The 72,089-nt window shown below is 41.3% G+C and overlaps 3 protein-coding genes across 3 annotated transcripts; all 3 read left to right on the top strand.

Annotated features, from left to right (window-relative positions):
- The first annotated feature begins 22,070 nt into the window (after nucleotides 1-22,070).
- LOC137282395 (myosin-11-like) lies at nucleotides 22,071-24,453 on the top strand. Its single transcript, XM_067814142.1, has 2 exons — nucleotides 22,071-23,212; nucleotides 24,013-24,453. Exons 1-2 carry the CDS (start codon nucleotides 22,137-22,139, stop codon nucleotides 24,392-24,394), a joined length of 1,458 nt encoding a protein of 485 aa, XP_067670243.1. The 5' UTR covers nucleotides 22,071-22,136; the 3' UTR covers nucleotides 24,395-24,453.
- An 8,735-nt stretch (nucleotides 24,454-33,188) lies between these two features.
- LOC137282394 (uncharacterized) lies at nucleotides 33,189-40,791 on the top strand. Its single transcript, XM_067814141.1, has 2 exons — nucleotides 33,189-37,042; nucleotides 38,022-40,791. Exons 1-2 carry the CDS (start codon nucleotides 33,189-33,191, stop codon nucleotides 38,413-38,415), a joined length of 4,248 nt encoding a protein of 1,415 aa, XP_067670242.1. The 3' UTR covers nucleotides 38,416-40,791.
- Nucleotides 40,792-46,425: 5,634 nt separating this feature from the next.
- LOC137282393 (uncharacterized oxidoreductase MexAM1_META1p0182-like) lies at nucleotides 46,426-60,452 on the top strand. The gene is made up of 9 exons (XM_067814140.1): nucleotides 46,426-46,777; nucleotides 47,712-47,842; nucleotides 48,154-48,249; nucleotides 49,587-49,725; nucleotides 50,056-50,096; nucleotides 50,697-50,766; nucleotides 52,936-52,972; nucleotides 58,991-59,051; nucleotides 59,540-60,452. Exons 1-9 carry the CDS (start codon nucleotides 46,744-46,746, stop codon nucleotides 59,702-59,704), a joined length of 774 nt encoding a protein of 257 aa, XP_067670241.1. The 5' UTR covers nucleotides 46,426-46,743; the 3' UTR covers nucleotides 59,705-60,452.
- Nucleotides 60,453-72,089: the final 11,637 nt, after the last annotated feature.

Genomic DNA, 72,089 nt, shown 5'->3' with positions numbered 1-72,089 from the left:
AAAACAGCTTTAAGAAACCTAGATACCATTGGGTGACTACCACATGGTGGACCATTAAGCAGTACAATAGTAGATAAGGCACATCTTGCAGTATGCACAGAACTATAACTCAGTCGAGTCTGGACGAGCGAGAATAGGAAATCTAACACATCTGCTAAAGATGGCAAACTGAAATCAACTTTCCTTTGAGAACAAAACTTTCTCCATCTAGTGAGGTAACTGGCATACTGCTTGCGTGTTCCTTTTCTCCAAGATTTGACAAGGAACTTGGCTGCTTCATCAGAAATTCCTCTCTGTGTGAAGCAATACCGGACAGTTGGCAGGCTGTCAGTCTCAGCCTCCTGGCTATGGGGTGTGGCAGACCTTCCACACTGGTTACAAGGTCCTTCCGCACGGGCAACATCAGGGGTCTACAACACAGTAATTGCAATAAATGAGCAAACCAAGTTTGTGTAGGCCACCATGGGACAATAATCACTGCTCTGGCTCTATCAGCTTCAATCTTCTGCAAACATTTTGATAATAAACACAACGGGGGAAACATATAACAATATTCCTCTGTCCATGACACATGAAACGCATCAACTGCAACTGCCTCTGGTTCAGGTCTCCAGCTAACAAACCTTGATAATTTCCTATTTAGCCGTGATGCAAACATATCTATTGTAGGGTTTACATTCAAATGCTGAATAATTTTCTTGAATACTGATGCATTCAGAGACCATTCTGTTCTATCATTAAATTGTCTGGATGCCTTATCTGCCTTTATGTTTTTAGAACCAGCTATGTGAGAGATAGTGAGCCAAATATTTCTCTCCATACACCAAAACCAGATATTTTTTGCAATATTGTTGCAATCGACAGATTTGGTACCTCCCATTGCTTGAAGATATGAAACAGCAGTAGTATTATCTGAAAGCACATGGACATGTTTTCCATTGAAATTGTTTGTTAGTGAAAGGGTTTGGAGTGACATCATGATCGCCTTAAGTTCCAACACATTAATGTGATAACCTCTCTCTTCCTCGGACCATCTTCTTCCAACACTGTATCCTAAATTTGCCCCCCAGCCTTGTTGGCTAGCATCAGTAGTCAATGTAAAATCAGGGTTTTGGAAGGGACCAATTCTATTTGTCGATCCTAAAACATTATCCTTCCACCAAATTACCTCTTGTTTAGATTCAGCTGATAGACACATATTTGCATCAAAATCACCTTTACTGTGTTTTAGAGCTGCTGTCTTCTCCATTTCAAGAGATCTATAGTATAGCGGACCAAATGTTACAGCAGGAAAACACGAGACAGTCAATCCTAGTAGTCTAGCTATATCTCTTATTGCGTGATGAGTATTCTTGAGAATCGATGAACATGTCTCGGCAATGTGTATTGCCTTATCATCTGGTAATTCTATTATCATTTTTTCTGAATCCAGAATAAAGCCTAAGAATTTCATTCTCCTTGAAGGTCCAAAATTGGACTTTTCGTAATTTATTGTAAAGCCTAAATCTTTTAGCAACCCTGCCACGTCTTCTACAGATGCCTTGCATTCAGTTCTCGTCTCTGCCTGAGTATATGTGTCATCAATATACCCCATACATTGATTACCTTGCAGTCTCAAGTGTGAAAATACCGGCTTTAGCAACTTTGTGAATATACGAAGGGCACAAGCTAACCCGTTTGGCATACATGTGAATTGGTACAAGTACCCATTCCATCTGAACCTTAAATATTTCCTATGATCTTCATGTACACTCACTGAATAATAAGCATGTGTCAGATCAACTGATGCCATGTACATATTCTTTTTCACCAAATGCAATACTGTTTTTAGGCTTTCCATTTTGAAGTGATGGTACTCTATAAACTGGTTCAGTTGTTTTAAATTCAAAATCAAACGATATTTGTTATTTTTCTTCCTTCTAATGAAAATATTTGAAATAAATTGGTCATCAGTTTCTTCTGCCAGCTCAATGACACCAAGTGTTTTTAGGACTTTAATCTCTGTGTGAACAATTTCCTTTTCTTGCTTATTGAAATTGATTTGTTTTGGCTCTTTAAACTGCGTTGGGTTTTGTATCATATCTATTTTCAGTCCTGAAACAATGTCTAGAATATACCTGTCATGGGTCAGCTTCTCCCACTCCGATAAACACAGAGCTATTGAGCCTGCTTTAAAGTGAGCTTCTGAATTTGAGGAATGACACTGACCTACCTGAGCTGAGTCCTCACTCTCACTCGCTGGGGTCAATACTGCTAGTTCTTCCCCTCTCCTCTTTTCTTCTCGAAACTTCTGTTGTATTGGGGGTCCCCTGCCAAAAAATATCCAGGTGGGAAACCACGACCACGGCCACGACCACGGCCTCTGACTCTGCGGCCAAACTGGTTGTTATAAGGCACATAGCGGGCAGTCTCGGGATATCCACGACCTCTGCTGATTGATTTCCCAAGATGACTGGCCATATTCATGTCTTTCAGACTTTTAGCAATATCATTACCAAACAGGTAGTCACATGAAGTGGGTGCACTTGGAGAACATAAAGGTCGATACTGAGAATTCAGATGCGGTCGTATGAGTTCTTTCCGCCTTTGAACGGTTTCCCTGTTAGAATAGGAGGCCATAGTCAATGCATCTGATAACTTGTTCACCATGTCAGAGTAGACAGGAGGAGGGATATCCTTCTTGTTTTTCATCAGCACTTCTAGTGTAGCAACCACACATGTGGCAGCTTTTACCACGCCATTTTGAACTTTTTGCATTCTACAGTCCATAGATCTCGCTCCGGGATTTATAGAATCCCACAGAAGTTTGTTTACCTCGGGAGTGTTCAACCCATCACAATTTCCAGGCCTTTTGATCGACTTAATTTTTGTCAATAAGGACGATTCGTCCGGTTTTGTCTCAAAGAGTTCAGTTACCAGGTCCGCCAATTTTGCGTCGATAGGATCACCGTCCGACTGCTCAAGCAGCAAGTTAGAACGGACAGCACTCAAAAATCGTATCTCGTCAACATTTTCCTCACCGGAAGGCGGCATAGCTACTTCCTGCTCATGCGCCGGGTGTGTGTTAAGCAACTGGTTTGCAATTCCAACAGAACCGGTTTCGGTTCGTACACTTATTGAACTTTCATGGGGTTTGTTCTGACTCGGTTCAATATAATCATTTTCTTCCTCCTCATCAAGTTGACCATATGGTTGGTCTTCTGCACCGTCATAATAGAACGAATCTATTTGTTCCTGAAAATCACCTAATCTAGTGTCCATAGTTTGGCGCATGTTTTTCACTTCGGCCACCAGTTCGGACATCAGATTGCGAGAGGGTTCACTTTCAACTGCTTGGCCACTGGGGCCCGGAATAGCATTATTGCTAACTGGCGGTACTTTCCCGCGACTGGATTTTTTACCATTACAGTCAGTTTTGTTTTTGGACTTTGACTTGCTGTGTTGACCTGAGTGATCACTGTCTGCGGACGGACTTGTTATTAAACAAGCCTCCGCCATTATCGCGCCTCCGTCACAGGAGGTTTTAATATTGCACAAACTCAAGTTCTGCCGTTACAGATAATAATGATTGTTTTAACACTAATTATAGTGATGTTTTGGGAAGCTGGGTTGTAATTATACAACCATAAGCTGCTAATCAGTTAACATAATCTCGCGGGAAAAACTTATTTTTCCCAGCTGAGATTTGCACGTCCGACCTCTACGAGAGCACAGCTTTGCACTGATTCGAGTATGCGCAGTTGCAATCTCATGTAAGCGTGACTGTCACGTGATTAGCTGATAGAACTCAAAATTACTGGAATGTATACCTTACCAAGAGTGTGTGAGTGAGTGAGTTGGATTTTACTTTTCAGTCTGCAATATTCCTGCAATCTCAACCACCTGGACAGCAGGAAATGGCTTCACACATTCTAATAGTGTGGGGTATAGAACCCGGGTCTTCGCTTTACCCATTATGCCCTTAATTGACTAAGCAAGTGGCACATAATATTTACATCTGATCACTTTCTGAAACCTATTGAATATTCACTGTGCATTATAGATATATACTATAGGTGTATAATCGGACATCGTACATCGTACTATGTCTCAACTAAATCAGGAATTTCTGCGGAACGAGCAAAAACTTTAGCCACCTCTTGCACACCCAACAATCCCAGCCGAGGATATTCATACTTGCAGTAGAATGCTTCAATAAATGTTACGCTTTGAATTTGACAGGCCATTATCAATTACAAGTGGCAACGTGTATCGAAACTGTGTCACTAGAATCAGCAGCGTGTACAGTTCTTTCACAAAGAATTCTCGTGGTATTGAAAACCGGATCTAGTGTATACTGCATTGTGAGCTGCACAACAACTATCAATAAGGATGTGCCCCGTGCTTTGAAGTGTTACTGGCTGTCAAACACAGACACCTCCGATCTAAACGTTTGTGTTAAAGCTCGTTAAAACCAGTTCATTGAGGAAAGTTGGGTGATTTGCACGTTAAGATGATGGCCTCGTTTTGCATACATGTATCAGTGACACAAACAACTGATTTAATGTAAGATATCTTAGCACATCACAACTGAAATTCTTCAAACCCATTTGTCCAACTCTCCCAGCTGAGGACAGGTTCCGTCTTACAAAATGCAACACGATACTCACTATCGAGCTCACTGTCACTAACGATTGTAACGTGCTATCGAAAACTTTTGCACGCTCAAAAACTATGCTTCTAGCTAGATTTTAGAATGAAATGTCGAGGAGTATCATGACACATAATCAATGTACTTTGATGTAAGTTTGTTTATTTATTATTGGACGGTTGTATGATATTCAGACTGAAATATGCTAACAATGATCAGTTCAAAAACACTTAGAGAAAACTCTTTGCACGCTCCAAAACTGTCTGTACCTAAGAATTAAATGAAATTATGTCTACAGATATCATGGTGTATAATACATTTCGTGTGATTTAATTGTCCTCATTAATTTCTCTGTGAAGACATCTCAACCATGGGTGAAAACTGAGGCGACGGGCGATAGAAAAGTCTTTGGGGTACGGTTAGTGGGTGGTAGTGGAGGGTTGCAAATGCATGAAATTCAAGTTTTGGTATTCAAATTTCTTTGTCAGGAAATGTTTGCATCGTTTAAACAAATGGGTTCATAGAGACAGATTGTGCCGTATTACACAGACAGCAGCAATGGTGTAACGCTCACTGATTATGAGATATCCATAAGTATTCTCTTCAGTGAGGGTACAGGTGAACCATTTGGATCACTGTGTGTCTTGTGAAGTTAGTCAGCGAAAACAACTCACAAGATCACTGTTTACGTCTCACTGGAAGTTTTGTGCATCTCATCATAGCGTTAATGACGATGCTTATGATGACATGGCTCATGCTCATTTAGGAGATACAGACATTTTGTTTTCATTTTGCCGAACGCTTTAAATGACATTTACCGGTCTTAAATCAACAGATAAAGGACCGCAAAATGAAAACAGAATGCCTTTATCTCCATTCTAGCACGACTGACACGCGTTTGAAATCCGTACACTTTCGCGCGCAAGAGCACAGAGTTGTGATGGGGCGTTTTTCCAGGAATCAATATGGAATCGTCCAACTCAAGAACAGGATGTGCAATGATTTAGACAAAACATTTGCAAAGTACAAGAATTTTATTTTGGATGCTCAAACAACTTGTTTGTGTCTCTTACATATGGATACAATGCTGTCAGTTACATAGTGTAGAACCCCTAAACAATTTTATACAATCATATGCAACTGAAAAATCACCTCATCCCTAGAGTACATTACTATAGACTCGCCCATGACCTACAAGTAGGACGGCTGTAACGTGTGGTCGCTTCAAACTTTCAAACTTACTAACGGAAGTAATTATTAATCACCACGCTGCTGTTGCCAATTTGGAATAGACCAGACATGCCAGTTTTTATATTGGACACGTTTATAGTAGATGTGGATGGTGTAACAACTGACGATGCACCGGGGACCAAAGGCATCAGGTTAGGGATAGGTCGAGTGTTTTCATTGCCGGTGTTTTCTGTGCTGCCGATGAATCGGTGTTGTAGGATGATAAACTTTGATGGTTTTTGTGACCTCTTATTTTGACAATTTCTGTAGCCTCAACACCTGCATGTGATAAGAGTGTTAAGATAAGTTTGAAGCGTTTCCAAGCTTTCCTTCATCTGGGGAAATAATGTTAATGTATTTTAAGTTTATTGCTGTTTATAATAATATATTTAATTTTCATTTTATTTCATACTGTTTTGTGCCTTGTTTTGGAGTGGCAACCGTATTCAGTGCAGTCTTATACGGTGCGTAGGGCAGTTCCGGATTACTAACGAAAAACCACCTGCTTGTGCCTCCGCAAAAATATATCTGAACACCTAAGGGCAATTTCTGACTGAACAATGTTTCATGTTACTTACACCAAAATATAAAATTAATTCGATCCTGATTGACTTTAGAAATATCGCAAAAGAAACGCTCCGCCGTTACGGCAGTTCCGAATCATTTCAGGGTATTCCGGATCACGTGACATAACGAGGCAGTGTTCGGTTATTGGTGCTCGTTTGGGGCAACAGGGGTCTGTGTCAAACAGTAACACGTGTTTAATTAAATAGATGCGTTAACAATATCCATAATGTTGGATAACGATTAATTAACAAACATTGCAGTTGATAACAACACCCACTTGCTACATAGTTTTAACACTTGCTGCTCATAACAACATACTCCAGAATCATGATACCAGGTACCAGTGTGGGCTGAAAATATTTTACTGCATAAGTGGTTTATCTCTTCAGTATTGATATATATTATTTTGTCGTGAATTCTACATGCGACTTTAACTTGTACAGTTCAACTATCGAGGCAAAATAACCAATCTTTTCAGAACCTTTCACGCTCTATTCAGTCAGGAGCTTTTTAACATCACATCATCAGTTACTGATTGTAAAGCTAACGAACATAATCTATTACTACCAGCCTTTTGAACTCTTTATGGGTGTGTATCTTCTTGTGTTTAAAAATGAAACAAACTATAGCTCGAGTCTACTCCAACCTCATTGCTTCCGCCTCTGGCATAAGTAACAGGGTATTTTTGGTTGTCATAAAAGGTCACTTTCTGTTGCTGTGGTTAATAACGTAATGACCATGCCTCCCCTTTTCTCGGCTTTAAAATGAGAGATTGAGTGAAGAATTCTATCGAGATTTACAGTTTCTAGGGGTTAAATGTACGTGGCAGTGATCCGGAATACCCTTACCCACTGTACGACTGTTTTGTAAAGCGGTGTCGTGTATTACCGAACAAGCGGCCGTCACTGAACAAAATTCTTGTAGGATTATCGCCCTACAAACGTTAGCAACCTTCCGAGATGTGGGGCCCTGTCGCTAACCCGTGTTTTTCACAAACAAAAACGAAGCGCTGGTCCAATTGCCATCTCTTTATTTTTCCGTTCCCACCTTCCACGTCATACACACAAAATCTTTTTTGACGTCACCCACACAACTAATGTAAACATTGGAGTCATTTCGAATATATATAACATTCCATCCCCGCATATAAAGATATTGTGAGGTTCGTTTTGTGTATTTATTTGTGTTACGAGTGATGAAACATCGGGGGAATTACTTACTAACTTAGGCGTGATGTGATGTTAGCAGTTCTGTAATACCCGGCACCACTCTATGTGGAATCTATCCTTAACTCAGTGACACTCAGTGTGTGCTGAAAGATGTACCTGTATTCTCTTGTTGAAGAATTTCATTTGTACCTCTTGATTCCAGTAGGTCGTCATCGAACCATTCCGGTTTTAGACGAAATTCCTCTTAGAATATCTCGTAGAAGGTACCAAGGTGAAAATCGCCTATGTCTAATTCAAACGACATGTTTGTTTATAAACAAAAAGGTCAGCGAGTGCTATGTATTCATACGTAGGTGAAGCGGTCAACGTGTAATTAGCGGTCCTTTGATTTAGGTTTAAGGACGGTCACGTGCAGCAGTCAACCAATCAGAATCGAGTATCCCACAATGTCGTACTAGAATATATAATACACTGCATCATGGTAAATTACAGAACAGTATAGTTCACATCATAATTCATAATGATAACACGACTCGTACACATTAAAAGACTAAACCACATATGTATATTACAGGATGACATTGTTCCCATTCGTATGATAACATGTCTCATATATATTAAGGGATACCACGCAGGGGTATATAACAGAATGTCATTGTTCCCAACATAACAGTATCCATGAAATAACATGACTCGTGTTCGTGAGAGAACATGACGAAATCAGAAACGAGGCTGCGAATAAGGGTTTATTTTGGCGGTTGATACACAAGAAATACTCTACTGACATGCTGACACAACGATGTTCTTACTCTGCGTAAAATTCACTCATATTCACAGTCGAAAAGTCACGATGTGTTCCTTCCTTGTCAGCTGTTATAAAAGGCACATGGCGGTCAAAGGGAGATAACCCCTTTTATTTGATCATTTCGTACCACCATACAAAACAAAACAAAACAAAAAATAAGATGTCTCTTCACAACCTAGCAAAATCTTTCACAAAATATCAAACAGCTTGGATACACCAGTGTGTGATATGGCACACACGTACTCATCGAGAAGCCTCCCAAAAGCAGGTCTGTCTTCTACAACTTCAAGAACTTTTTCCCCATCTTCCTGGCACTTTTTGGGGCTGACTACAAGTTCCTGTGGGTCAACAAAGGATCAGAGGAATCAGCATTAGACGCCCATATATTCAACCATTGATCTGATCTTTGCGCGATGACCTTCTATTCCCCCGTCAAGTGTCATACTTCATCATCGGCGACAATGCCTTCCCGTTCTACACCTGGATGTGAACATCTTCAGAGGGACCACGACTGGGCCTCGACGAGTTCTAAGAAAATACCTTGGGGATTCTGGCAATGAGGTTCCAGATCCTCCTCATCACTCTGAATAATATCACAGACTTAGATGAACAGATACCACTGTGTTGCGTCACGTCTTTGAATCTCGTCAACATATGAGAACAGGGACTCAGAACCCAGAAAAGACAAACTTCAATACAGTTGTACAAGATGCATGTACATTTACAATTGGCAATCGATGTGAAGAAAATAAGAAACAAACATAAGATGAACAAACTGCAGCAGCACTTAAGGCAAAGATAGGGAAGATGCCAGCCTGTTCCGATTGCATTTGTGGTGTGCTCAGGGTGTACCTCAGGGTGGGTGGCAGCAGGTATTGAGTGTTGGTGTTGAGAGTGACCACTGACAGCTGCTTGGCTCTGATGAAGCAACTGGCATTAAATTACAGTTGTGAAGTCATTCCATTGTCTGCTCGCTCCATTACTTTTCGTGAATAGAGCGACATGTACCATGTGTACCAGTTTTAACCCTAAGAGCTCGACCGTCAACGCGACCAACTCGACCTAATGCCGATCTAAACTCGACCTTTTCTGGACCTGGTTTTGACACCTTCACCGACCGCAGGTCGAGAAGGAAATCGGGGAAGATTTTTTGAAATGTGAAAACTGTGTGATTCGAAGCACACACGCTTCAAGAGGCCTGGCATATAGTCTTCTATACACTTCTCTAACACCTGACTCTAAGACAAGATTGACTTGCACCGTATAGGTGACACTGTATAGTTAATAGTTATTACGAAAGATTTTCCTCATCATTCTGATCATGTGTATAGTTACAGTTTACGTCTTTAACAGAGTCAACTGATTCTTCCGCACTGACATTATCTGACACAAGACGGTTCAGTTCCACTCTGGTAACACCTTGTAGTGCGTGATACTGCTTAGGGATGGATCTGATAGTATGAGAGATGTCATTCTTAATCTTGTTGCCAGTCTTGTTTGGCCGCCGTGGAGAGGGGTGATTGACTTTCTGTCGGGACTTGGTGTCGTCTGCTTGCTGAGGTCACAGGAAAAAAAATCGTTGTCGACGTCGTTGCAGTTGGGGTCGATCTTGGCGTTGTTGTCTGTCACGTTGTGCGTTTTCTTTATTTGCTAATTTGCTTTATCTGTTCATATTCCAGAGTGCCGTTAGATTAGTTTCAATTGAATATAGTTTGGTATCAGCTGAGAAGTTTGTTTTCAGAAGTTCATTTTCCAAGTGTAGGATACGATCCCGATAAGACTTGTTTTGCTGACTTGCCCTTAAATCTGACCTTTCTTCTGGTTCGGTAAGTTTCTTGTCCATTTCTTGAATTTATATTTTCTTTACGTTACTCGTCAAGTTTCTCAAATCTTTGCACTAAGAGTTCTTTCCCATCATGCACAACTTGTTTTAGCATTGCTGGCTACGCACCAATGATGTAGGATCATTTTGGTCACCCTGCGTAGTTGCCGTAGTGAGGATAGTAGAGGTGGTGCATGAAGGTGTGATGTCGGAGGTCTCTGACGTGGTGGCATGCTTGTCGACGTTGGCAGCCATGGGTGTTGATGGGGGTGGTGGGTGGTGTTGGGCATGTGTATAGAGTAAGCAAGAGAAAGAGAGGAGTTTTAGTTTCTTGGAAATGCCTCAAAGGGACTGTAATTCGAGTGTATCAAGAATCAATGACATTCTTTCGAAATTTCATTCTTTCGCCATCAGCGCACAACCATGAGCGAAATGAAATGAAAATTCACGTGAGAAATAATAAAATGATTTAATTTTATTTTATATCACGAAGAAATGATATATCATCTTCTTTTAAACACATATATTGTAAATTTAGCATATTACAATGATACATTAAGGTGTAATTCCAGCGCTAACGCTGACCCGGATCCATCTTGTCCACCGAGCGTAAATCCACTGTGCCACTTTGCCAAGGTTGATAAGAATGGATTGCCAGAAGTGATGGATCATTATCGAGAGCAAATTAGAGAGGTATAAGATGGGGTGCAAAACTCTTCAGAGGTGTGCAACCTTTAAAATTTTGTACAGAAGCCAAAAGGAAGTTACGTATTAGTTACCTCCCTTTCGGTAGACTGTCACTCAACTTCCAAACACAATTATCAAAGGTATAAAAGCAAATGTAGCTGTTATTTTGCATAAACAGTTTTCCGCGTGATTTATATTTCATCTAACACTGAATTATAATACCGTGATCATGGTGATATATTAATCGATACTAATGGCACTAAAAGGCACTAATTAATGCAGTCTAGGAACTCCCACTGACACATATCAAACCATTTAATAATGTTAAAATCCGGTTTCATGCTTCAAAGCGTACAAATCCCGCATGAATCCCTCTAATGAATCGTTCTTTCAACATCCAAGATCTGTTGTCGAAATCCACGATTCTGGTTGGTACAACTCACGGTGCGTTGGCAAAAACTCACTGTCACAAATTGATGAAAAATATCTCCAAGACTGCCAACTTGCCATACAGGTACACAAATCATTGCCTTCACACAACAGCTGTTACTCTGTTATCCCCTGCCGGAATCGGGTTTAAAGTTTAAAATCATACTGCCCCGAATCCAACTGTGTACTGAAGAGGTCGTACGTACCCGGCCATTTTGCAGGGGTCTGACCGCCAATGCGTCGATTCTTGTAGCGTTGCCATTGTTTCTTCATCTAAGTCCTCTGCGCACTTGGAAAGTTTTACAATTGCGTCCGTGATCGAAATGTTTCGGGGCAGTCGCAATTACACCTTAAATATCAACTTCCTTAATCAACAGTAAGTCAAACTTTTTGACTATTATACCATTTGATACATTTATGCATAGATAAGGCAGACATTAAATATGGACAATATGCATTTCAGTGACAAGGTATTCAAGTCACGGTCAAGCATAATGGATACGCGCAGGTTGTAACAGAATACGCCTTTTCTAGTGTATATAATTCATAATGACACTATATAAAATGAAACTGATAGCAGCCCTCACTGACTGTTTTATGGCGTTTCAAAGAATAGTTCAGTCAGTTCTTTGCAATTTTAATTAAAGTCACTATATCTGTGTAATAGCACGAGTCTGGCCATCAATGGACGTTGTGTATTTTTAAGAAGGTGTTATATGGAAACACTAATGGCCAAGCTCGTACTATTGTCCCAGGTTATTAACACTCTTTGCTGCGGGATGAAGCACAACTGAACACAATATGGCTTTAACAAAGAATATTTATTATAATAACATAGTATAGATAATTGCACTTATTGGAATGTTAATGTTTTACATTACGAGAAACACGAAACGAACACAGAGCAGCAAGTCAGTACTCACTTCCCACATCTAATGTCAACCTGACTAGGTTCTGCTGTAAAGAGTGTTCGCTGACAATACACCTGACTGCCACAATGTCTCACGGATAATATTCCAGAGTCACATCTGATGCCAACCTGAATGCTACAAAACAGCAACATGCATCAACATCTCGCAACTTCTACATGTCACATATGGTGCCAACCAGACTCAATTCTGCAGTAAATAACTAACTGCCACAAATGAAAGTGAGACAACCCACGACTGCTACAAACTGTCTCAGAAGTGATGTTAACTCATCAAGGTTCTGCAGTAAACATCTAACTGCTACAAGCCAGTGTGGGAAAGCAACTAACGACTGCTACAAACAGTGTCACAACTGATGCTAACACGACTAGGTTCTGCAGTAAACATCTAACTGCTACAATATAACAGAGGGGTGAACCTCAAATGAAGCCCAAGAACTGTGTCTTACTCCCATACCAACTCAACTAAATCATGTAATACTTGCAATGCACCATGTCACCGCGCCGGCAGAAATTAATCCATTCACTCTGTTTGGACTGAACTACTTCACACAATTACAACTTTACTTTTGAACAAACATTACAAGAAGGGGTGGAAAAGGGGTTTTGTTCTGATACAGAACGTACGAATCGGGGTGCTCTCACCTCCAGCCAGCCACTGGTCGTCAAGGACACACTGAGTGACTACCCGGATGCCGAAAGTTAGGCTATCAGTGATTGGCCCGCAATACTGACACCTCTCCAATCAGAGCCCTCCTAGTTTACGCTAAATTGGATAGCTAAAACACAGACGAACTGATGGACTGACTGACGGATTGACGGACTGACTGACTAGGAAATATCCGAAGCACTCACTACCGCAACCGGAATACATACGAGTTGAAACTCTCGTTAGTACACGTAAGTATTGGCGAGTTACAGAGGCCGAAAAACCCCGTTTTACCACATCCGTTATTTTTTTCATGCTATGAATTGTTCAGTTTCACAAGTGTCCTTTATTAGTGAGATTAATCTGTAAAAAGATAGGGTAAGTTGTCGAAGACTCGAGATGTAGATAACTCTTTTGGCAATGGGTAAGATATGATAAACTATGTAAGTGTTTAACCCGAACATTATACAGTATATTGCTTTTTTCAGATTACGTTTGAAATAGTATTCATGAAATTCTCTGCATTCTGCCAGAAGCTGAAAACTATCTGACATTCACAGAAGACATGTAAAATATTTCCAGAGTCTGTTTTACAAAACGAGCAGAGATCATCATCAACATACCTCATTTTCAGTCATTTCTTGTGTATATTGATCTGTTAATAAAAGTTATTCGAAAGTATAATAACTTGGAATCATTTGTATATTTTCTATAACAAACGAAGGTACCCGTGAGGGTCCTGGGGTAGAATAGGCCTTCAGCAACCCATGCTTGCCATAAAAGGCGACTATGCTTGTCGTAAGAGGCGACTAACGGGATCGGGTGGTCAGGCTTGCTGACTTGGTTAACATATGTCATCGGTTCCCAATTGCGCAGATCGATGCTCATGTTGTTGCTCACTGGATTGACTGGTCCAGACTCGATTATTTACAGACCGCCGCCATATAGGTGTAATATTGCTGAGTGCAGCGTAAAACTATACTCACTCACTCACTCACAAGCGAAGGCTTCTCTCCACTTGATAGCATGATCGAAGTTCCATTGTTCTAATACTTTTGAAATATTATCATTCTTAATTAATTCATTGTAAACTATCCTTGAGCTTTTATCATTTGAAATCATATCGAGACTGATATGGATGAAATTAAGCTGGTATAAATTGTGGTTTGTTTCTAATGAGATGCTTCCACGTATCTGGGATATTGTATAATAAACCGTTGAAAAATTACGAAAGTTCCTTTATTCTGTACACCTGTTGGATTTTTTCAAAGCTGAGGAAGCTATTTTCACCATAAACACCTCTGATATTGTGTAGACTATGATCAAACCAGTTCTGTATTATATAAGGATTTATCATGATAATATAACCACAGAATATTGTACCATGATTTGGTTGATATCTTCAGAGTGTGGTTTCTATACAATATTCCCCAGGCCAAAAGAACATCTCTCCAAAAAAGGGTTGTCTGACTCGGATAAACCATTCAAGCGATTTTGAGTCCAGAGCTAACACACATCGTCAAGGGAAAATGTTACTGAAGCTTTCATTCGTCTTTATGAAGCGTTTTAATGATGACGATTTCATTGTATTGATAAAAGAATCTAGGTCTATCACTCTCAGGTCACCTTCATGATGAGATCTAGTCATGGCTGTTCTTTGTATTTTGTCGCTTATATCACTGCACATAAATTTGAAGATTATGCTGTTCAAATCATTAATAAAGGCTCGAAGCGGATTAGGAAGCTGTGTGGAAGATAGCTAGGGTTTTAATGACAGTGATTTTCCCAATTAATTCCCTTTTTCGCTAGCCAACAAGCAGTATATTCATATGTTCTGGGCATTCGCAGGTCATTTAGTGAAGCATTCAATGTAATTTAAAAAAAATCAAAGTTTCCACTACCAGTCAAGATTCAAATCACTGTCTGATGTGAGTTTCCTGCCTGACACTGAGCGTATCCATATTGCATTAGTTTTGTCAGTGTTCATTTTGAGTTAGTGTTTGAATTGATGGGTTAAGACTTTTATCAGAAAGAGCTGTGTATTATCAGCATATTGTCCCCGTTTCTGTTCACTATTATGCAGTATTATACCCTTGATACCGAAGTTATTTCGAATCATAATACCCTAATAATATCCACAGTAAGAATGAAGAGATAGGGTGATACAGGACGGCCCTGCCCACATCCCCTTTCAAGCATGAACACATGACATATGTCCATTTGTGTATGATAGATGGTGATGTGTCATGGGTCAGTATGTGTATCTATTTTTATCATACTTGAACTAAATCCACACTTCTCCATTACTTTCATTAAAAACCTTTCAGAAACAAAATCAAAATCGTTTTCGAAATCTATGAAAAGGACTAGTCCTAACCTGACGTCTACGTAAGGTTACCTGATGTGGAATGGAATTCTTTCACTGCCATTGTAATTCTGGCAGAGTGGTATTTGAGAGTGGTAATTAAGATTAGCATGAAGAGACGCAATATGCTACTCGTCAAGTGTAATTTAGGAAAATGACTGAATACACTTTGTTTTTTTTTGTATTATATTGACAGTTGTTCATTTCGAACATGACGTAACTTATATCTCCCATGAAAGATGGGACGCCGAATGTTGCAGTGAATTCCGGAAATTGAACAGACCAAACTGTTTATCTCCTAATTAACATCTGTAAAGTACCAAAGATCAGTTGCTTAAAGGCACTTTGATTTTCTCTCGATCATGGGATGTTAAACTCAAACACAATCTCAACTCCCCGAGGAGTGAGTGAGTGAGTGAGTTAGTATTTAACGTCACATCGGCAATGTCTCAGCCATATCGTGACGAGAACATTCAACACTGAAATGAAATACATGCATTGTATAAAAACCTGTCAGCGAAGGACAGTAAAACAACTAGAATATCACAAATGAGATTAAAACTAGTGTGGAAAGTTTAAAACTAATATCACTATTCGGACAATACAGTATAAAATCAGGCTATAGGTTGCCAGCAACTGAAGGTAGATCATCATACTAGGGACCATGGGGACTTACAGTACTTTTGCTACCTGCATGGAGCCTAGTCGGATTTACATCATCCCCTCAGCTGTTAGCAACTTAGACATATCTAGCCAAAAATTAAATATACAGATATACTACGACTAAGAACAGTGGAAAGTTTAAATTTACTGTGAATGTTTTTGGACTTACGTACCCTCTCAGGAGGACAATAATTTTACAATACTTCAACCCCCTTTGAGGGTACAGCCACCAACAATTCAAGTTACAAATCCAAACTTCCAATAATTAAAATACATCTATTTACACAACATAATTTCAAAATTCAACCAAAAAATCAATTTCTTTTAAAAAATCAATAATTAAATGAGACCTAACGCTGGTAAAAAGATCCTTAATTGTTTTAACTGTAAAATACGTATCCCTTGTGATGGAGAATTCAACACAGTCAAGCAGGATATGCTTGACTGTAACTCTCTCATCACAAGGGATACAAAATGGAGGATCCTCACCTTTTAAAAGGTATGAATGAGTATATCTAGTATGGCCAATACGACATCGTCTTAAAATAACCTCTTCAAATCTGGACTGACAACCCAAGTAGGTGTAACCAATATACGGTTTTATTTCATGTAATTTATTGATACCTACTTGGGTGTCCCACTTCTTCTGCATCAGACCACGGATATAAGATCTAATGGTGGCTTTGTAATCACTGTAAGGAATAAGAAGTGGTGTCCCAGATTTGTTGAGTGCTGCCTTGGCAGCAAGATCAGCCATTGCGTTACCAGAAATGCCTACGTGGCTTGGTAACCAACAGAAGACGATGTCGTACTGGCCAGTAGCAAGATTATTATACAATTCAATTATTTCAATTAAAAGTGGATGTTTACATGATACATTTTTAATAGCTTGAAGGCAAGAAAGAGAATCAGAATAGATTATATATTGTTTACGTTTAGGGTGTCTTTGAATATATTTTAGAGCTGTTAATATGGCGTTAGCTTCAGCTGTAAAAATAGAACTATTATCTGGTAACCTAGAAGATATTGTTCTGGATCCAGTGACAGTGGCACAAGCGACTGCGCCACCGTCCTTGGACCCATCTGTAAATAAGGATTTTTAATTGCTATATTTATGTTTCAATTGATTATATTCTTGTTTATACTGTAATTCATTCGTTTCTGATTGTTTAAGTGATGTTAATGTTAGGTCAACATGTGGCCTAACCAACTGCCAAGGAGGAGAAGAAAGAAGACGGGAAGGAGCTATATGGTTCAGCTCAATGCTGGAAGCAGCAAGAAATGGCTTAATTCTGAGCCCAAGAGGCGGAACAAGGGAAGACTTTTTGTTGTACAAATCCCCATAGAGAGGATTAAAAACACAATTAAATGCGGGGTTAGACTCATTAGAAGCTAATTTTGTAATGTATTGTAAAGATAGTTTGATACGACGTAAGTTGAGAGAAGGCTCATCAGCTTCGACGTATAGACTGTCGATAGGAGAGGTTCTAAAAGAACCAAGACAAAGTCTTAGGCCTTGGTGGTGAACAGGATCAAGTAGTTTTAGGTTGCTTTGACAAGCGCCACCATATACGATGGAGCCGTAATCAAGTTTAGATCGGATCAGTGATCTATATAAGTGAAGAAGGGTAGATTGATCCCCTCCCCATTTTGAATTTGAAACAACCTTTAATAAATCGAGTGCCTTCAGGCATTTGGCTTTAAGGGATTTAATATGTGGCAAAAAGGTCAAATGTGAGTCGAAAATAAGTCCCAAGAACTTGGCCTCCTTGACGACTTTGATGGGAGTACCACTGAGAAATAACTCTGGTTCTTTATGGGGTTTGTATTTACGACAGAAGTGTATACAATTGGTTTTTGATTTAGAAAATTTAAAACCGTTTTCAAGACACCATTTATCAATTTTGCTTAAACACAGCTGCAGTTGCCGTTCAATAGTATGCATATTCTTACCGCGGCAAGAAATATTAAAATCATCCACAAATAAATATCCATCGATTAAATCGTTTAAAACTTTAGATAAACTGTTGATCTTGACGCTAAAAAGAGTGACTGACAAAATACTGCCTTGTGGAACACCCTGATCCTGATTATAATGATCAGACAGGGTAGAACCCACGCGGACTTGAAATTGCCTGTTATTTAAAAATTTAGCAATGAATTCAGGCAAACGACCTCTCAAACCGAAATCATGTAAATCTCTCAGTATGCCATATTTCCAGGTTGTGTCATATGCCTTCTCAAGATCAAAAAAGATAGACACAGCATGTTGTTTATTAATGAGTGCGTTTTTCACAAATGATTCCAGTCGCACTAAGTGATCGACAGCACTTCTGTTTTTACGGAAACCACATTGTATATCTGTGATAAGATTATTTGTTTCCAAGTACCAAACAAGTCGATTATTTATCATGCGTTCCATGGTCTTGCAAACACAGCTAGTTAGTGAAATAGGTCGATAATTGGACGAATCCGTATGATCACGTCCAGGTTTAGGTATTGGTACTACTATGGCGTCACGCCATGAAGGAGGAAAGTTACCCGATGTCCAAATATCATCAAAAATATTGAGAAGAGTTTCAAGGCAGGATTCCGGTAAGTGCTTCAGGAGTTGATAATGTATGTTATCAGCTCCAGTAGCAGTCATGAGCTTGATCAAGAGCAGTATGGAGTTCATGAATAGAAAACGTTTCATTATAATCTTCCCCTTTATCAGAATTGAAATTAATAGTTTTCTTTTCTTCTTGTTTTTGATATTGCTGGAATTTTGGTACATAATTTGAAGAGGAAGAGTGTTTAGAAAGGATTTCACCCAGTTTATTAGCAATATCTGATTTATCAGTAAGCAATTGATCTCCATGTTTAAGATGATGGACAGTAGATTTAGTACCTTTACCTTTGATTTTCTGGACCATGTTCCATACCTTGGACATGGGTGTCCGAGAATTTATTTTGGATACATAATTTTGCCAAGATTGGCGTTTGTTTTGTTTGAAAGTACGCCGTGCTTTAGCATTTAAAATTTTAAATTTGTTTAAATTATGCACCATAGGATGGCGACGGAAATAATGTTCTGCCTTTTTCCTTGCCTTCCTAGCTTGTTTGCACTCATCGTTGAACCATGGTTTTCTTATGTGTGGAACTACAGAGGACTTTGGTATACACTCATCAGCTATGGAATTCAGTTCATCAGAAAAAGATTTAATAGCATCAGGAACGTCAATAAAACGTTCTGGTTTTAGTTTTTCAGCACACAGTGTTTCATATAAAGCCCAGTTAGCCTTTTTAAAATTCCGTCTTGATGATGGAGGAACATCAGATGGAGTTACAGCTTTTAATATAGTAGGAAAATGGTCACTTCCACAGAGGTCATCGTGGACTGACCATTCGAATTCATTTAATCGTTCTGAATTTGTCAATGACAAGTCGAGAGCAGAATAAGTCTCTGTACCAGGGTGTAAATATGTGTTGGAACCATCATTATAAATACATAAGTCATTGTCAGAACAAAAGTCCTCCAACAATTTACCTCTAGTGTCTGTATTTACACTACCCCAGAGTGGGTTGTGCCCATTTAAATCTCCCATTATAATACAGGGCCTCGGGAGCTGATCATATAGAGCTTGAAGATTGGTTTTGGCAAAAGCCGAAGATGGTGAAATATAAAGAGAGGATAAACGCTACATGTAAAGTAATTCTCACTGCAACAGCCTGCATATTAGTATTAAGTGAAACAGGGCTTTGAATAACGTTTTGTTTGACTAGAATGGATGATCCGCCAGTGGCCCTATCACCCGGAGGTGAAAAACAATGATATGCATTAAAATGACGAAGGTCAAATGTATCTGTTTGTTTTAAATATGTCTCCTGGAGACAAATCGCTGAAGGTATAAAATCTTGGACTAATAGCTGTAATTCATGTAAATTTGTCCTTAATCCTCTGCAGTTCCACTGTACAATATTATTGGAATAAACTATCTTTTGGGTGGATTTATTGGGGATCTACCCCGCACTCTTTTGGAGGGCGACAAGCTATGTGCCCTAGAATGGACGTTTTCAGAAACGTCCATATCTTCAAGAGACCCATATTTATTGTACAATTGAATTTTATTTTGTGACCCCTTAGGAGCTCTGCTACTATGTTGTTTTAAAGCATCAGGCCTTGGCTTCGGTTTACTTTTCATCGTTTGATCAGATGTTGATTGAGACCTTGAATGTGACTGAGATGATGATGATTTGTGATCAGAAGACGACTTTGAGGTACTAGGGAGTGGTTCCTCAGTCTGTGATGATATAGCAGGGTACAAAAGCTGTGGAGAATCGCTGTTGACCCAAGTCAAGGTAGTTTGGCAGCCTGTGGATGATTTTGTTATTTTGGAGCGTGACTCCAATGTTGTTTTTGCCACCGCAGCATAACTTTCTGGAAGATCAGATCTTTTTACTATATTTTTGGCCTCAGAAAAAGAGATATTTTGAGTGAATTTGATTTTATTTATTTCCATTTGTTCTTTCCAAACAGGACATTGTTTAGAAAATGAGGAATGGTCGCCTGAGCAGTTGGTGCATTTTTTGAAGTCACTAGTACAATCTTCTGTTGTGTGTGTCTTCTCACCACAGTGGGCACACACAACGGACAATGTACAAGTATTTACACCATGGCCGTACTTCTGACATTTAAAACATCTCAGCGGGTTCGGAATGTACACCTCAACCTTGATGTTGCAGTGACCAGCCTTCAATGATTTTGGAGCTGTCGGAGATGAAAAGGAGAACAGATAAGTATTGGTTGGAACACTTTCATTGTTCTTACAGACTGAAAAGCGTTTGACGTCGAGCACACCTTGATCTTTCATTTCAGTCATGATGTCAAGTTCTGTCATGTCAGAAAACAACCAATCACGGTCTCTGATGATCCATTTGCTCGTGTTTAACGTCTTATGAGCAGATACAGTAACCGGAATTCCAACAAACGATTCTATGCTCATCAAATTGACTGACTGCTGCCGTTTCCCACACTCAACCTGCAGTGCACCTGAACGTAACCGTTTAATGCTCTTAACTTCCCCGGCAATACCTTGAATACCTTTGGCAACTGCGAACGGGTTCAATTTTAGAGGCGTTTTATCAGCAGATTCAATAACAAGAAAGCGTGGCCAAAACTCAATTGATCTGGACGGTCGAAGGTCATTATCATCAACATCATTTTCAAGAGGACGTTTGGGTTTTTTTGTGGGGATTTCATAAGCCATATTTAGTGTTGAGATTTCATCATCCGAGCTCCCCACCCACCACGGAGTATCACAAGGACAATGCTAAAAAACAAGCGGATGTCCAGCTTGCAGCACCAAGGATACCCGGATGATATACTCCAGCAGAAAAATTAAAAGATTAATAGTTCCACCAGATTGGCCCATGAGCCACCGCCTTCTGGCATAGGACTCTAGGCAAATTTCAGAACAACATATGTCAAAATCAAAAATGTTTTAGATAATATAGCCAAGTCCAAAGTTATAACAATTCTAAATGATATGTGTGCATTGAAAAATATAACAATACTCCATGCACAGGGCTTGGATGCCCAGCCGATTGGTCGAACCGGGCCCATTCGACCACCCGTCTAGGCGAAGTCAGGGCCAAAGTGGTGTATTGAGCAACAGGAGCACGATTGCAGGCCCCTATTGACCTCAACCACCAGGATCCCCTCCTCCGCCGACACAGGGCCGCAACCCACGGCAAACGGGTTGGTGGACCAAATATCCCCCCGGGTCCACTACGGGGGTGTTGGCGAGCTCTTGGCGTTACCCAGCACCCACCACGAGGAGGTGGCTACTCCCCGAGGAGGCACTAGGCGATACAAACGAATGAAACATAATAGAAAAAATGTGGAGTTCAGTCTCACTTTCATCGGTTTTCATTCATTTGTGACGCATAAAACCACTTGCCACTGTTACGAGATAAGAGACAATTTGATAAAAGCATATATATCAGGGAATGGTTATGAAAGCCGAATTATTTATCTGTGTAATATGTAGCTCACAATAGCGTTTTTCAACACATGTGAATTTCTCACAGTACACAAAAATAGAAGTGTCGTGCGTTTTACCTTGAAATCGTTGACGAAACAACAGTCATGTGATACATCTGTGAGAAAGCAGTTTATGTCACATAGCATACCAGCTGACTACTTTGTCTATGGCTGTTGTGTTTTTGTGTATTTTTCTGACAGGGTCGCTGTCAGGACTCGTTTTAACGATAACCAAACCTGATGGCGCCGCTGATATTTCCAGCATTATAAACCACGTTGCCTTGCTTGAACAGACTGTGACTGGGCTACAGAAAACAACTGGACAGCTGGAATCAGAGCTGCAGACGAGCAGGTCTCTACAACAGTTAGCAAGTAAAGAAATTGCCTCTCTCAAAGATGAAGTTGCATCTTTGAAGGCAGATCTCCGCCTGTCGACAGATGAACTGAACCTTGTGAAGGCGAAACTCATGAAGCAGGGTAAGGGTACTCTGAATCAAAGAAATCTGAATCCTACCAGTCTTGATGTGGCATCTGACAGTGCACAAGTAAATAGTGTGCAAGCAGATGTCAAGATGTTACGGGATCAACTAGATCTTATGAACTTCACCTTGTATGATGTAAAGAGAGAAGCAGATGGATTCATTCAAAGGGCATCTCCAATTTTCCAGTTAATCGCACAAAGTCAGTTAATCGAAAACATGAAATCTGCAAATCTTCTAGCTCAGAATACATCCAGGCAGCTGGAACAGTTTGGGAATTCTATCAAGGTAACTGCAGGAGACGTGCTGAATGTAACACACGATCTACAGTTGGTCAGTGCAGATCTAAAACGTACGGAGCATGATCTGAGTCTAACAAGATCAGACGTCTTAGCTTTGAAAACTGACATGAAAAAGGAAAAGAATCAATCTCTGAACTGTTTGCAATCTCTGACACAGATTTCACAGACGATGCAGTCACTGAATGTCACCCAAGATCTTCAGTCGGTCAGTGTAGATCTACAAACTATGAAAAGCATTCTCCATCTCACAAGGACAGATGTCACAGCACTCACAACTGACATGGCTGTTGAAAAGAATCAGTCTGTTGACAACAAGAACACCTTGGCTCAGGTGTCACAGACGATGGTGTCTTTAACGGGGGATCTGCTCACAACGCAAAGGAATCTCAGTTCGATAAACTCAGAAGTCAGAAATTTGGAAAGAAACATTTCTGCTTTTGAAGGTCAAACCTCTAGCACTCGGTAAGATGCCTATTGTTGTTATGTTTGTTTTACACAGTGTTGGACACTGTTCTATGATGACAATATTGACAATATTTGCACGCTAGTGTAATTTTACCATCGTTGATGCGAAAATGTTCTGTAGATAAACAATCACTGTACACAAAGAATGACACATGAAAGTAATAACAAGAACTACTTTCAACAAGTACTTTTACTTTGTCTTGTGCTCCGTTGCTCCGTTGCTCCGTTAAATCAAGATCACCTGGGATACAAATCAGGCGAAGATTTAAGATAACGTTGGGTGTGGAGGCTGGTTGGATGGGTGACCTCTAGTCATGTAAATCATGCTGTGAAATAAGGCAGAAAGACAGAGATGGTAGTGTAAAGCTGTAGCTTGGGTTTGCTTACTTTCCAAAAAGGTATGATTTCAGATTGAAAACCAAAAGTAAATGTATTCTTTAATCTGATTGGTTAATTATATCAGTTCCCTGAAATTGCAGGCTGATGACGCTTCATTGATGCGTTCGATTTCAATGAGTACAGACAAAAAAACGGATGTGGGCCTTTTGGTTTACTTTTGGGTTTGCAATGTCGATAAACATCACGTGTTGGCCATTTTTCGTCGGTTCCAAATGAATTGCCGTGCTTAAATGCGCAATAATAAGTGGCCATCAATTGACGTTTTTCTCCTAATTGAGAACACACTGATCAAGTGATGAGACCAACATGCATCAAAATGCAATCACATCAACTGATTCCTATATAAGCCTTCAGTATGCTTCCTAGTATGTCCTCAGTGAACGTTTCCTTCGTTTCAGACCACCAACTATTGCATTCAACGTCCATAGCCCTTCGAGTAGGATGCCTGGAGGAGACTTGATATTTGGGCACAGTCTCTACAATGCTGGCTCCTTCTATGACACTAGTACGGGGAGATTCACTGCACCCGTTTCTGGAACATACATGTTCTGGACAGAGATCGTACTGACTGAATCCAACTCTCAAACGTACATCTATATCATGAGGTCTGACGGCTGGATGGCGATGGACGCAGATGTTCAAGACAACCATGCTTCTATGGTGGTTGTCGATCATGTTTCCAAGGGCAGTGAAGTATGGGTGAAGACGTCAAGCTCTCACAGCATCACAAAGGCCTTTCCGTCTTCACGTTTTGGCGGAGTGCTGTTGTCTGTTGACTGAAGATTTATTGTGGAAGACCTGCAATACAATGTACTTAGTAAAAAGCCTAATTACCTTATGTTTTGTCCTTATTTCCGTATCAGATGCACTTCCTTTATGAAGTGGGATATGGGGTAGCCACCTTATGTTTTGTCCTTATTTCCGTATCAGATCCACTTCCTTTATGAAGTGGGATATGGGGTAGCCTAATGGGTAAAACGTTCGCTCGTCACGCCGAAGCCAGGGGTTCGATTCCCACGCGAGTACAATGACTGAAACCCATTTCTGGTGTACCTCGCCGTGATATTGTTGAAATACTGCTAAAACCGGCGTAAAATAAACTCCAGTACATTAGCAATGTAGTGACAAGGGAGTACAGTAACAATGTGGTGACAAGGGAGTACAGCAACAATGTGGTGACAAGGGAGTACAGTAACAATGTAGTGACAAGGGAGTACAGGAACAATGTGGTGACAAGGGAGTGCAGTAACAATGTGGTGACAAGGGAGTGCAGGAACAATGTGGTGACAAGGGAGTACAGAAACAATGTAGTGACAAGGGAGTACAGCAACAATGTGGTGACAAGGGAGTACAGTAACAATGTGGTGACAAGGGAGTACAGTGACAATGTGGTGACAAGGGAGTACAGTTACAATGTGGTGACAAGGGAGTAAAGCAACAATGTGGTGAAAAGGGAGTAAAGTAACAATGTGGTGACAAGGGAGTGCAGTTACAATGTGGTGACAAGGGAGTACAGAAACAATTTGGTGACAAGGGAGTACAGTAACAATGTGGTGACAAGGGAGTACAGTAACAATGTAGTGACAAGGGAGTACAGTAACAACATGGTGACAAGGGAGTACAGTAACAATGTGGTGACAAGGGAGTACAGTATCAATGTGGTGAAAAGGGAGTGTAGTAACAATGTGGTGACAAGGGAGTACAGTAACAATGTGGTGACAAGGGAGTACAGAAACAATGTGGTGACAAGGGAGTACAGAAACTATGTGGTGACAAGGGAGTACAGTAACAATGTGGTGACAAGGGAGTACAGTAACAACGTGGTGACAAGGGAGTACAGTAACAACGTAGTGACAAGGGAGTACAGCAACAATGTGGTGACAAGGGAGTGCAGCAACAATGTGGTGACAAGGGAGTACAGTAACAATGTGGTGACAAGGGAGTACAGTAACAATGTGGTAACAAGGGAGTACAGTAACAATGTAGTGACAAGGGAGTACAGTAACAATGTGGTGACAAGGGAGTACAGTAACAATGTGGTGACATGGGAGTACAGCAACAATGTGGTGACAAGGGAGTACAGAAACAATGTGGTGACAAGGGAGTACAGCAACAATGTGGTGACAAGGTAGTGCAGCAACAATGTGGTGACATGGGAGTACAGTAACAATGTGGTGACAAGGGAGTACAGTAACAATGTAGTGACAAGGGAGTACAGTAACAATGTGGTGACAAGGGAGTACAGTAACAATGTGGTGACAAGGGAGTACAGAAACAACGTGGTGACAAGGGAGTACAGTGACAATGTGGTGACAAGGGAGTACAGTAACAATGTGGTGACAAGGGAGTACAGTAACAATGTGGTGACAAGGGAGTACAGTAACAATGTGGTGACAAGGGAGTACAGTAACAATGTGGTGACAAGGGAGTACAGCAAGAACGTAGTGACAAGGGAGTCCAGAAACAGTGTGGTGACAAGGGAGTGCAGCAACAATGTGGTGACAAGGGAGTGCAGTAACAATGTGGTGACAAGGGAGTACAGTAACAATGTGGTGACAAGGGAGTGCAGTAACAATGTGGTGACAAGGGAGTACAGTAACAATGTGCTGACGAGGGAGTACAGTAACAACGTAGTGACAAGGGAGTACAGTAACAATGTGGTGACAAGGGAGTACAGTAACAATGTGGTGACAAAGGAGTAAAGTAACAGTGTGGTGACAAGGGAGTACAGTAACAACGTGGTGACAAGGGAGTACAGTAACAATGTGGTGACAAGGGACTGCAGTAACAATGTGGTGACAAAGGAGTAAAGTAACAGTGTGGTGACAAGGGAGTACAGTAAAAACGTGGTGACAAGGGAGTGCAACAACAATGTGGCGACAAGGGAGTACAGCAACAATGTAGTGACAAGGGAGTGCAGTAACAATGTGGTGACAAGGGATTGCAGTAACAATGTGGTGACAAGGGAGTGCAGTAAGAATGTGGTGACAAGGGAGTACAGTAGGACTGTGGTGACAAGGGAGTACAGTAAGAATGTGGTGACAAGGAAGTACAGCTACAATGTGGTGACAAGGGAGTACAGCAACAATGTGGTGACAAGGGAGTACAGTAACAACGTGGTGACAAGGGAGTACAGTAACAATGTGGTGACAAGGGAGTACAGTGACAATGTAGTGACAAGGGAGTGAAGTAGCAATGTGGTGACAATGAAGTGCAGTAACAATGTGGTGACAAGGGAGTACAGTAACAATGTAGTGACAAGGGAGTACAGTAACAATGTGGTGACAAGGGAGTGCAGCAACAATGTGGTGACAAAGGAGTAAAGTAACAATGTGGTGACAAGGGAGTACAGTAACAATGTGACAAGGGACTACAGAGACAATGTGGTGAGAAGGGAGTACAGTAACAATGTGGTGACAAGGGAGTGCAGTAGCAATGTCGTGACAATTGAGTACAGTAACAATGTAGTGACAAGGGAGTACAGTAACAATGTGGTGACAAGGGAGTACAGTAACAATGTGGTGACAAGGGAGTACAGTAACAATGTGGTGAAAAGGGAGTAAAGCAACAATGTGGTGAAAAGGGAGTAAAGTAACAATGTGGTGACAAGGGAGTGCAGTTACAATGTGGTGACAAGGGAGTACAGTAACAATGTAGTGACAAGTGAGTACAGAAACAATGTGGTGACAAGGGAGTGCAGTAACAATGTGGTGACAAGGGAGTGCAGTAAGAATGTGGTGACAAGGGAGTACAGTAACAATGTGGTGACAAGGGAGTACAGAAACAATGTGGTGACAAGGTAGTACAGTGGCAAGGGAGTACAGTAACAATGTGGTGACAAGGGTGTACAGTAACAATGTGGTGACAAGGGAGTACAGTAACAATGTGGTGACAAGGGAGTACAGTATCAATGTGGTGACAAGGGAGTACAGAAACAATGTGGTGACAAGGGAGTACAGTAACAATGTGGTGACAAGGAAGTACAGTTAGAATGTGGTGACAAGGGAGTACAGTAACAATGTGGTGACAAGGGAGTACAGTAGCAATGTGGTGACAAGGGAGTACAGTAACAATGTGGTGACAAGGGAGTACAGTGGCAATGTAGTGACAAGGGAGTGAAGTAGCAATGTGGTGACAATGGAGTGCAGTAACAATGTGATGACAAGGGAGTACAGTAACAATGTGGTGACAAGGGAGTATAGTAACAATGTGGTAACAAGGGAGTACAGTGACAATGTGGTGACAAGGGAGTGCAGTACAATGTAGTGACATGGGAGTACAGTAACAATGTGGTGACAAGGTAGTGCAGCAACAATGTGGTGACAAGGGAGTACAGTAACAATGTGGTGACAAGGGAGTACAGTAGCAATGTAGTGACAAGGGAGTACAGTAACAATGTAGTGAGAAGGGAGTACAGTAACAATGTGGTGACAAGGGAGTGCAGTAGGAATTTGGTGACAAGGGAGTGAAGTAACAATGTGGTGAAAAGGGAGTACAGTTACAATGTGATGACAAGGGAGTACAGTAACAATGTGGTGACAAGGGAGTACAGAAACAATGTGGTGAGAAGGGAGTACAGTAACAATGTGGTGACAAGGGAGTGCAGTAGCAATGTCGTGACAAGGGAGTACAGTAACAATGTAGTGACAAGGGAGTACAGTAACAATGTGGTGACAAGGGAGTACAGTGACAATGTGGTGACAAGGGAGTACAGTAACAATGTGGTGAAAAGGGAGTACAGTAACAATGTGGTGAAAAGGGAGTAAAGTAACAATGTGGTGACAAGGGAGTGCAGTTACAATGTGGTGACAAGGGAGTGCAGTAACAATGTGGTGACAAGGGTGTGCAGAAACAATGTGGTGACAAGGGAGTACAGCAACAATGTGTTGACAAGGGAGTGCAGTAACAATGTGGTGACAAGGGAGTACAGTAACAATGTAGTGACAAGGGAGTACAGTAACAATGTGGTGACAAGGGAGTACAGTAACAATGTGGTGACAAGGGAGTACAGTAACAATGTGGTGACAAGGGAGTATGGTAACAATGTGGTGACAAGGGAGTACAGTGGCAATGTAGTGACAAGGGAGTGAAGTAGCAATGTGGTGACAATGGAGTGCAGTAACAATGCGATGACAAGGGAGTACAGTAACAATGTGGTGACAAGGGAGTATAGTAACAATGTGGTGACAAGGGAGTACAGTAACAATGTGGTGAGAAGGGAGTGCAGTACAATGTAGTGACATGGGAGTACAGTAACAATGTGGTGACAAGGTAGTGCAGCAACAATGTGGTGACAAGGGAGTACAGTAACAATGTGGTGACAAGGGAGTACAGTGACAATGTAGTGACAAGGGAGTACAGTAACAATGTAGTGAGAAGGGAGTACAGTAACAATGTGGTGACAAGGGAGTGCAGTAGCAATGTGGTGACAAGGGAGTGCAGTAACAATGTGGTGACAAGGGAGTACAGTAACAATGTGGTGACAAGGGAGTACAGCAACAATGTGGTGACAAGGGAGTACAGTAACAATGTGGTGACAAGGGAGTACAGTAACAATGTGGTGACAAGGGAGTGCAGTAGCAATGTCGTGACAAGGGAGTACAGTAACAATGTAGTGACAAGGGAGTACAGTAACAATGTGGTGACAAGGGAGTACAGTGACAATGTGGTGACAAGGGAGTACAGTAACAATGTGGTGAAAAGGGAGTACAGTAACAATGTGGTGAAAAGGGAGTAAAGTAACAATGTGGTGACAAGGGAGTGCAGTTACAATGTGGTGACAAGGGAGTGCAGTAACAATGTGGTGACAAGGGTGTGCAGAAACAATGTGGTGACAAGGGAGTACAGCAACAATGTGTTGACAAGGGAGTGCAGTAACAATGTGGTGACAAGGGAGTACAGTAACAATGTAGTGACAAGGGAGTACAGTAACAATGTGGTGACAAGGGAGTACAGTAACAATGTGGTGACAAGGGAGTACAGTAACAATGTGGTGACAAGGGAGTATGGTAACAATGTGGTGACAAGGGAGTACAGTGGCAATGTAGTGACAAGGGAGTGAAGTAGCAATGTGGTGACAATGGAGTGCAGTAGCAATGTGGTGACAAGGGAGTGCAGTAACAATGTGGTGACAAGGGAGTATGGTAACAATGTGGTGACAAGGGAGTATAGTAACAATGTGGTGACAAGGGAGTACAGTAACAATGTGGTGACAAGGGAGTGCAGTAGCAATGTGGTGACAAGGGAGTGCAGTAACAATGTGGTGACAAGGGAGTACAGTAACAATGTGGTGACAAGGGAGTGCAGTAGCAATGTGGTGACAAGGGAGTGCAGTAACAATGTGGTGACAAGGGAGTACAGTAACAATGTGGTGACAAGGGAGTACAGCAACAATGTGGTGACAAGGGAGTACAGTAACAATGTGGTGACAAGGGAGTGCAGTAGCAATGTCGTGACAAGGGAGTACAGTAACAATGTAGTGACAAGGGAGTACAGTAACAATGTGGTGACAAGGGAGTACAGTGACAATGTGGTGACAAGGGAGTACAGTAACAATGTGGTGAAAAGGGAGTACAGTAACAATGTGGTGAAAAGGGAGTAAAGTAACAATGTGGTGACAAGGGAGTGCAGTTACAATGTGGTGACAAGGGAGTGCAGTAACAATGTGGTGACAAGGGTGTGCAGAAACAATGTGGTGACAAGGGAGTACAGCAACAATGTGTTGACAAGGGAGTGCAGTAACAATGTGGTGACAAGGGAGTACAGTAACAATGTAGTGACAAGGGAGTACAGTAACAATGTGGTGACAAGGGAGTACAGTAACAATGTGGTGACAAGGGAGTACAGTAACAATGTGGTGACAAGGGAGTATGGTAACAATGTGGTGACAAGGGAGTACAGTGGCAATGTAGTGACAAGGGAGTGAAGTAGCAATGTGGTGACAATGGAGTGCAGTAACAATGCGATGACAAGGGAGTACAGTAACAATGTGGTGACAAGGGAGTATAGTAACAATGTGGTGACAAGGGAGTACAGTAACAATGTGGTGAGAAGGGAGTGCAGTACAATGTAGTGACATGGGAGTACAGTAACAATGTGGTGACAAGGTAGTGCAGCAACAATGTGGTGACAAGGGAGTACAGTGACAATGTAGTGACAAGGGAGTACAGTAACAATGTAGTGAGAAGGGAGTACAGTAACAATGTGGTGACAAGGGAGTGCAGTAGCAATGTGGTGACAAGGGAGTGCAGTAACAATGTGGTGACAAGGGAGTACAGTAACAATGTGGTGACAAGGGAGTACAGCAACAATGTGGTGACAAGGGAGTACAGTAACAATGTGGTGACAAGGGAGTACAGTAACAATGTGGTGACAAGGGAGTACAGTAACAATGTGGTGACAAGGGGGTACAGAAACAATGTGGTGAGAAGGGAGTACAGTAACAATGTGGTGACAAGGGAGTGCAGTAGCAATGTCGTGACAAGGGAGTACAGTAACAATGTAGTGACAAGGGAGCACAGTAACAATGTGGTGACAAGGGAGTACAGAAACAATGTGGTGACAAGGGAGTACAGTAACAATGTGGTGACAAGGGAGTACAGTAACAATGTGGTGAAAAGGGAGTAAAGTAACAATGTGGTGACAAGGGAGTGCAGTTACAATGTGGTGACAAGGGAGTACAGTAACAATGTGGTGACAAGGGAGTGCAGTAACAATGTGGTGACAAGGGAGTACAGCAACAATGTGTTGACAAGGGAGTGCAGTAAGAATGTGTTGACAAGGGAGTGCAGTAACAATGTGGTGACAAGGGAGTACAGTAACAATGTAGTGACAAGGGAGTACAGCAAGAATGTGGTGACAATCGAGTACAGTAACAATGTGGTGACAAGGGAGTATAGTAACAATGTGGTGACAAGGGAGTACAGTAACAATGTGGTGACAAGGAAGTGCATACAGAGCAACATTTTTAGCTTATGATGACGCTGTTGTAAATTGTGGTAAATTGTGGTAAATTGTGGTACTAGGGGGAAGTTTTCTGTTTCATACTACCCTTGCGGTATAATCACGAAAATAATGATGAAACTGAATACAAATTACTGAAGCTAACAGTATTTTTCTTGACAGGGTGTGTGTTTGTTTCACTTTAAAATCGTTACATTTACATATATGAACTTTGACATTATGTATGATTGGAAGTAAATATATGCGTTCTCTTTTTTTTACCAAAAAGTCAACTGTTTCTGTTACTACGCATGTTCTCTAATTAACGGAAATCTGCTGAAAGAAAGTGGAACTTAAAGCATAACAATGAATCACACGGACCAAGTCAACCTATTCAGCCAAACGGATTAAAGATCAGAGAGCGACGTGGATTGGAAAAAATTAAAGTATGACAAATGCATTAGAAACTATAAAATCAAATAGTTTGTCTTACTTCCGAAATGTGAATGTATTGTATGTCCCTTGATATATCTGACTTTAGCTTTGGTGTCAAACTGTTCCATTGACTTAGGTCTAATGTCTCTATGGTAAGCTCATTGAAAGATAATCCCATAGATGAAATGAAGGAAGTGGGAAGACTGAGACAGCGAATACATTATTATGAAAACATGGCAGTTGTTCGGCTGCCATCATATAAGCAAACAACCCACACAAACAGTTGCCAAGCAATATGGTAAAGTATCCTTACCGAGACAGTTTAAAACGTAAATGTGAAGCACACAAGCAGGGGCATGCTGCAGCTGAATCTACATTAAGTCTTGAAATTCGTCCTCAGCAACTCATCCTTGTAGTAAGAGTTTGATATTTGGAACGTGTGTTCAGGCCCAGATGACGTATGTCTCCTTATCCCACTGTTACAGAGCGATTCTAAAATGAATAAATTATTAGCAATTCTAACACCATTTTCTTAGATCTGAATGTATTGTATTCATCTGTCCTTTCATATCTGGGACTTTAGCTTCAGTGTCTATGAGGAGATCATAGGAAGCTATTCACCGAGATGAACTAAAGTCTCCGCATGCCACTGTACCCAACTGGCATAGATCGTTGTCAACAATGTCAATATAGTCACAATATGGTTCAACTCTTTCCATAGTGACTACTATAGTGTCACTTAGTTATGATGTCAGTCTCGTGTCCGAACTCAATTATTTACTGAACGGTGTAATTGGAATATTGCGGAGCGTCACGTTTTAGAAAATGTAAACAAAATAAACATTATCAGGAGCGTTTGGAATTCTAATCACAGATCTTTATTTTTAAGGTGATTACGAAAAATACCTATCCAAAGTCACATACAATTACAGCCCAGATGCCATTGCGAGATAAGACATAACAGTTATTTACGATAAAAAGTATATGATGGGATAGTTTTGAAAATACGTTTATGAGCCAGCATAGTTACCTGCAGGTTATCTTAAGTCCTTACAACACATTTGCATTTCTCACAGTACAACTATACTAAAATAGGAGTGTCTTGCCTTGCTCCTTGACATCATTGTAGAACCCACACACATGTGACCCGTGATACTGAGATAGCAGTTGATGTAACACAGCATACCAACTGACGAATATGTCTATGGCTGTTGTGTTTCTGTGCATTTTTCTCATAGGAACGCTGTCAGGGCTTATTTTACCGATGACCAAACCCGACGGCACCGCTGATATTTCCAGCATTATAAACCATGTTTCCTCGCTGGAAGAGACCGTGGCTGATCTGCAGAAAACAACTGGACAGTTGAAAACAGATCTACAGATCAGTAGGTCGTTACACCAGTCAGCAAATAAAGAAATTGCCTCTCTCAAAGATGAAGTCGCATCCTTGAAGGCAGATCTCCGCCTGTCGACAGATGAACTAAACCTTGTAAAGACGGAAATTGTGAACGAGGGTAAGCGTGATTTGCAGTTGAATCAACATAATATGGATCTTACCAGTCTTGATATGGCATCAGACAGCGCACAAGTAAATAGTGTGCAAGCAGATATCAAGTCGTTAAAAGATCAACTAGATCTTGTGAACTCTACCGTGTATGATGTAAAGAGAATAACAGATGGATTCATTCAAAGGGCATCTCCAATTTTCCAGTTAATTGCACAAAGTCAGCTAATTGAAAACATGAAATCTGCAAATCTCCTAGCCCAAAATACATCAAGGCAACTAGCAGTGTTTCAAAAAGAAATCAAGGCAACTACAGGAGACATGCTGAATATAACCCATGATCTACAATTGGTCAGTGCAGATCTGCAAAGCACTAAGCATAATCTCAGTGTAACAAGATCAGACGTCATAGCTTTAAAAACGGACATTGCTGTTGAAAAGAATCAATCTCTTGACAATAAACAGTCCCTGACGCTTATGTCACAGTCCATGCAGTCTTTAATGGGAGATCTGAACACAACTGCAGGAAGCGTACTGAATGTCACACACGATCTACAGTCAGTCAATGCAGATCTACAAAGTGCGAAGCAAAATCTCAATCTAACAAGCTCTGAAGTGACAGTTTTGCAAACGGACATGGAGAAAGAAAAGAATCAATCTCTTGACAATAAACAGTCCCTGATGCTTATGTCACAGTCCATGCAGTCTTTAATGGGAGATCTGAACACAACTGCAGGAAACGTACTGAATGTCACACACGATTTACAGTCAGTCAGTGCAGATTTACAAAGTGCGAAGCAAAATCTCAGTCTAACAAGCTCTGAAGTGACAGCTTTGCAAACGGACATGGAGAAAGAAAAGAATCAATCTCTTGACAATAAACAGTCCCTGATGCTTATTTCACAGTCCATGCAGTCTTTAATGGGAGATCTGAACACAACTGCAGGAAACGTACTGAATGTCACACACGATTTACAGTCAGTCAATGCAGATTTACAAAGTGCGAAGCAAAATCTCAATCTAACAAGCTCTGAAGTGACAGCTTTACAAACGGACATGGAGAAAGAAAAGAATCAATCTCTTGACAATAAACAGTCCCTGATGCTTATTTCACAGTCCATGCAGTCTTTAATGGGAGATCTGAACACAACTGCAGGAAACGTACTGAATGTCACACACGATTTACAGTCAGTCAATGCAGATTTACAAAGTGCGAAGCAAAATCTCAATCTAACAAGCTTTGAAGTGACAGCTTTGCAAACGGACATGGAGAAAGAAAAGAATCAATCTCTTGACAATAAACAGTCCCTGATGCTTATGTCACAGTCCATGCAGTCTTTAATGGGAGATCTGAACACAACTGCAGGAAACGTACTGAATGTCACACACGATTTACAGTCAGTCAATGCAGATTTACAAAGTGCGAAGCAAAATCTCAATCTAACAAGCTCTGAAGTGACAGCTTTACAAACGGACATGGAGAAAGAAAAGAATCAATCTCTTGACAATAAACAGTCCCTGATGCTTATGTCACAGTCCATGCAGTCTTTAATGGGAGATCTGAACACAACTGCAGGAAACGTACTGAATGTCACACACGATCTACAGTCAGTCAATGCAGATTTACAAAGTGCGAAGCAAAATCTCAGTCTAACAAGCTCTGAAGTGACAGCTTTGCAAACGGACATGGAGAAAGAAAAGAATCAATCTCTTGACAATAAACAGTCCCTGATGCTTATTTCACAGTCCATGCAGTCTTTAATGGGAGATCTGAACACAACTGCAGGAAACGTACTGAATGTCACACACGATTTACAGTCAGTCAATGCAGATTTACAAAGTGCGAAGCAAAATCTCAATCTAACAAGCTCTGAAGTGACAGCTTTACAAACGGACATGGAGAAAGAAAAGAATCAATCTCTTGACAATAAACAGTCCCTGATGCTTATTTCACAGTCCATGCAGTCTTTAATGGGAGATCTGAACACAACTGCAGGAAACGTACTGAATGTCACACACGATTTACAGTCAGTCAGTGCAGATTTACAAAGTGCGAAGCAAAATCTCAATCTAACAAGCTCTGAAGTCACAGCTTTGCAAACGGACATGGAGAAAGAAAAGAATCAATCTCTTGACAATAAACAGTCCCTGATGCTTATGTCACAGTCCATGCAGTCTTTAATGGGAGATCTGAACACAACTGCAGGAAACGTACTGAATGTCACACACGATTTACAGTCAGTCAATGCAGATTTACAAAGTGCGAAGCAAAATCTCAATCTAACAAGCTCTGAAGTGACAGCTTTGCAAACGGACATGGAGAAAGAAAAGAATCAATCTCTTGACAATAAACAGTCCCTGATGCTTATGTCACAGTCCATGCAGTCTTTAATGGGAGATCTGAACACAACTGCAGGAAACGTACTGAATGTCACACACGATTTACAGTCAGTCAATGCAGATTTACAAAGTGCGAAGCAAAATATCAATCTAACAAGCTCTGAAGTGACAGCTTTGCAAACGGACATGGAGAAAGAAAAGAATCAATCTCTTGACAATAAACAGTCCCTGATGCTTATGTCACAGTCCATGCAGTCTTTAATGGGAGATCTGAACACAACTGCAGGAAACGTACTGAATGTCACACACGATTTACAGTCAGTCAATGCAGATCTACAAAGTGCGAAGCAAAATCTCAGTCTAACAAGCTCTGAAGTCACAGCTTTGCAAACGGACATGGAGAAAGAAAAGAATCAATCTCTTGACAATAAACAGTCCCTGATGCTTATGTCACAGTCCATGCAGTCTTTAATGGGAGATCTGAACACAACTGCAGGAAACGTACTGAATGTCACACACGATTTACAGTCAGTCAATGCAGATCTACAAAGTGCGAAGCGTAATCTCAGTCTAACAAGCTCTGAAGTGACAGCTTTGCAAACGGACATGGAGAAAGAAAAGAATCAATCTCTTGACAATAAACAGTCCCTGATGCTTATTTCACAGTCCATGCAGTCTTTAATGGGAGATCTGAACACAACTGCAGGAAACGTACTGAATGTCACACACGATTTACAGTCAGTCAATGCAGATCTACAAAGTGCGAAGCAAAATCTCAGTCTAACAAGCTCTGAAGTGACAGCTTTGCAAACGGACTTGGAGAAAGAAAAGAATCAATCTCTTGACAATAAACAGTCCCTGATGCTTATGTCACAGTCCATGCAGTCTTTAATGGGAGATCTGAACACAACTGCAGGAAACGTACTGAATGTCACACACGATTTACAGTCAGTCAATGCAGATTTACAAAGTGCGAAGCGTAATCTCAGTCTAACAAGCTCTGAAGTCACATCTTTGCAAACGGACATGGAGAAAGTAACGAATGCATCCGGTAACAACAAGCAGTCGCTAACACAGATTATGCAGACGATGAAGTCAGTCACAATGGACCTGGACACAACACAGGAAAAGCTCGGTTTAACAAGTTCGGAAATCACAAACTTGAAAAGAAATTTGTCCACTGTGGAAGGAGATTTGTCAAACCTTCGGTAAGAAGCAGTTTTGTTGTTCCTGTGAGTGAGTGAGTGAGTGAGTGAGTGAGTGAGTTCATATTTAACATCACATGAGCAATGTGTCAGCCATATCGTGACGAGAACATGTAACACTAAAATGTAATATATGTTCAGTATAATAAGCTGTCGACGATGGACAGTAAAAATACTATTGATTCTTTTCTTTATAAAACTAGCATGAAAAACTAAAACGTTGTAACTAAAGAAGACAATACATTATAAAACACGGGCTAAAGATCGCCAAGAACTGAAGGTAGATCTTGTTGTTCCTATATGCTATATAAGCGCATGGTGTTTAGGTCAAACTTCTGTGAACACAGAATCGAGGCAATGTTTGTTCAACATTGACTTTCTGAGTAGAACGAAGCAAATTGAAATGCTGAAACGGTACATTGTTGGTGACAATGAAACGGTTCAATTCTCTAACAGAAACATAACTACAGTTTAACGTGCAAAAATCGATATGATCTATATAACTTATATTATAAAAACAAAAACAAAACAAAAGAAAAACAAAAAGAAAACAAAACAAAAAAATCAAAAACAAACCCAAAACCAACAAACAAAAGCAAAAACAAAAAATATCTGTTGTTTAAAACAATACTCATTGTTCACTGAAAGGCTTGTTTGTTCTCTCATTATTGTCTCGAGTAAGATGTGGCAGCAACTTGTGATCTATATTGCACAGCTAATACATAATGTGACACTCCCAGATGGATGCTTTGTGTGACGCCCATTTCTGGTGTACGCCGCCGTGATATTGCTGGTCTCCACTTTAGCAAGTGAAAGTAGCGGTAAATGTGTATCCAGCAGAGTGAGACGGGTAATATGATTGTTATCCTTTCACCTTTACACATTAGCTTATTACCATATCATTTTCAAGAACACATGTCCGAACTGTTCACGAGTTACGCGCGTTAATCAATATGTTGATATAACCTTTCCTTCATTTCAGTCAAGGAAATGATACATTACCTATTGCATTCAACGTGTTTGACCCCGAGAACCAGGTACCAGGAAAACCCCTGATATTTACCGAACATCACTACAATGCTGGCTCGTGCTACAACAAAAGTACAGGGAGGTTCACAGCACCCGTCTCTGGAACATACATGTTCTGGGCACAGCTTGTACTGACTGAATCCAACTCTACAACGTATGTCTATATCATGAAGACTGACGGCTGGATGGCGATGGACACAGATATCAAGGACTACCATGCTTCTGTTATGGTTGTTGATCATGTAGACAAGGGCAATGATGTGTGGGTGGAGGCGTCAAGCTCCCATAATATCTCTTTGAGATTTGCGTCTTCCCACTTTGGTGGAGTGTTATTGTCAGAGGATTAATGTTAATGAGAACCTGTATTAAACCGGGTAAAGTAGGTCATTGTATCTTATCTTAGTTCCTTCTTACCTTCTTGAATAATGTAATTGCCATGCCTTGATAAGCTGATCGTTCACATATTTAAAAAAAGAATCCATTGTAGTATACACATATATTCATCCGTCCTATACATAGCATATTGCAGCTCATAAATGACGTCCGTCTGTCACAAGGTTTGACGCCTCTGTTACAATGGAGAGGACCTCTGTGAGGACCTTGTGTACTTGTATGCTTACTTCAGGACTGTTCAAAACCATGCAGATAGCTGTTTCTATAAGTTGGTTGTACCCAGCCAGATGAGGCTGATTCGAGGTTTCCTTCTACTGTGCGAAGTATCTACTGGTTCAGAATTCCGGAATGGAAGACGTGTCTGATTCATAGGATCTGCGGCCAAACCTGGACATTTGTGAGAGCACTGTGCACGTCTGTGAAAGGATCTGTCATGTTCTGCTGCCAAACATTTCAGCCCTGGTAGTAACTTTACTGATTGCTAACCTAATCCTTAGTATTTCAACATACCAGTCTCGACATCACCACAGCAATGAGCTCGTTTCTTATTTGTGTACTTGTTGTGTACTGATCAAGTAGTTTCCGGACAATATTTTCTAGAAAGCTGGTCAAACCTATCAAAGAGCAAGACTGAGACAAGCCGTATCTAACTGGCGGTTTCCTTCTACCTTCCAAGGCATTTACCTGCCTGGAATCCAACAAAGGAGGAGGTGTCTCATTCATGACAGTACTGAGTACTTCTCTAATAGGGTGTCTTCTGCTGCTGCTAAACATTTGAGCCAATGTATTATCTATGATTCTTTACTTAATCCTCAGTATTTCAGTGTACTTGGTTGGTTGCTCTTTAATCGGGTGAGGTTATTACTAATTTGTTCTTTTTGTCTCTTCTCACTGATATATTGGTTAATCTTTATGTATTGGCAATCATAATAAACACTGACATTATTACCATTCGCTTTGGTGTACTTGTGGCATGTGGAGAGAATACACGTAAGTTTAGTTAACGGTAAATTTTAAAGATAACAATAGGGTGGGCTTGTTACAAGGGTAGCTGCCGGGGTAAACGTGTAGAAAGTTCTGCAATGCCCATTGGCATAACTCTACAACATAATAAAGTGTGATACATCTTGCATGGATACAATGTGCGAAACCCACTTGTCGTGGTGATATCGTTGAAAAATTGCTGAAAGTGGCGTAAAACCATACTCACTCACTCACTCACTCATAAAAGCACGAAGAAGGCATGATCTTAAACAGTTTGGTGCATTAGTGTATCTTCCTGTCTCTGCTGGACGTTTCTCCTCATTGAAATTTTGTGAAACAGTTTCTGAAATGTTTAGGACTATAGATGGAGAGATATCTTTCCATGAGTAACAATCCCTTAAATAGAACATAATTTGAACATTTGAATAAAATGGTTCCAAGGCATGCCAGTTTTGTTTAAGAGTAGCAAGAAATCTCACAAAGTACCCGATACATATTTAAATATTCCCATCTTACTCAGTAACGAACGCCACCAAACCCAATATTATAGTACCGTTTGTTTAATATGTGTACTCCATTTGATTCTGCCGGTAACCAATTAAAAATCTCAGCATCCATTAGATATGTAGAATATAACTGTATTGTGTTCGTGAAATCCTCCGACAATTAGGTTCAGGTGGTTGTGGGCTGAATTGAATCTCCACACGACTTCATACGGCCGCTATATGACTGCATGTAGTTTCACTGCCGAGTTCGCTGTGAGAAACACTGTCGTAACTGGCATTTAGGTGTTAGTAAACCCTACCTCCGTTACCCACAAATTGTGGCCGTTCCCAGTGTCAGGGGAGATAAATTATTATTATTATTATTATTATTTCTATTCATTCAACTCAGTAGGCAGGTACACAAACAAATGATGCAACAGCACAAGTACACAATGAGACAAAAGTTCTTATGGATAAAAAATATACATACTGGATATATGGCAGCAGTGGTGACCATTTTCCGTCACATTGTAACATTTTATTATTCTTAGTAGCAATAAACTTTTCAGTTTTGAAAATATCACCCAGTATTGTTAGAAATGCATCCAGTGATAACTTGGTGTTTTTAATACTTGATACATGAATGTATTTTTTACCAGCATGGTTCATTAAGTCCTTCATTTCCGCCAATTAATACTGTTTATTTTGCCAGGGTAAATTTTTCTGTTGTTTTATTGTCAATATATTCTTTCAGTTTCAACCAGAATGTTTTCACACATTCACATTCCCAATAAATATGTATCAAATTTTCAGACACTAAGTTACAAAAAGAGCAAAGTTCATCATCAACTAATTTCATTTTCAGTAATTCTTTTTTTGTGTATATAATATTATGAATAAATTTAAATTGAAAGTCAATCAATTTAGTATCTTTTGTGCATCTTCTATAATCTTTAAAAATGTGTTCCCATGGGATTACAGTGTCAAAGAGTTGTTGCCATTTTTCACATGTAGAAGGGAAATTTTCAGGACTTATAAGCTTATCATAGAAATATCTTGACCTCTTTGGTGCTGAAAGTAAACATATCTGTGATGTGCTGAGATAGTGATTATGAAGAATCAATAGATTATTTCTAATAGTATCTTTCCATTTTCTTGGTATATGTGAAAGAACCCGGTAGTAATCAAGAACTGTGCCGTTAATTTTGTAAGTTTTCTTAAGTTCATTAAATGACAAAATACCTTGATCATTACACAAGTCTCTTATAGAGTGAATACCCTTAAAATACCAATGTCTTATAATAAAATACTATTTTTGAATTGATGGTTGAACCAAAGGGGTTCAGATAAGATTTGATTAATATCTGTAAAATCAGTTTTATGAGTTCTATAAAATATTCCCCATGCTGCCAACACATCGTTCCAATAGGGATTCATTATTTTCACATAATTTTCAATGTTGGCTCCAAGTAGTAATATATCCTTGAATGGAAAGGTACTAGGGCTAGTGTTTTTATTTTGGAGATATTTATTTAATACTGACAGTTTTAATGAGTTTATGAATACCTCTACATTAACCATTCTGAGTCCCCCTTCTTCATATTTTCTAATAAGTGTTGTTCGCTTTATCTTATCGCGCTTATCATTCCAGGTGGATTTATAAAATATATCGTTTATTTTATCAATGAATTCCTTTGGAGGATTTGGGAGTGAAGTGATTATATGCACCAATGATGAGAGTGCTAAAGTTTTAACAACCGTTATTTTCCCTATCAATGTCAAAATTCTTTTCCTCCAATTCCCTAGAGTCCTACTAATAATTTCTATTCTTTATTACCCAAAGGTTATTCAAGTTAGGATTAAGCTTTATTCCTAATACATCAAAATCCCCACTGCGCCAATCAAGCTTAAGATCCTGACATAACATCATGTTACTACCTGCCATTGAGCCTATCCATATTGCTTTAATCTTCTCTCGTTTATTCTTAAACCTGACATTTTGTAGAAATTATTTAGGGTGTCAGTTGCTATGTTTAATCTTTCTTCACATCCATCAAGAGATAATTCAGTATCATCAATTTTATGTTCAGTATTATTCAACGTAATTCCTTTTATTGCACTGATGTTACGGATTATTATTCCTAAAATTTCTGCCACTAAAAGGAATATGTAGGGAGTGACCGGGTCGCCTTGTCTAGAGCCCCTTCCATTGTGAAACAATTGAGATAAATGACCATTTTGTATAACACAAGATGTAGGATTATTGCTTAATATTTTGATCCATTTTTCCATATTGGATCCATAGCCAAATTTCCCTATTGTTAGAATTATAAATTCTTTAGAGACAGTGTCAAAAGCTTTTTCAAAGTCAATAAGTAACAACAGTCCCCTTTTACCCTGTAATTTTGCTTCAAACATAATATCATATAACTGTCTAATGTTCTCACTAATACATCTTCCAGGGATAAACCCTGTCTGAGTTTCATGAATTAGTGTATTCACAGTTTTTATACAGTGGTTATACACGTACTGAGTATTTTATACACAGAATTTAGTAGGGACATTGGGCGCCAGTTTTTTAACAACTGTCTATTTTTGTTAGCCTTTGGAATGCACGTGATGACGCCTGTTTTGATTGTTGGACTTAACATATTTTACCTGAATGTTTCTGATATATATCTGCTAAAAGGGGAGATAACTTATCCGCGAGAAGAGAACCTAGGAACATCCAGAAGAAAAACAACGATAGGGATCGTCTTAAACATTTGTTTTTTCAAGAAAACCCCACAGACTCCACTATGTCGTAACTAGTGTCAGGTGGTTAAAAGTACTGCAAACATTGCTACAGAGATGGTTATCGCCTTGTATACTGCTCACAAAAAGTAGGGGATATTGAAGTTGAAATCAGTGACTACACCATAGGAATGCATACTCCTCTGATTACTTTAGACATGATTGAGAACAATCACTGGGCAACCCTCCCATGATGCACTTTGATCTCGGCGTGTACTGGGGTTATGAAGGGTTGCGCCCAAACGTACCAAGGGTGGGTCTTAAAAAATCAGACCATGTTTCACTCGTGCATTTGGCGGAATGCACGTGCCTTATGTGCATCAATGGCTATAAATGTTGTTCTCTGACAACGTCCTACCACCTTACCACTAATATGCACAATGCAAAGACTTCGAGAAGACTATTGACGATTGAGAGGCATAGGGATGCTCCAGGCCGGAAGAACACAAGCCTACACAGCAGTACAGCTTGGCGTTTCACAGTCTGTCTTCAGCTGGCTGTGGACACGTTCCCAAGCAGCTGGTCGAGTAGCCGACCGACCACGAAGTGGGCGTCCCAAATGTATCACCAGACGTGATGACCAACGTTGATCGTCTACAAAACTCGACACAGCTGCAGCAAGTACACATACAGGCCACCGGGAATCGCATCTCGACACAGACAACACGCAACCGTCTCCATGCTTCCCTCCTCCGATCACGGCGACCTTACATTCCCTTGCCCCTAACAGACCGACACAGGCAGGCCCGGAGAGAGTGATGTCAAGGTCATCAGAGGTGGACAAATGGCTGGTGGTCCCACGTTATGTTTAGTGACGAGTCAAGGTTCACGTTGGACTTCAATGACGGTCGTCATCGGGTCTGGCGTCGAAGTGGGGAACGCCAACAACCAACTTCCATGATTCCATACAATCGGTATGGAAGGGGATGTGTGAAGGTGTTGGGTGGATCACTTTGACTGGTGGGACCGATCTGCACGTTTGCCAAGGGAGAGTCACTGGGCTCTTCTACCGTGACAACATCATCACGTCACTTGTCCTGCCGTTTGCACGTCGCTACGGTCAAGGTTTTGTGTTCCAGGATGATAACGCCAGGGCTCACCTTGCTCGTGTTGTCCTTGATCATCTCCAGCAACACCAAATCCAAACTCTTCTTTGGCCAGCAATGTTTGCCCGACCTCTCCACCATTGAGTATGTGTGGGATATACTCGGACGACGACTGCAGGGGCGTCATCCCTCATGTCAAGACTTGGCGCAACTGGGCGTGGCACTCCAAGATGAATGGCAGAGGATTCCCCAACCTGACATTGGTCGACTCATTAGGAGTATGAGACGTAGGTGTCAAGCTTGCCTGGCTGCTAATGGTGGGCCTACCCGCTATTACGCGGACTGTGACATTTGGATTACCGCCCCTTATGAACTTGACAGTGTCCACAAAGGTCAGCCGCATCATTACCAAAGATCATTTGTTGCCAACAGTTCACAGACTTACTCGTCTGCACATGCACATAGTTTGCAGACGTTGATTTTGTTTGTCTTTACTTTTCATTATCCCCTACTTTTTGTGAGCAGCATATTTTCTCATCTCAACCCTCATCGAAATCCTGATATAAAATATCACAAAAATCAGGTGCACGCGGTATACGGGTGTATAGTCCGTTTGGCTCAAAAGCGGACGGATGAATTGCAGTCTAGCTCGAAAACAAATAAACATAACATACTCACTGAAACGCTGATCATAGTCAGAACATTATACTAACTCTGTGGGTTTTTTTTCAGAATATCGTTCCTTAAAGTAAAAATGATGTTTAACAAACTATTATTAAAATGACACAGTTCACTATTTATTACGAGGGAGGAGTGCAGAGAAAGGCACAGCCAGTAAACCGTACCACAATTAATTACTGCTTGTGGTCGTTCAGAGTGTCGAAGGTAGTTGGGCCGCCCCGGAGAGAGGGGTCGGACGACCTGGACTCCTGACTAACCACATTACATTTATATAACGGTACACATACATTAATAGATAAACACAGCACCAAGTTTTATACTTGCATAGTATTCACTCTGTCTCAGTACATCTCTAAATTCAATTTCACCATAAGACAGCGTAGGCTCGTACCACACTGGGGAACTCAGTGACGAAGACTGGTTTGCATCACTTAAAAGCGCTCACCACTCGCATAGTGCCCAGTCTGTATTTTTAAATGGTTCGAGCCTGGCCTGATCACATGTTTCTGTTCATCGTTTTGATTCGTTAATCCTACATTCGTTCTAGCACTGATGAATATTATGATTGGAGAATTATGGGTGACGTTCGGTCACTCCTCTTTTTACTGATCTGTTATTGTGTTCTGTTTCTTACGACAGACATATCTAACTTATGGCCAAAGGCCATTATCCTTAGACTCTCTGTCTCCATACAGTGTCTTATGACTCAAGAGCCAAACTACACAAGTGTATGTGGAATCTGATGTAATTCTCTGCTGCTCTAGGGATACATTTTGACCTTTTAACAATACCACACAAAACCATAATTATTATTCAGAACACACATCGCGATACAAAGTCATGATTGATTGTCTCCCATCATGAAATACCTATACCAAAAGCTTGTTGTCAAGAGTTCCGTGGGACACTGCTACTAATACCATGCCATCTAGTTTCATACTAGTAATTCACGAATGGTTTCCAAGCATCTGTCAGTGTCACATGCTGGTGAACGTTGCTCGTAATATAAATCCCATGTTTATCTTTTCCAGCATCGGTTTGTTTCAGTCATTTAGCTTGGACATTGATGTGAAACACATCCATTCAGAGCACACATCAGTCAGTTGTGAAGACACGCCCGTATATTATATATACGTCAACCACGTTTGATTGTCCCTTAAAGGTCATATGATACGTAAAACACAACTTTGCACTTACCGAAATAAAAAAAAAAAAGCAATTCAACTTGTAAAGTTGAGAAAAAAACACGATAAAAAAAAGGCCACAAAATCGGAGTTAAAACAATTCACTAATTTTCACGCAGCGCTGGAGAAAAAAGTGGTTTCAACATCTACGCTGCGCTGCGTCCATAACGTATACGCAGTGAATAGGTTTGCGGAGCTTGAAACAGGATGCCTGCCCCGAGTATGGGGTCGTGAGCAGTAGTCTAATCTTGGCTGTGTACACAAATAAGTAAATAATCTACTCGTTACGTAAACAAAACATGTTGATTGTCATTATCAGACTCAATGTCTGGTTTATTGACACCTATATGTCTGCCTGCCTGTCTGCTAATGACAATATGCAATGCACAAGTTCAATCTCTGACCACATGCATTTTGAAATCAACACTTTCTGGCTTATAAGCTAAAAACAAAGAGCCGGCTAAGGGTATCGGCAAATGAACCAGTGGCCACTGAGAATAACTTCGTTACACACGAGTGCACACCCACCGGCTCTGACTGGTTTCGGTATCTCGGCTGCTTCGTTTTGAGAGAGGTAAACTCAAGTACAGAATATTGCAGTTTTAATTTGCGATTATACGCCTATAATTTTGTATATTTGTTTTTTTGTCAATCATGAATCCATTTCGTGTATCTTCGATAAATGATAACTGTGTTTTAATAATGTTTGAATGTTTGGCTGCGTGTGATTGAAATCTCAAGCTACACCAACAAAAAGTGAACAATTTAAACTAATATTTATTTACTCACAGGTACACTAGCACGCCAAATCTGCCCACAACCTTCACACTACTGAAAGATCAGGTTGTTGTTTCTAGGCAAGACACAGCCCGTAGACAACATTTAGCGAGATGGCGGTACATAGTGTGCTGTGAAGATTCAGGTTTTGTGTCAAGGTTACATAACGATAGCGCTGGACTGAGGTCACTTACTTGCAGTATAAGCGCAAGGGTGCACATAGCTGCATGTGACTTCGCCGGATGTACCTGTGGCGATATATTAGGTTCACTCCTAGCCGTGAAATACGTATAACTGTAATTCGGCTTCTGGATCATTGAATTCCTGTTGCCATGGCATTGAGAGGAAAAGTTGCGCTCATCACAGGTGAAATTCTTCGTGTTGAAAGTATTATTAGGATCTGCATTTTATGTGTTTGTATCCCCGGGGATTGGCATGTTAGACACACGTAAGGAAGATCACTGTGGCAAAAGTTGTGTTTGCGTCAGTTGTATGAGGATGTGTGCACGCCCGAAGTTTCGTCTGTGAGACAAATACTTGTTGTATGAGGAGATGAGCCCATTTTAAATGATATTTAGAAGAAATTTATTAACGTTAATCACATTCCTCCCTCTGGTGAACGACACTGATTCTGACTGGTCAAACCATGTGTCTAATTTCACATATATGAGTTTAGTCGTAGGAAATGTGCATACTCCGCCGAAAGCCCACACGCTGATGCATGTGCAGGTTATTCGGTTTGACCTGATAAAGTGAATACTAATGCATTGCGTGACCGTGTCACAGCTAGTTGGGTTTATCATTGTGGTGGGGTGCGCCTTTGTCAAGTGATTGTCAACATGTTCGAATAGCCGAGACAAGGTCGCCGAGAAATCGTCAGCAATGTCCTAACTTCCTTTAAAAATTAGCTACAGAAGGTTTAATGTTTCCTATTCCGTGCATTTTAGGTAGCCAGCTCCCCTATGTAATGAAGTTGTCTCCACCAGCCGTTTGTGCCATTTAACCTCCCTGGTCATGCATATGTAGAGTAGCTCACGTCAAGCTGAACAAGCTGTAATGATGATAGTTTGATCCGCTGCACACCGTCTTAACAGACAAGATGAAATGTTTTTCTAAACACTTACTGTGACCACTAAAACCTTGATCACTACCCCTTACAAGCTTGGCGTAATTTGGAAACTCCACTCATGCGATTACGCACACGCGCACGCACACGCACACGCACACGCACACACACACACAGAACCACGAGCTGGGAATCGGGAAATGAATGCATGGCGTGGATCATTCTTCCTTTCAGGTTCCAGTTCGGGAATTGGGGCAGGAATTGCAACAGTACTTGCGAGAGAAGGAGCCAAACTGTCACTGACTGGTAGGAACGAGAAAAATTTGGAGGAAGTGGCCAAGAACTGCAAGACGGAAGCTTCTGAAGTAAATAGACACCTACTGAGAAATCTTGAGCTATTCAAGGGAATCACTTGTATACAATCAATACCAATATACGCATGTTGACATGACCCAATCTGTCCCTAGCGACATGAATGACAGCGATTCGAGCCCTTAAGGCGTGGAGTGACCACATGATGTTTGTAATAGAACAACTACAAATCGGCACTTTTCGAAAGTCAAAAGGTTACTTCCTTAACCTGTTATTGACTGTATTTCGTCACTGGCAAGTGGAGGCAAGTGTCCATTCATACTGATGGAATGGTTTTCAATAGCGCACTAACGTTCGGTTTCAGAATGTTCTCACAAACGTTGGTGACATCACACAGGATGCTTTCAGGAAGACTTTGGTGGAAGCAACCAGGAAGAAGTTCGGGAAAATAGACATTCTGGTGAGTACATGCAATACTTTAGAAGGGTTGGATGCATACCATCAGAACGAAAACAACTGCGATGTTTCAGTTTTTGGTAAATAATCTGGAACCAGACACGTCCAGTTGAACTCATTGCTTGAAACTGATGTCTTGATAAAAAAGACATTCACTTCCCACAGAGGCAGGACCACAAATTCCAGTGAGTGATATTGTGAACATCGGTCCATGCTGTAGGGTTTCCAAGGGGCGCGTGTTCTCGTGACAAGCAAAGGTTACTGGCCACCACTTCTCAATTATGTTCTTTGTAGATCTGATTTCAAATGATTTCATACCATAATACGATACACTGTGATTATGTGACAAACTTGAAGATTTCTCTTCATTGCCAAATCATAACTGGTTGAGAAAAAAATCGATGCACAGCCATCGGGGATCAGCAATCAGTATTAAGGCCATATCGTTCAATGTCTATGTATTGCTCGTGATCTAGGCTGCTGAACTCGACTATTGTTAAGAACACATAAGTAGTTTCCGAAACACGTAACAGATTTGAGGCCTCTTTTATCACAAATAGCAGAAGGTTACATTGATGGGTAGAACACTCTTTTCATAAAACAGTGTTTCGAGTATTTGGGTTGTACTTTACAACTTTACAATTGGTAAATATACAGGAATGCAGAAAGATTCCATGTTCTATAATAAGCAGAAGAACAGAAGTCAGAAAATAGCATTAAGAAATGTATGTCTAAAGAAAGCATATACATTTTTCATACGTTTTTTTCAATGACAACCTGCTTGTGGAATTTAGTTTGAAAGTAGAAATTTGTCGTTCAATGTCAATTCAAATCAAGCGTGGAAACAACTTACACCTAAACTCCTCATCAGTATTCTGGCGATATTGGAAACCTTTCATACGCAAACAAGTCCTGTAGCTTGTAGCTCGTAGATCTTTACAAATCTGGCTTAGTTACAGATCAATCCCACAAAGTCACTGATCATAACACCATAACAAGGGTTAGAAGCATGTCCCCAATGATTTTTTCCCTTTGTGGGTAAAATAATGTAAGCTACATTACGTCCAGTACGCCTTGTTTTGGTGTAGCGTGGCTTTCCTTATGACCATGTGTATATGATGGCAATAACAGCATGGACAAGTCCAGATCTAGGATCCTGAACCAGATTTGTACCAATGTAGGAACCGCTTGACCAAACCATAATTGTAAAAAGCCATCATTGGATGCCTGGTTGATATCATGTCATATTATCATATTATCAATCACACGATTCACTGGAATATATACTCATCACATTACTGGTTGTCAGCAAGCAACTGTAGTATCTTTGGCCGTGTTTAGGTGAACAACGCTGGGATCACAGCTACAAGTCCACTGCAATCAGCAACAAAAGAGCTGTACGACAGTCTCATGGCCATAAACGTGGAGGCGCCTGTGTTTTTGACACAGCTAGTTGCACCGTATTTGATTGAATCTAAAGGTACTGGAATTTTTTGCTAGGAGTATGATTTTAGACCTAACATTATTTCAAAACGCCGTGTTTTCTCAAGATTTAAGAAAACTCAATGTTTAACAGGAAGATATACTGTATGTTCCATCAATAAAGTGTTTCCACAAAGGATACTACTGCAGTGATCCAAACATACAAACATATTGCGTCCTTATCATAGGCCATAAAATTATATTTTAAAACACCTAATATATAAATGAGATGTTAAAATCTAAAATCTGCTACTTTCCAAGCTTTTGCAGTAGGATGTTATGTGTGTCACTCGTTATATGGCTTAACAAATCAGTGTTTTTGTTTCAGGATGTGTTGTTAACATTTCCACGTGCACCACGAGTACAATTGTGAGTGTGATGTTCGCAAATACAAGAGTAATTTATAACCCGTAAAACCAATCCCTTCAAACCCAACAGATCGATTTCAATCTACATGCATCACACGCAAAATCGAAAGGCATGGCCGAATGAATGTTGTGCGAGTAAAGAAAGAATTAGTAGTGGCAATTTCAATTGTTTCTCTTTTGTTTTGTTGCTTGAGAGTTTCCAAGGAGTACGAGGAACGTTGAACAGCTGCGCGTCAACTTTGTTGTGTCTCCATTGGCAGGTCACTTGCTTCTTTGTTTGTGTCTCCTGTGTATCCTGTTTTCTATGATCACCCCATACAATCATCAGGTATTAAAATAATACCTAATTGGAGTGGGTGATTCCCGTTGTTCAGTTAATCTGAAAAATGCCTCAGACCCAATCTGATTTGCTCAGGCTACAAAGATTAATGAACAACACACTTGGTTCATGACATGCTCTTGTTTTGATGGGTCAGAAAACGAACTTTATCCTAAGTCATCATTTTAGATATTGGTATCACCGTAAGTAAATCATCTGCATCTGTGACTTTCATCTATCATACAAAACCCATTCAAAATATCCACCTTTCCTCCCATGCAGTCTCCAACAGTGGGTATCTACGCCATGTCGAAGGCGGCCTTGGACACATATACGAGATACCTAGCGCAAGGTAAAACTGCAAAACATTTTTGTAAAACATATGGTGCCCATTCATGTGAGGTGATAGAGTTTGCTGGGCAGACTTTATTGAGATCAAGCATTCGGTAAGCGTCGGTTATAGTCCAGTATTCAAAATTTTGACTACGAAACACCAGGAGTATTGGATAGTTAAAAGTTAGAGAAAAACTAATAGTTGAATTGGTTTCGACAGTGTATAGAAACTGAAACTTCTGTAGTAATCAGTCACTCAATCTGTCACAAGAAAAGGTTTAAAAAGTGCAACTCTGGAGGCACCTGATGGTTTTACATGTACGGTGGTATTACATGTACGCTCAGCGCTCTGCAGTCGTGGTACCGTTACTGAACATGCCCCTCGGTTCAGTAGGAAGATATTCGGTCCTTTGAAACTTCCCCAAAGAATGGTGTGGAGCTACAATATGTTCCCTCTATAAAGGTGGATGACAAAATGATGTGAATAACTATAATGATGTGACTATTCTCAGTCATTGAGAAAACGTTCACAAAAATATTATATCAAAGACTACCGCAATGGACATCTGATAATAGTATTATATGAAAACCAAGCCAGTATTAGGACGGAATACACGATCGGATGGCCGTTTCTATTGATTTTTCATACAGTTTTCGAAAGCCTTCGACAACAACGTGAATCATTCACATCTTTAGTATCGACTCATCAACTATAACATGCATGGCAATATTTTGACATCCCTGCGAAATATGTATTCCAAACTCAAGTCATATGTCAGAGCTTCCAGTGGTCTAACAGAATCTTCCAGTGTTGTTAGCGAAAAAGACAGGAATGTATGTTAAGCCCGCTACGTTTTACGCTATATATTAATGAACTTGCAACTGAAATAACGGCATCAGAATGTAAACTTTAAGGTATTTATATTTCGGAAGACGATCCAAATGTGTGTTATCTCTTTTATATGCGGATGATGTGGCCAACACAACAGATACAGCAAGGGGACTTCAAATCATGTTAATGTTCTTTGTACCTGCTGTGAGAAATAGGGTCTCGCTTTAAACATTAATAAATCGCAGATTGTAGTTTTTCGAAACGGTGACTTCTGTGCAACTGCAAAAGGTGGTTACATAAAGGATCGAAGACTACAGTCGTGGCGTCCTATAAATACATGATCTTTACACCAATAGCAGTTTGGACTCAAACAACAACTGTGTTAGTTCAACAAGCCGAGAAAGTACGTCAGGTAATATATGTGTGCTGGACTGCCGATCAGTGTAGCTGCAACTTATTGGATAGAATGTTTTTAACCAATCTTCACATACGGAGCTGTTTCTGGGGCTTCCAACATGTTCAGCACATAGAAAACGCTCAGGTGAAATATCTCATGAAAATTATATTTGTACCTAGACTACATGCAGTGCTGCCGTTCTTAGAGACTGTGGAAGAAATACTGTTTTGTCACGTATGTAACGAAGTTACTCACATACTGGACCAAACTTCTTTTAATGGAAACTCATCGACTTCTCAAACAGTAGACCCACATGATGTGATGTGGATTGGGCAGTGTAAATAATATATCATGGGCTTCGAAGGCTAAACAGATTCTATTTCAATATGGATTTGTGGAGACACATGCAGGACTATAAAACACTGTTTGTATCAGAAATAATACAACGCATCATTGACGTAGATATTCAAAGATGACGTAAAAACAACTCTAAACTATCTTCCTATGCAACCTAGAAATCGGGTTTGAATGTCGAACTATATCTAACTCTTATCAAATGAAGAACGTAAAGCTCTGTCAAGTTTTAGATGAGGATGCCACAACTTAAGGACTGAATTGGACGGAGAATCGGAATAGATGAAGAAAGCAGATTATGTAGATATTTCAACTGCTATGAAACAGATGTAGTTGGAAACGAATTCCATTTCTCACTTGTATGCAAAACGTTTTCAAATCTACGAAAATTATACATTTACCATGCACACCATGAACATCCGTCTATTGCCGCATTTGTAAATCTTATCAATTCCACATGACATTGCTTAGTATATCTGTCTACCATTTAAACTACCCATCGTTACATTAATGATGCTACTAGCTATACCTGTCACATAAGACAACTGAATATTACAAAGTGGCTTTATCAGCAAGCAAACAAACAGCTTAATTTCTTTCCACAGAAATGGTGTCACACGGAGTACGCGTGAATGCAGTCAAGTAAGTACACAAAGAACGGTAAGAGCTAAACGGAAAGTCACATTGACTTGTGTCAGTCCGGCACCCGTAAACGGCCACGTCCTCGGGGTGGGTGCTGGGTAACGCCAAGAGCCGTTCGCCCCCGTCGTGGATACCGAGGGATAGTTTGTCCACCAACCCGTTTGCCGTGGTTGCGACCCTGTGTCGGTGGAGGCGGGGATCCTGGTGGTTGAGGGTATGGGAGCAGGACCAGTGTTCCTATTGCTCAACACACCACTTCGGCCCTAACTTCACCTAGACGGATGGTTGAAATGGGCCCGCTTCAACCAATCGGGTGGTCACGCCAAGCCCTGAGCATTTACTATATGTAATGTTGCACACAATTTTGAGAATTTTAATATGTATATTACTAGTTCCTGGCCGATTTTTGGACATTCTGAATTCCAATTTTATAAATTCATGTTTTTTGCCTAGAGTTGTATGCCCAGAAGGCGGTGCCTCATGGGCCAGTCTGGCGGACTTATTAATCTTTAATTCTTCTGCTGGAGTATGTCATCCGGGTATCCATGGTGCTGTAAACTGGAGGCCCGCTTGCTTTAGCATTGTCGTTATGATACTCCGTGGTGGGTGGGGAGCTCGGATGATGAACCGTATTACTCTAACCATGGTTTATGAAATTCCACCCAAAATAACAAAATGTTCACTTGAAATTTATCCTGTTTATACTGATCACAGACCGTCTGCATCGATTGAGTATTGGCCGTGTTTCATTGTGATTGAGACTTCTGACATCACACCGTTAAAGTTGAACCCCTGTGCTGTATCCAAAGGTATTCAAGGTATTGCTGGGGATGTGAAAAACATTAGACGCTTACGTTCCTGTGCGCTGTTAGATGAGTGTGGGATAAAACAACAATCAACCAACCTGATCTAGATCAAATCTTTCGTGGGCATTCTGGAAACAGTGTCTGCTTACAAAACCATGGACACAAGCAAACGTATCGTTAGAGATCGGATCGATTGTTTGATGATATGTCAAACCATGATATAATATAAGACATGAAGGATCAAGGTGTACTCTACGTCAAGTGCTTTTCAACTCGGAAAAACAATGAAACCATCAAGACCAATACGTATCTGTTTACTTTTTCCTCTCCAAATGCGCCCAAATCAGTGACGGCAGGCTACCTACATCCCCAACCCGCTCAGGTGTTTTAAATGCCAGAAATATGGACACAGTGTAACTACTCGCACATTGCCTGTTGTGTGTGCTCTCTGTGGTGAGAAATCACACACAACAGAAGATTGTGACAGTGATTTTAAAAAATGCACCAACTGCTCAGGCGACCATTTTTCATTTTCTAAACAGTGTCCAATCTGGAAAGAGCAAATGGAGATAAACAGAATAAGTTTACTCAAAATATCTCTTTTTCTGAGGCAAAAAAAATGGTAAAATTTTGCAGAAAGTTACAGTAGCAAAACCATCCTCTGAGTCTAGCTCTAAAATAACCAAATCATCCACAGGCTGGCAAACTACCTTGACTTGGGTAAATTGCGATTCTCCACATCTTTTGTACCCTACTATATCATACCAGACTGAGGAATCACTTCCTAGTACATAAAAATCTTCTTCTGATCACAAATCATCATCATCTCAGTCACACTCAAAGCCTCAGTCGACAGCTGATAGTCAACAAACTGCTAAAAGTAAACCTAAGCCTAAGCCTGATGCTTCAAAATAACAAAGTGGCAGAGCTCCTTAAGGGTCACCAATTAAAATTCAATTGTTCAATAAATATGGGTCTTGAAGACATGGACGTATCTGAAAACGTTCATTTTAGGGCACACAGCTTGTCGCCCTCCAAAAGAGTGCAGGGAAGATCCCCAATAAATCACCCCAAAAGATAGTTTATTCCAATAATATTGTACATTGGAATGCAGAGGATTGAGGACTAATTTACATGAATTAGAGCTATATATATTAGTCCAAGAGTTTACACTTTCGGCGTTATGTCTCCAAGAGACATATTTAAAACAAACAGATACATTTGATCTTCGTCATTTAGTGCATATCATTGTTTTTCACCTCCGACGGATCATCCATTCTAGTCAGACAAAACGTTATTCAAAGCCCTGTTCCACTTACTACTAATATGCAGGCTGTTGCTGTGAGAATTACTTTACATGTAGCGTTTACGCTATGATCTCTCTATATTTCGCCGTCTTCGATGTTTCCCAAATCCGATCTTCAACCTCTATATGACCAACTCCCGAAACTCTGTATTATAATGGGAGATTTAAATGGGCACAACCCACTCTGGGGTAGTGTAACTACAAAAGCTAAAGGTAAATTGTTGGAGGACTTTTGTTCTAACAATGATTTATGTATTTATAATGATGGTTCCAGCACATATTTACACCCTGGTACAGGGACCTAATCTCCTCTCGACTTCTCACTCACAAATACACAACTACTTAATGAATTCGAATGGTCAGTCCACAATGACCTCTGTGGAAGTGACCATTTTCCTACTATATTAAAAGCTGTAACTCTATCTGATGTTCCTCCATCATCAAGGTGGAATTTTAAAAGGGCTAACTGGGCTTTATATGAAACACTGTGTGCTGAAAAACTTAAACCCGAACGTTTTATTGACGTTCCTGATGCTATTAAATGTTTTGCTGATGAACTGAACCCCGTAGCTGATGAGGGTATACCAGTCCTCTGCAGTTCCACATATTCGAAAACCGTGGTTCAACGATGAATGCAAACAAGCTAGGAAAGCAAGGATAAAAGCAGAACATTATTTCCGTCGCCATCCTATGGTGTATAACTAAAAGAAATTTAAAATTTTAAATGCTAAAGCACGGTGTACTTTTAAACAGAACAAACGCCAATCTTGGCAAAATTATGTATCCAAAAATAATTCTCGGACACCCATGTCCAAGGTGTTGAACATGGTCCAGAAAATTAAAGGTAAAGGTACTAAATCTACTGTCCATCATCTTAAACATGGGGATCAATTACTTACTGATAAATCAGATACTGCAAATAACCTGGCCGAAACTCTTGCTAAACATTTTTCCTCTTCTAATTATATACCTAAATTTCAGCAATATAAAAAAAAACAAGAAAAGAAAATTCTGATAATGGGGAAGATTATAATGAAACGTTTTCTATTCATGAACTCCATACTGCGCCTGATCAAGCTCATGACACTGCTACAGGAGGTGATAAAATACATTATCAACTCCTGAAGCACTTACCAGAATCCTGTTTAGAGACGCTCTTATCAATTTTTGATGATATTTGAACTTCTGGGAAATTTCCTACTTCATGGTGTGATGCTATAGTAGTACCAATACCTAAAACTGGACCTGAATTCAAAGGCAAATTTTTAAATAACAGACAATTTCAAGTCCGCGTGGGTTCTACCCTGTCTGATCACTACAATCAGGATCAGGGTGTTCCACAAGGCAGTATTTTGTCAGTGACACTTTTTAGTATAAAGATAAATAGTTTATTAAAAGTTTTAAACGATTCAATTGATGGATCGTTATTTGTGGATGATATTGATATTTCTTGTCGTTGGAAAAATATGCATACTATTGAACGACAACTGCAGCTGTGTTTAAACAAAATAGGTAAATGGTGTCTTGACAATGGCTTCAAATTTTCTAAATAAAAAACCAACTGTACACACTTTTGCCGTAAATATAAACCTCATAAAGACCCAGAACTATTTCTAAGTGGCACCCCTATCAAAGTTGTCAAGGAGGCCGAGTTCTTGGGACTTATTTGTGATTCACATTTGACCTTTTTGCCCCATATTAAATCCCTAAAAGCCAAAGGCTTGATGGCACTCGATTTATTAAAGGTTGTCTCTAATTCAAAGTGGGGAGGAGATCAGACTACCCTCCTTTACCTATATAGATCACTCGTCCGCTCAAAACTTGATTATGACTCCATCGTTTATGGAGGAGCCTGCAAAAACAACCTGAAACTTCTTGATTCTGTCCATCACCAAGGTTTAAGACTTTGTCTTGGGTCTTTTAGAACTTCACCTATTGACAGTCTTTACATTGAGGCAGATGAACGATCTCTTGAGCAGTGCCGTTTAAAATTAGCTTTACAGTACACTACTAAATTACACTCTAATGATGAATCTAACCCTGCCTTGAAACTGTGTTTCAATCCCCTTTATAAGGATTTATACAACAATCTTCTCTTGTTCCGCCTCTAGGACATAGAACTAAACCATTTCTTTCTTCGGCCGGCATTGAGCTGGAAAACATAGTTCCCTCCCGTCTTCTTTCTTCTCCTCCTTGGCAGTTGGTCAGGCCCCAAGTGGACATAACATTGACCACTTTCACAAAATCAGAAACGAATGAATTACACTATAAACAAGAATATAATCAATTGGAACATAAATATAGAAATTATAAATCCTTTTTTACAGATTGATCCAAGGACGGTGGCGCAGTGGCTTGTGCCACTGTCATTGGATCCAGAACAATATCTTCTAGATTATCAGATAATAGTTCTATTTTTACAGCAGAAGCTAACACCATGTTAACACCTCTTAAAAGTAAACAATATATAATCTATTCAGACTATTCAGATATGTCTAAATTGCTAACAGCTGAGGGGATGATGTAAACCCAACTAGGGTCCATGCAGGTAACAAAGGTACTGTAAGTCCCCATGGTCCCTAGTATGATGATCTGCCTTCAGTTGTTGGCGATCTATAGCCTGTTTTTATATTGTATTGTCCGAATAGGGCTATTAGTTTTACCTCTCCACGCTAGTTTTAATCCCATTTGTGATATTCTAGTTGTTTTACTGTCCCTTGCTGACAGGTTTTTGTAATGTACATATGATCTTTTTCATTGTTGAATGTTCTCGTCACGATATGGCTGAAATATTGACGATGTGACGTTAAATATATACTCACTCATTCACTCACAACCTGGAAATATGGCATTTTAAGAGACTTACATGACTTCGGTTTGGGAGGTCGTTTGCCTGAATTTATAGTCAACTTTTTAAATGACAGATCGAGTGGGTTCTACCTTGTCTGATCATTACAATCAGGATCAGGGTGTTCCATAAGGCACTATTGTGTCTGTCTCTCTTCTTAGCATAAAGATCAACAGTTTATCTAAAGTTTTAAGCGATCAAATAGATTGATCGTTATTTGTGGATGATTTTAATAATTAAAGGACAGGCAATTTCAAGTCCGAGTGGGTTCAACCCTGTTTGACCACTATAATCAGGATCAGGGTGTTCCACAAAGCAGTATTTTGTCTGTAACACTCTTTAGTATCAAGACAATCTTAGACTTAATGATAATTGTGATATTCTAGTTCTTTTACTGTCCTTCTTTGACAGATTGTATAATGTACATATGGTCGTTTTCATTGTTGCATGTTCTCGTCACGATATGGATGAAATATTGCCGATGTGACGATAAATATTAACTCACTCACTTATTTCAGTTCGTGCATATGTTCAGTTTTGTTTGTTGGTAATTACCGTACTCAGGAAAAAAAATTCAAGCTGTATCGCGGCGATCAGTGAACGAGTGAGTTTAGTTTTACGCCGCATTTAGCAATATTCCAGCAATATCACCGCTGGGCAATACCAGAAAATGGGCTTCACACATTATACCAATGTGGGTGCGGCGGTCAGTAAATAATTGAGTCTGAATCAGAGAACCCATTCTACACAACTGGAATACAATAACATGCGGTAATTGATAACATCTACTATGTAAGACGCAATCTCCGAAGTCTAATAACTTTACACCATCGATCACTTCATAATTCCATCCGAGCAGGAGTTTGGGTTTGAAACAAAATCAGTAAATTAGCATATCCTGTGGTCTTTTCGTTACACGATTGTAAAATACTATCCCTGTGACTATTACATTCATTATTACAGCTGACTGGTTGTATTCACTGTTAGATTAGATGTCTTTTGTTACACTTGCATTTGGCACGATTGTTCTATTCTTGGTGTTGTTGTCACTGTTTCAGGCCCGGTTATATACCGACTCAAATATTGTCTCGCTCCATATCGAAAGAGGTTTTTGCCCAGGTAATTATTTTGATGGTATCATATCTGGAACGGAAACCGAGAATTAATAACAAGAGCAACTTTGATGTACGATTATCACGCATTAAGAACGCATTAACAACGCTCTCAGCAATGTTCCAGCTACATAGCGGCGGTCTGTAAATAATCGAGTGTGGGTCAGTCAGTTCAGTCATCAACAACACAAGGACCTGTCTAGTTGTCTCCATGACAAGTATGGAATGTTGGATAGCACGTCTATCCCTGATCCTCATCGGTCTCGTAATGAGTGTTAATCAGGCTGGTTTTCGAAAAGAGCAAGGCCAAACAGGCTTTCCTTGATAAGAAACAAATAAATCAATAAACGTCATTTTGATGTAAAGTTGTCACGCACTGAGAAAGAACCTGGTCCTAGCCAGGTGGCGTTCAGGTATAACCAGACCAAATAGGGTTTCTTTGTCAACAGAATAGATACACAATAGTGTTTCAGTCACTCACTCACACTGTTCCAGCTGGATCGTGCCGCGATCAAAGCAACGCCAATTGGTCGAGCGGGTACCACAGAAGAAATTGGTCACATTGTTGCCTTTTTAGCCTCCGAGAAAGCAGCCTTTGTCACTGGAGAATGTTTCAAGGTCGATGGAGGGTTCTCAATGACCACTCCAGTCCTTACATGAAGAAGAGGGTCGAAGGCGTCCAGATGTCTCCATCGATTGTAATTCCAATCAAAACTAACCCTTCATTGTGTTGCCCGGTCTTCCGTTACTGAACAAGCTCTTTTGACCTCACCAATTTTCGCTATTCTACTTTAAGCCTATGGCCGTTAGTGTCGTTTATTTGTTGATACTAAAACAAAAGGTATTAATTAATCCATCTGTTTATAAACCGTCAGGACAATTACAAAACCCGAACATTACACGTGTTTCCATTCTCTGGTCGTAGGTGTTAGAATTTAACTCGCCCTGTATATATAAATAATCGTTAACTTTGGAAACGTGCTCAGATAAAAACATGATGACTGTTTCATAAAGGAATGGGTTTTATTGTAACAAACATCCGTTACTTATTCCTTATTGGAATATCAACGGCAGTTAACTTCACAACGTTGTTTAGAGCGGTTTCCCTTAGACTGCACTATGCACGTCATTTAATTATTTCCACCCAAGATCTAATTCCATTTTATTCCGTGGCCAGTCACGTTTGTCTCCTATAAAATACGTCCACGTCGATCATGTGTTTAAAATTAAGGCTTCCAGTAAAGCATCTTTTTCTGCATTTGTTGTCTGCATCTTTTGCATGCTCCACTTTTTTGTACACAAAAGAATTCAGTTTTCTACATTATATACATTTGTTGAAATGCTGTTTCAATGCGAAAACGACGAGACTTGTATCAACTCAATAATAATAAAGAGAATTGACTAAAAATACACACTGGAACACATTTGTATAGAGTAGTATAGGGAATGATAGTCCGAAAACACTTTTCAAAAACCCCTCTAAAAAGCCTCATTTAGTAAATGAGGCTTTGGTGGGACCATTAGCTCTTGCTATTATTGCCCCTACTACAAAGCCACGCCATCACGTTTACCGTGACTTGGCAGGCGGTAACACTGTGCCGTACGGTACGATCAATAATTCTTCTCTTACAAATCCCCTACCCGGCCCACCCCTCAAGTAGTACAAGTTAGGTTCGTCGGCTTTCATATCCACTTTATCTATGTTGTAAGTTTTGACCGACCATATAGGATCGGTGGCTCGCTTACGGCTATCGCCCTCGTGTTCCCCCGGCTGGTATAGATACCTAACTAAGGCCCTATCTGGTATCTGTTTCTCCTTTCCACGCAATGGAGCAGACGACTCTGCTAACACTGATTTTAGTTTGATAGCGTCTGCCGGTTTCTTACCGGTGAGACGGGTGACTTCATGGTTGATTGCTGACACCACCTCTGGTAACCTCGCTACCCATTCGGTCGATCGTTTTCCAGGGGTGGTCATCTCCCTAGCATACTGATAACCGAACAAGCGCTCAGCCAAAGTCCTATTAAATCTCTCAACTATGGCTTGGCTGCGATGGGCTCCGGCCGTGCCACGTCTGACCTTTGTATCGTGTTTGGCTAGCAGTTGTGAAACGGCACCCATGAACTCCCGTCCTGGATCAACTTGCAGCTCTGTTGGCCAAGTCAGCGGGCTGCGTTTGTATATGCGTTCTAATCCTTTGGCTACTTTGGCCGAATCTTTCGTGGTCAAGGGTTCGGCTTCCTTGTAACGACTGGCTACGTCCACTACGGTTAAGGCATACTTGTACCTCTTATCATGAGGTAGGAACAGTAGGTCTGCCTGGTGAATGTTATTAGGTATGTTAATTCCGAAACTCCTTTTAGGTACGTAGCGTGGCGCCGGCAAATAGATCTGCCACAGGGCTTGTTTTTCAAGCCACGCTTTGGCTTTCTCTGGTGATACTCGCGCCATTTTAGCTAGCTTATCTACTGCGCTAGCTCCTTTCCAATATCCACGCGGGCTGTAATAAATAGCCTCAAATTTTTTCATGTCCATACGCGTATGTGTTTATACCATCAATAGCTATCCAACGTTTCGTGTCCATAGGCGATAGGGACGTCTTGTTTATAGTCAGTCCGTATATCTTATGTCCATCACTTCTAAGCGTGTTCATCTTATGCCTAAAGGTACGGGTCTTGAACAGAGCCTCCTTGAATCTGGCGTGTTTGATGTGTTGTTTCACCACATACTTCTTAACCCCTTTAGCTTTTCGGATCTCACTATTGTCGGCTTTCAATATGGAGTACATCTTAGGCCTCAAACCTATGTACTCGGCTATTGGCGTGCCAGCACACTCGTCCTTCATCTTACCTAGGACCTTTTTATTTACCGTGCTGTGCATGGTATGGGTCTTAGGATAGTCGCTGGTGTCGTATAAATCGATGTGTTTTTTCATATCCTCGTACACGTCCTCAGTTCGAATCTCCATCAGCAGGGAATCCGTGTCAGTGTACAACACTTCGCACCTGTCGCCGTACTGTTTCTTGAGCTCGTTGTAGTAAAAGTCGTACATCAGGTGTTTGGATAAATCGAGGATACTCATCCCAACGTAAACAGGTCGGTTGAATTTTATGTGACTTTTCTTCATGTGTATGGCAACTAGGTCGTCTGTGAATATTTTATTACGGTTGAATGCCGGACTGGCTATCAATTTCCTGAGCTTGTCTTCCTCACTAGATCTAACCAGTTTCACGGTTACGCGTTTCCTCAGGTTTTCCATAGTCTTACCAAACACCGAGTTGTTCATGAGCTTGTAGAGATTTTTCTCAAAATCACTGGTGGCTTTTTTTCGTAGGTCTGTGTTCATTCTGATGTAGGGCTCCATCCATGGGCTCTGATCGAACATGAGCACCCTGTGTATTTTGGTCAGCCTCATACCCAATGACAGGTACAGCTGTAGGTTGCGATAGTGAACTATGTACTTGGTCTTATTCATTAAGTTAGGCACGAGTTTCTCAACGTCCGCCACACGACCACCTGACAAGTTATGTTGGTACTCAGACATCCAGTCTGTGTTAACCTTCATACGTTCGGGCGCAAGGGGATAGCTGTTGTGCGATGCGTGTAATGCCTTGGGATACTCTAAGTCAACTTCGAGGATATACCCTTTGTTCGAATCTGGTGCAATGCTCATAACATCAACGTTTGGTACCCATTCGAATCCCCCTGTAGGTAGATACTGGCTCATGGCCCAGCCGTACAGGTTGTTTGCGTCGAGGTAGAGAATGTGATTGGTTGGTTTGTTAGGATCGTAACCTTTCACGTATTGATTATTTGCTTTAGCGTATCGTTTGGATGCCATGGAAATCCCACCTCGCAAGCCTTTCTCAATGAATAGGTGCATGTCGTAATCTGTAAGCAATTCTAAATTAACTCCTGTCTTTTTAAGCAAGGCGTCCCACGACAGACCTGGGCTGGTGTAATACCATGCGGGGTCGAGTTTATACTGCTTGAAACATGTTTGCCGAAACGTCTCGAACACGTCGGCTAACAGCAGTACATCTGTCCTCAAGTACAGATCGTGATAATCGCCAAGGTTCTTACAACCCAGTTTATTCCATACGTTAATCGCGTGCGAGTAATCGTCTCGTGAGACGGACGCCTCATTCAGCTTGCTATAAAAGCAGTCGATAGGAGGTAGTCTGGTCTCTGTGAACTTAGCCCAACTATCCATGTACTCATATGGGTATACGCCCTTCCTCATGAGCAGGTGTCTAGTCTCGGCGTCTGTGTATCGATCTGTGATAGGGAAGGTATTGTTGGCCTTGACCAGACTGTCGAGTGACGACAGGAGGAATTGAAACGAGTCAATGAACCTAAGTCCGTTTAAGCTGAAGGAGATGTATCTCTCCATGTTGTTTGGGATGCACGATATATTACCATCGATTTTCGCGATGGCCTGCATGATCAAGTGAGAGTCGTATCCTCTCAAGTTGTGAAAGACAACGGGAATGTTTATTGTCTTAGGGTTGATTTTAAGCTTGAGGTTGCACGCGTTGTGAGCGGCGCCTCTATACTTACCAGTTATGTGGCAGTGATCTCTCACCGAATCACCGTTAAGTGGTGAGTCGCACACGTGACAGTTAGTGCTACTGGCGTGAGCTAGCATGTCGGCTCTGGTCATACGCATTAGAGCGATTTTATACAATGCATTCCTAATAATTTTTTCTTCCTCCTGCAAGCACTTTAGAAACCTTTCAGCCGCGTCAGGACCCCTATACACTACCGGAGCTTTCGTTTCCCCGTCACAACGGACGACAATGTATCCAAACGAACAGGCTTTATGCTCTTGTGTTTTGTGTGTGAAGGCACCACTGGGAGCCTCGCCGGCGGCAGCCACTAAGGCTTCGAAGTCGGCGTATATAATATAAGGCACAGACATTTGATTCTTGTGATTGTCGAATTTTAGGATATTTTCACCTTCCTTAGGCATGTCGACTCGTATGGCCGTCTGCCCAACACCTTGGCAATCCTCCAGGTGGGATTCTAATAAATCGGCCCGACTGAAACAGTGTAGGCATCGTACACAAAAGTGTTTTTCCCCAACGTGTTTCGACTGGTCGTGCAACAACCGGCTGAGATGTTTTATCCACGTGTAGTGATACGTTTCACCTTTTTGAATCATGAATAAATTAATAACTTGACAATCCTTCACCGGGCTGACCCTGTGTATTATTGTTGTATTACCTTCGTGCCCAAAGACATTTATAGCCAGATTATTCTGTTTTTCTACTTTAGTGATCTGGGATATTGGGGTGGGTTCATCTATACCATCCCAGTTGAGCCCATCGTCCTGTGGATAATTAGAAGGCCTGTTCGGATTAGTGGCAGCTGGAAATAAGGCTGACCTGATAGATAACCTCAGGCAATCGTTTCCTCTATTCTTAACGTTTACTATGGCTTGTTTGTTCTTATAGTAGGGAGGCAAGGCTAGGTATGACCCACCTCTGAACGGCATGTATTTAGCTATATCTAGATAGACATTATCGATTTTATCTACAGCCCACCCGGACCCTAAGTGTGTGTAGCGTTCTAGGTATTCTCGTATCTGCTGAAAACTTGTATCGATTGATGCGTCAATGGTCTCTGCATGTGTGACGACCTCTTGTTTACCTCGGAAGTAAGGCTGAACATACTCAGTGGTACTCCCAACCTGCTTATCGAGCGACATTTTCACTGTGATCTGAAACTTGATACTTCCTAGATTATTTAGTTCCTGGTTGACCTTATCAGCTATCAGAGGCTTAATATCTGTAATGTCTATGTTTCTATCGACGTGCATGCGCCAACTTCCCAAATAGTTGCCTACAGCGTGCTTAGTGCGCACGAACTGTAGGTCAATAGCTCTATTCTGTCGTAATAATTCTACAAGCTGTGGTTTTCTCATACGAGAATACCCGCCTAAACCCAAATCGTGTGCCTCGGTTTTCAGTTGTTTTACAGTTGGACGTGCTACTGGGGTATGTGATAACAATGCGGTTAATCCGGCTTTCCCCAGTTTTGAATAACCCGTGTATCCAAGCTGTTTCGCTTGAGCTTTTAACTGTTTTACCGTAGGAGGGACTTCTAAACCTAGTAATCTCAACAATGCTGGCTTCCGCATTCTAGAATACCCGATAACACCTCTCTGTTTTGCGACCCTCTTGAGCTCGCGCACAGTAGTCATTGTGTTTACACCTAAGAGAACTAATGTCTAATTGGTTCACAGTAAGGGGAGGTAACTCCTCCACTCTTGATAAAAAATATTTTATTTCTTGTAATCACTTATTAACCAAACTCGGTTTGTTGGCCACAATTCTCGTAAGTCTTCCAACAGCTTGTGTGAATCTATGTAGGCATCGATCAGTGTTTGGTTATTTGATAACAATTCGATTAACCCGGCTCTCCCCAGGTTTGAATAACGCCGGCATCCAAGCTGTTTTGCTATAGCTTTTAATTGTTTTACCGTAAGATAGGCTTCCATATTCAAGAATGTATAGTAGACATGTTTACACCTAAGAGAACCAATCTCTAATTGGATTTTATCTTGAGCAGTCGCCTACGTTCTTTTATGTAGCCTTTTTTATTCTCGTATATGAGTTGATGTCTGACTACGTTCGCTCCGTGAGCTTTACATAAACAGTAGTGTCCTTTAACCCCGATACCACACACAGAACACGTGTAGTTAGGACTCCCCATATGGAAACAACAGAACCCCTGATTCCTGCATTTCCTACCACAGGCCTCGGTCTTCCCCATAAGTATATATTCACATCGGTATGGAGCGGGTCTCATGTTTACTTATATAGGTATTTTAGTTTAATTGCTTAGCAACCAACGCAGTAGCTGCTATACCCAACACTATGAAGCCCAGTTCACGATTCATTTGTCCCTTGGATGGTGTGTAGTACTGAGCGAGTGTGGGTTCATTGAGCGCTTCCAATCGTTTACCAGTTAGTAGGTAGTATTCTTTCATTGCTTCATCAACATCGTTGAATGTTTGAACGGCATGGTTTTCACGCTGGAGTTGTTCGTTAATGAAATCGAGCCTCTGGAGGCGTTTTTTAGCGTACTCGGCCTGTGCTCTTTGTAATTTCTCAGTAGCGAGATCGTGTCGCTTCCTTTCTTCCTGTATTTCAGCCGCGTGATCATCTCGTAGTTTCGAGAAGAGGAAATTACTCCCGGAAAATGCCAGGGCATTCACTAACGCCCCACCGACCATCATAGCTATCGTGGCCATCCCTATATTTATTTCATTATATTATCAGGTATTATTCCTTGTTTTACTAGGATGTCTTTTGTGGCCATCGCCATACCAAGGTTCATTATGAGCATACCCATATCCTGCAGGTTGAAATCTAGCTTGATAGTTGGTTGTTTAAGCACCATTTTAGTCAACCGAGCGTACCCTACGGCTAGACTGGCTACCACTGTGGCGTGGTATGCGTCGTTGACGAACGTTTTCCCCTCAGACATTATGTATATGATATAAAATATTTTAAATTATAACATGATATGCGGGTCTACCATGGGGGATACCCCCATACCCCCACTGTTCTCACTGTTGGGTTGTGGCTCACTGTGGGAGGTGTATAACCATGTTATAACCACGGCAGCAGTTACGCCTACAGCCAACAACAGTCGGGTTGGGTTGGTCACTTTATGTTGGTTACACCACCGTTTTTTACCGGCAGCTACTCTCTTAGGATTCTTCTGTCTGGTTACTGTTGGAGGTACCTCCACTGAAGGGGTCACTGTTGGGGGTGGGGTCTCCTCCATCACTGTTGGGGGTACCTCCACTGGGGTTTCCTGTGCAGCATCCATCTATACTATTATTATTATTCTTTCTCTCAAATTGGCAATGTTTTGCCGTGATAATCGCCGCCGTCACTGGAGCCAACAACATACCATATTTGTGGTACAGCCCGCAGCTGATAGAGCTCACGGCGTGTTCGATAAAAGGGTCTTTATCTAGGTCCTCCCACAGGTAAAGTCGGCGCTCTGGTGGAATGGGAAGGAATTGTGATACAATACCGGTGTATATCTGGGTCATAGCCGATCCTATTGTCTTTGTCATTTCTGCTCCGAGCCGGGACTCGTATCTAGCGTACAGCTTATCGATTTCTTCGGCTGACATTTTGTGAATTTTATCTGGAGTGTAGTCTCCAAAGTAATGTTTGGCTTTGCCGCCAACAGCCAACGCCACCAGTTTCTCTCGCTTGGGGGAATCCCCAGTTGGGGAACCCTCCACAGACAATTGTTCGAGCAATTCCTCACACTCCATCTTATAATATAACAAGTAAGATTTAGTTTTAACTATATAATACCCAATACAAACAAAACACAGAGAAATGAAAGTTAAGTTGCACACGACAAATACTTCAAATATCATAGCTATGCTTAGCATTTGCTTAGCTTTGCTTAGCTTTGCTTAGCTTTTACTTAGCTTTGCTTAGCAAACTATATATGCTACTGGTTGGTCGGTCTTTAGTACGAGCTTAGCGTGTTTAGTTTCAGCGAGCTGTTTCTTTACCCGTTCCCGTTCTAATTTACTCATCACATCGTTCTCTCTCAAACACTCCTCGAACGAATCCCTATCCTTGCAGTGAAATAAGGCCACCCATCGCGTCTGCTCCCTGAGGTCTTTCAACACCGAGTTGAACTTCTGCGTTAGCACCCAGACGCTGTGATTTGCATGCCGGCCGGAGAAGGCCAGGTACGATAGCATGTCTCTCTTTTTTGTTATCTCGCGATTAGCGCTGCAGTCGTCCAGTATAAACAGCGTCGGTTCCCCTTTAAATTTCTTGTGAAGAGCTTTCAACCAGTCCTGCAGGCGTGTTCCAGGGTCGATTTTGTGTACGTCAGGGTCCGTCATTACCCAAGGTCGCGCGTACGTTTTATTCATGCTCAGAGTAGGGCACATGATAACGATGTTATCGAACACATCCTTGTAGTAACCCTCCAACATATCCAACACGAAAACGGTCTTCCCACAGCCAGTCTGCCCGCATATGATAGCGCAGTGTGGGTCAGTGGGTAGGTGGGGGAGACCCCCACTAGTAGATGGCTTGCACGAATCTCCCATTGTCTATATTAAGTTGCGCGTCCATAATAACGTACAGATATAATTTCAACTTACCAGCGGTTTGAGCCTTCTTATTAATCTGGATGGTTATCCCTTCGCTGCCGTTATCTATACGACGCCCGCTACCGTGCAGTTTATCATCATCCGTGGATCGCATGTCCAACCATAGGGCGTACTTGGTGGTCAGGTATTCACCGATCTGCACGGAGCCGAGGTCCAGGTCCTTTGTTATGTAATCCCCCACTGGTAGCTTTTTTATCTCATCCCACTGCTGGTGTGGCCTCATACCATGACTGAACAGCTGGTTGGGCACGCCCTCGATGGTAACTTCCACCTTTTCAATCTCGGGGTTGAAAAACTTCTCGCTGTCCCTCCGGAATGGGTCATAATCCTCCACGGGGACGACCAGTATACCTTTCATCGATCGCGCCGGCACGTTCAGGTTGATATTCCACACAGTGTCGCTCTTATCTCGCACGATTGATCTATGCCTTAGTACGCGATCGTACAGGATAGCCATCTTCCCAGAGTACTGGCTTCGAACCTGCCTGGCCAGCTCCGGGCTAGTGACCATGTCGAACTCCAGAGAGATGTTGTCTATGGCATAACTGGCCTCATCACCGTTCGGTGTACGCACTACTTTGCTATAGTCGTTAAACGTGAGCTCGTATTCGAGCCTATCACCCAGTGCGGCCTGGTAAAACGGCGCGTGTCCCGTGAGCAACTCGAAGTCGAGCGGCACGCAGAATCGATTCCCGTATGCTAGAGCGATAGCCTTTTCACCGTCCGATAGCTTGTCTTGCTGGTCTGTCGTGAAGACATACCCTATGCGCGCCCGGGTTGATTTGCTGATACCCTGGTACACATCATTGACTCGTTCTCTCTCGCTTTTCCAGAGATCCTTGTAGCAGTGAAACACGTCGCTGTCGTCGATGCTCAGTACCTCGTTACCGCTGATCTTGACGGTCGTTTTCTTGATGATAGCTCGACCCACGTTCCGCACTAGCTCGCGTTTGTCGTTGTCGGAGGTCAACGTGATATTGAACGCCAGTCGAACAGTGCCTGGTACAATGAGGTCATTCTCACCAAGGTTTGGAAATCTAACCAGCAGAGTTTGGTTCTGGTCTATCTTGCTGGGATTGTTGGTGATGGTCACCGACTGTCGCACGGCTCTGGCACCTAATGGCTCTCTCAATTTTCTGAAAGGATCTAATTTTCTACCGTACATTGTTATATATAAATAAAATATATTTAAATACTAATGGATGAAGACATAGATATGACGGAGATGCCGGGCGCTAGTGCCCAGGCATTCGATGATGAGCAGGAGACCTCATTTACTAGTTCACCATTGAGCCAAGAACTCTTGGAAACAACGGTAAATGATTATTACAAAAGTTTAAAAAGCGATAAAAACTACGTTGAACCCCAGGGTATATACCATAAGAATTTTTTTGTTGATACAAAGGGTGTTCTACGTCTTAAGTCTGCCCCAGGGGTTGACCTCTTTAACAAGATCAATAAAAAACCACTGGCCTTGTCAACTCTAGCCAGCCGCAATGGTGGTGCTGAATTTATCCGTGAACATCTAAACATGCGTGATTACGGTGGTGCAATACCTAAGACCGTTAAAGAAGATCTGCAAGCTACCAGATCCCACCTCACCACTATAGATGAAATGACGCCAGAGCGTGCTACAGAAGCCTCGGACAGCATAGAAAAACTGTTGAGCACCTACTGGGACAAACCGTTACCGGGATTTGACTTTCCGGTAAGGGAACTGCGCGGCTTAGACGAAGCCGTGAAACGCGTGCGTGGAGAACTCGTGAACAACATGGGGAAACTGAACGAAATCGACGAGCACATCGCTAGGGAAAAAACCAAACTCACCGAAACTGACGACGATGATATGAAGCGTCGCATCAATAAACGAATACGTGATTTAGAAGACGAGAGACGTACACGATTGGAAGCCGCTTCCTCGAATCGTGAACATCTTCGATCCCAGATCAGTCGTATTCGGGAAACAATCGATAGAATACTGAACGAGGATACAACTTTAGTCAACAAGATTCGGATATTATTCCGGGAGCAAGGGATCACCATCGCCAGCATTCTGACTGCATTGGGTTTCATCATATCAACCCTGGTGGTGTCACTGGTGGGAGGAACCCCTGTGGGGCCTGCCGGCGGCGGGGGAACTCCAAGTGGTGGTGGTGGTGTTAAAGACTGGATTAAAAAACTCGGGGAAGGCCTAGCTAAACTGGCTGGTAAAGCCGCCGAAGCCCTTCCCGGCATCCTGGGTAGTATCGTCTCGTGGTTGTTGAGCGCTCTGTCTAAAACTGCCATGTGGCTCAGTCAAAACCTGTGGGCAGCCATCGTCGCCGTGGCGGGTCTGGTGTACGTAGCGGCTAAGAAATCTTTAACCAAATAAGTCCCAAAGTTACCCCACCAACCACTAAGGCTGTTTTATTATCAATATGCTGTTCATAGGAGACCTGCATATGAGGGGCCACCTCCTGTGGTGTTGGTTGAACTTTAGGCTCCGGAGGTGGCGCCACTATACCCTTTTCACGTGGTTGGGTGTGTGGGATATGTGGGGTGTTAATATCGGGGTTGATACCCAACTTTTGGTCCGCCGTGGCTATGACTATTTTGTTGTTATAACCCACCACTTTTTTTATTCTCAGTTGCATATCACTCGGAGCCATGTACAACCCCACGCCGAACACGTAATTGACTTTCGATCTGGCGTATTCTAACACGTTTTGGTAGCGTTCGATGGCCCGCGGGAGATCAACTGGAGAATTTATAGCATCCTCAACGTTGGAAACGAACTGTTTCTGAGCGTCGTAAGCAGTTCCCTTACCGAGGATGTTGGAACGCGTCATCGACTGCGCACCCAACAGCGCCCACACGTACGTTCGAATCGAGTCGTTCAAGCGTATTGTACCAGCACGAGTGAATCCTTTCGACGTGTCCAGCATGAACATTTTCCACCCGTCTGCGGTTGACTGCTCCACTTTCTGGACTGTGAAAGCAACACCACCTTTAAAGTTCATACGATCATCCCTCCATTCATTACTCGACAAAGCAAAGTCCGGGCGTAGTTTACCTTGTTTCAGTATAAGATCACTGAGTTCTTTCACTGATCGCACGCCATCAGAAGGAATACCCAACCCGTGGTTCGGCCCCGGCAAACGCCAATCCGTCTTCGGGTTTATTTCGAATTCATTACAAATACGTTCATAGGCCCGTCTATCGTATGGGTTGTTTGTTGCGTCCCACGCTTTGTCCTGTGGGAGGGGGGCACTGATCTCTTTAAGGATACGTCTGACCTGGTAGTACACGTGGAATTTGAATACAGACTGACTCAGCGGTCCACGCCGAGTGTCGGTCAATGCCACACCACACCCCGTTGTAGCGCACCACACAGCAAAGTTGAATTGATTCTGCCAGAACTGCATAGGGTTATTGAACCACGCGTGGACTGCCTCAATATTAATCACCATAAGCTTATACTTATCGAACACATCTAAAAGCTGGGTATTGAAATACAACTCAGGAGCAACCACGATCTTCATGGGGGAGAAATCTACATCCAGTTTAGGGTAAAACACACCAGGGGAATACATTTTAAAAATATTATATAATAAATATATATGTAATATGTACATAACACTTCCTGGAATAACGAGCGGTGAGGCCGTTCAGCTGACGCACGCGATCGATAACACGTCAGGTCAACTCGAAGTCGCACTCTGCGATATCACCTACCTACCGCAATGGACTAACATTAATATCAGCAACAATAAGCTGTTCGTCAGTGGAACTCGCAGTCAGATAACTGACGGTTACTACAGCGTGTGCTCGCTAAACGACGAGGTCTTCAAACCCCTGGGAGCCGAACTCAAGATGAACGACTCAAACGGCACAGTGGT

This window comes from Haliotis asinina, chromosome 4 (assembly GCF_037392515.1).
Source record: "Haliotis asinina isolate JCU_RB_2024 chromosome 4, JCU_Hal_asi_v2, whole genome shotgun sequence".
NCBI lineage: Eukaryota > Metazoa > Mollusca > Gastropoda > Lepetellida > Haliotidae > Haliotis > Haliotis asinina.
The sequence above is the reverse complement of the archived record's forward strand: the minus strand, read 5'-3'. Positions and strand labels throughout refer to the sequence as shown.

Coding starts and splice junctions, on each gene's coding strand:
- LOC137282394 (XM_067814141.1), top strand. CDS start 33,189: ATGTCTATGGCTGTTGTGTTTCTGTGCATTTTTCTCATAGGAACGCTG. Junction 37,043..38,021: donor GGAGATTTGTCAAACCTTCG/GTAAGAAGCAGT, acceptor CCTTCATTTCAG/TCAAGGAAATGATACATTAC.
- LOC137282395 (XM_067814142.1), top strand. CDS start 22,137: ATGGCTGTTGTGTTTTTGTGTATTTTTCTGACAGGGTCGCTGTCAGGA. Junction 23,213..24,012: donor GGTCAAACCTCTAGCACTCG/GTAAGATGCCTA, acceptor CCTTCGTTTCAG/ACCACCAACTATTGCATTCA.
- LOC137282393 (XM_067814140.1), top strand. CDS start 46,744: ATGGCATTGAGAGGAAAAGTTGCGCTCATCACAG. Junction 48,250..49,586: donor TCGGGAAAATAGACATTCTG/GTGAGTACATGC, acceptor GGCCGTGTTTAG/GTGAACAACGCTGGGATCAC. Junction 52,973..58,990: donor GTACGCGTGAATGCAGTCAA/GTAAGTACACAA, acceptor TCACTGTTTCAG/GCCCGGTTATATACCGACTC.